General features: G+C 41.3%; 2 protein-coding genes and 1 pseudogene across 2 annotated transcripts; 1 reads left to right on the forward strand and 2 right to left on the reverse strand.

Moving 5' to 3' along the window:
- Window positions 1-19,991: 19,991 nt before the first annotated feature.
- LOC119658168 lies at window positions 19,992-21,319 on the reverse strand (annotated as a pseudogene).
- A 12,121-nt stretch (window positions 21,320-33,440) lies between these two features.
- LOC119656507 lies at window positions 33,441-34,338 on the reverse strand. Its single transcript, XM_038062845.1, has 2 exons — window positions 34,122-34,338; window positions 33,441-34,042 (listed from the first exon to the last, which is right to left on the reverse strand). Exons 1-2 carry the CDS (start codon window positions 34,276-34,278, stop codon window positions 33,804-33,806), a joined length of 396 nt encoding a protein of 131 aa, XP_037918773.1. The 5' UTR covers window positions 34,279-34,338; the 3' UTR covers window positions 33,441-33,803.
- A 19,436-nt stretch (window positions 34,339-53,774) lies between these two features.
- Window positions 53,775-56,559, forward strand: LOC119656506 (probable cytochrome P450 4d14). The gene is made up of 6 exons (XM_038062843.1): window positions 53,775-54,022; window positions 54,075-54,257; window positions 54,320-54,528; window positions 55,488-55,558; window positions 55,619-56,139; window positions 56,199-56,559. The coding sequence occupies exons 1-6, from the start codon at window positions 53,866-53,868 to the stop codon at window positions 56,522-56,524; spliced, it is 1,467 nt and encodes a 488-aa protein (XP_037918771.1). The 5' UTR covers window positions 53,775-53,865; the 3' UTR covers window positions 56,525-56,559.
- The last annotated feature ends 15,530 nt before the right edge of the window (window positions 56,560-72,089 follow it).

Genomic DNA, 72,089 nt, shown 5'->3' on the forward strand with positions numbered 1-72,089 from the left:
ACTGTGGAGGAGCTGCGGGAAATATGTGGTAGGTTCGGTGACAATAAGGCCCCAGGTTTGGATGGCATCCCCAACCGAGCTTTGAAACTGGCAGTGAAGACTAGGCCCGACCTTTTCGCCAACACCTTCGACGCGTGCCTAAAAGAAGGAATATTCCCTGCTCAGTGGAAAAAGCAAAAGTTGTGTTGCTTCCGAAGCCTGGCAAGCAACCTGGAAACCCTGCGTCTTATCGTCCTATCTGCCTGTTGGATACAATGGGGAAGATGATGGAGAGAGTCATCTACAACAGACTCCTGCCCATCGTCGAAGCCAGCAATGGTTTGTCGGAACGCCAGTTTGGTTTCCGACGCGCCCACTCTACGGTGGACGCAATTGGCATGGTGGTAAACCTGGCAAAAGGTACACTGACTTCTGGCGGCTGCTGTGCCGTGGTGGCGTTGGATGTCAAAAACGCATTCAACTCGGCCAACTGGAATAGAATTAAACGGGCGTTGGCTGACATAGGGGTCCCCGGATACTTAGCGAATTTGGTGGAAAACTACCTCTCAGAGAGGACTCTCTGGTACGGGACGGATGAGGGCCCCAAAGAGTACATTGTCACAGCCAGGGTACCACAGGGATCGGTACTTGGTCCCCTATTGTGGAATATCATGTATAATGGGGTGCTTGCTCTTCCCGTCCCAGAGGGGACTACGATTGTCGGCTTTGCTGATGACCTAGCTGTGGTTGTTGCAGCAAAACACCCAGAAGATGTGGAGGTTTACGCAACAGAAACAGTGAGAGTGGTAAAGTCCTGGCTAGAAAAGACCGGGCTGACCTTGGCGGACGCGAAAACGGAAGCGGTCTTAATAACGAAACGCAGGAAAAATAACACTGTAAAAGTGGAGGTCGGTGGACATACGGTCGTATCAAAGCCAGCTATCAAATACCTGGGGGTAATAATTGACACCAAATTGAGTTTTAGGGAACACGTAGAGTATGCATGCCAAAAGGCAGCCAGTGCCACCACGGCACTTGCAAAAATGTTGCCAAATATTGGTGGACCGAAACATTGCCGGAGGTTGGTGCTAGCCGGAGTGGTGCGCTCCATCCTGCTCTACTCGTCGCCTGTGTGGGTAGAGGCGCTTGCAAACTCTCAGAGACGGAAGCAGGTGAACTCGGTTTACCGGCGGATGGCTTTGAGGGTTTGCAGTGCTTTTAGAACCACATCAGATGAGGCAGTATTGGTGGTGGCAGGCATGATCCCGGTTGACATTCTGGCCAAAGAAATGAGTGTCCTGTACAATGCAAGACATATGGAGGGGCATGCACAGCGTAGAAATGCGGCAAGGTCAGAGTCGCTTGATCTCTGGCAACGCAGATGGGACGAGTCTGCGAAAGGTCGGTGGACGCACAGGCTCATTCCCAACATTAGGGTGTGGCTTGAGCGAAAACATGAGGATACCAACTACCACATTACCCGGTTCCTCACGGGACACGGTGGTTGCTACAGGCAGTATCTGCACCGCTTTGGGTTGGATGATTTTCCGAACTGTCCCAGATGCGATGGCATACCGGAGGATCCAGAGCATGTGTAGAAGGAGCTTAAACCAGGTGCTGGGCAGGAGCGGGACCCCGGAGAGCTGGGGTACTGAGATGCTGGAGTCCGAGGAGAAGTAGCTTGCGGTTGGCTCCGCAATCATCCAAATGCAGGAGGAGTTGCTGAAGGAACAAAGAAGGAGGAAAGCTGCAAATAGGAGAAGGATGAGTGCCTAAGAGCAAACCTACCCCGCAAAGTAATACCTCAATGGTGGTCCCGCGGGGCTGGGGCTGGAGAGACCGTGGGTGGTTTTTAGTGGGTGTGAATCCCACACGCGCCCGCTGTTGTTCCGCTGTTCGGGCGGCGGAGCTGCGGCGGTCGTGTCTTTCTAAGATTTTCCACCTCCGTGTACGCACAAAAAAAAAAATATGTGTACAGTATTCGAAAATAGGCAGTTTGTTTGTTCAGGGTGAGCGTAACATCTACGGCTATAATATGTACGTATGTCTGGTAGTTTTGTAGCTGTAAACGGATAGAAAAATCTGCGTTGAAATTTCTTAGATAAGATGAACACAAAACCTTTATACCCGAAGCGCGAGCTTCCGGTATTCCGATTTGCTTAATTTTGATTTAGGATAAAGCGTTATCTTTACCGCAAGCCATTTCCAAGGGAAACAGCTTTATATTTAAGGTTTTGTGTAAAACAGAATCTAATTAAAATAGATTCATTGTCTGTCTGTCTGTTACACTTTAGAAAACGCGGGACCGATCTAGACGAAATTAGGTGGACATATGGGAACTATGACAACTTATGTACAGTGAGTGAGATCAATTTAGGTGGACTTTAAATGGAATGGAAATTCGGTTGTTGTAGTTAACTTCTTTAAATTTACTTATAATTTTCTACTCTTAGTGTTAAGCGTATGAGGTTGAGAGTGTTTTTCAGATCAAATTATTTATGTAAATTACTTTTTCACAAATTGGGGATCTTTTACTTTTACACGGAACTGTCATACCTGAAGCGTCGAGCTTCCGGTTTTTCAAATTGATAAATTAAAAAAAAAAAAATCCCACTACCCCAATATAATTGATTTGGCTAACAGTTTTTTAAAAAGCATTTACCAGGCTCTTGAAAAGAAATCAAGAAAATGTCATATCCCTCACTACGACTGTAGCTAACCCCTTAAACGTGTATGTTTTTGGTCGACTCGACTGGAATTTTGGGGCGGAGCACTATTGATCAATCTGGGAAGGGGTCAAATTCGGGCTAGCCTGAAATGAGCCATGATAATTGCAATGAGTTGAGTTTGCGTATCTAGAAGGGGGGCATCGGCTTGCTTCAGAGTGCATCTTAAATAGCTTGTCTTCAATAAATATTCCAAGAGCTAAGTAGTAGCTTCTGACTAATGCTTGCGCCGTGAAGGAAACGCTTTGAAAAATTACCTGGCCCCTTTTTAAGATAATTAGGGTATCACTCGATATATTCTGAAACAATAAAAGCACTAATAGCATTTTTTCCCGCACTCACTAACATATAGTTGTCTGAAGTGGTGCAAAGCACTCGTAATTAGTGCAGTTTCGTTTCGAAAATAAACAGGATCCATTGTTTTTAAGATGCGCGCTTGGAATATTCAACAAAACTTATCTTTCTTTACTTCCAATATGGTTATGGCTGGCCTCGACAAATCGAAAAATGGGCATTAAATGCAGTACTTGATTCATATTGTTCTGTTATGTATCATTAGTATACACTACACAGTATAATTGAAATCAACTTTGGGTCCTTCGGAAGCACCCAACATAACTCGTAATCAGAAATAATTTTGTAGAATTTTTAGAAATTTTTACCTATTTGACGAAAATATTTTTGAGAGAAAATGAAATGGAAATTTTTTAACTTTTATTACCTTTTATATTTTTATAACTTTATTATGCAGTATTATGGAAAAATAACATGTGATATTTCAGACTCTTTAGTTTGTTGAGGACTTCTTTGTAGGTCAATCATCAACTGCAATAATGAAAACTATACTTTGGAGCATAATATTACCAAGTTTGGTTGAAATCGAACTATTACTAACAGAGTTATAATAGGACAAAACTGCCACTTTTATGCAAATCCATTGCATTCTAAGTCTATGAATGTCAGTACCATACTAAAGTGGTCTGTCGGACAAACTAAATGCGTAAACAGTCAAATATGCTTCATACCTGAAGCGTTTAGCTATCGGTTTCCCGACCTGTTTGGAATATTTTTTGGTATGAACTTATTTTTTTTTCTTTAATCATTTTCGACCTAATAAGATACGAATTCTTATCACCCTGTAATTGTGATATTTTTCAGATCAACAAACGTTGAGGTCCGTATTCCTGACTTTGCGCATAGTACTTGATGATAGTAGATTAAGGTCATGAAGGCCACTCTAGGGCTTTCATTTCTCAAGTAAAATGATTAAAACAATTTATCCTTGATTATAAAAATAAATTTGATGAATTACCATCAAGATTTTGTTCGATGATTGGGCGGTGAAACTTATTGAGACAATATACCTTTGAGCTCTGCTGATAACACTCCGATAGGTTTCCAGGAAAAAATAGTTTTGCATTTTTTACCATTCACATAATCTTTCAGGATCAATATGGCTCCAACTCCCTGATAGTATTATAGTTTCCTACGTTATACCATGCGGCGAATGTTTGACAGTGTTTTGAGTACATCTACCAGAACATCTACCAGAATAACCAGTGTCCACTATCCGGCACTCACGGTTCTTAGCCCATTGTCCCCCGACAGCTAGCAATTTGCTACGAAGCAGCTTTTTGCAGGCCTTTAAGATTACAAAACCATGTCGGTTCGCCTTCAATTGAATTGTCCTGTCTGCCGCATGGTTGACTCAAACTGTCCAAGAGTTGTTCTCCAAGTTCTGACGCAGAGCAGAAATGGTTAGCGGATCGATCCACGTAGAAGTTTTAAATGAGTTTCATCCTTGGAGTCCGAGAGCCCGAGTTCTGGAAATAGTCCTCCAACGTGCTGTCCAGTTTGGTATTATTTTTCGGAAAATCATTCCAAAGACGAAGGATGTACTCATACACATTTTGTAACGTCACAATTCAGCTTTATACCTTTGACGATGAATTTTTAAGGTTTTGTGTAAACACAAAACCTTATTAAAATCGGTTTACTGTCTGCTTGTCTGTCTGTCTCTCTGTCTGTCCGTCACACGCATTTCCTTCGGAGACTGTAGCAGCGATTGACACCAAACTTAGTGGAAAGTTGGGAATTGTGAACGCTCGCGCATACAGTGAGTTACATCCTTGTACGTTGAATTTAAGGGGAGAGGGGGGGGATCCCCATACATGCAAAAGGGGGGTGTACATTTTTTTTTACCAAATATTGTCATGTGGGGTATCAAATGAAATGTATCGATTAGTACTTTTCAAAGCTGATCTTAGTTTTGACATTTATTGGAAAGGTGAGGAGTGCGGGAGGTCGAAAGTGATCATCTATTTAAAGGGGCCATTCTCGGAAACTGCCAAACCGAAAAATCTGAAAAAAAATCAGAAGGCTGCCACTATATGGTGCCTGGGCTCCGAAATACCTTCCATGCCGATATCTGTTTAAATAAAGTTAATAATAGTATATTACTACAATTTTTTGTAATTGGTTAGAAACCCCCCCTTAGGTTCATCCTAGTACCATGAAATTGCAGTGATATAGGCGATAATATAGAGCTTAATCCCACCAAGTTTGGTGGAAATCGCACCATTACTAACAAAGTTATAATACCTCAAATTTGTTGCTTCTTTGAAAATTGAAGACTATGAATGTCAATATCACCCGAAAGTGAATACTCTCACATAATATATGGATATATTACGTGCTCCGTACAAAGAAATACACAAAACCTTTCGTACCTGAAGCGTCCAGCTTCCGGTTTCCCGACTTGTTCTGTGTTGTTATATGAGGGTAGTATATGGAAAGTGGCCACCACTGTCACTCAAGACTCTTCTGCGACATATCAACGAAGTGCGCTGGCTTGATACAATTTCGAATAACGAACTTTATTGACGTGCAGGCCAGTTGTCCATGGACGTGTTGATCAGAGAACGGAAATGGCAGTGGATAGGCCACACATTAAGGAAAAACGACAATTACATTGTTGACTACGCCATGCAATGGAATCCACTATCCCAAGATGATCCACAAATCGGAGGATATGCCGCGAAACAATAGAGGATGAGGGCAAGCATATTAGGAAGTCTTGAGGGGTTGAAGTCCATGTGAGTAAATTGCAGATGATGACACGTGGTCGTGGTTACCGAGCTATGCCAGATTAAGAGGTGAATGGCAATTATATCGCCTGATGTTTCGATGTTAAGGGGATATGTGTCGGATCCGCGGAATTGATTTTTTTTTTGGCATCAATTGCATCTAGATATAGCGTAGAATATATGAGCAAAGTGATTTTTTGACGTTCGGGGTCGTTCGAGAATTATAGTGTTAAACACGTGATAAGTCACATGCCAGATTTATATCGATCGCTGTAATAAAGCCCGTATTTATCAGTCCGAATGATGTTCGAATAACTTCGCTAAATGGACAAGAATTGAAGCCAAGGTTGTACATGTGTTCTTTGAAGAAACGTAAGGTTTATGAACTAGGTATAGCAGATTCATGATCAGTTAAGGTTTTATGGCTAAAAATCGCATACTACTTTTTAAATGCGTTTTTCTCGAAACTGCATGTTCAAAATCGGCTGCCACCATAGCCCAAAATCTATCCAACGAAATTCTTTGAAATTTTCACGACTTATTCAGAACATATTTCTATGGTCCGCAAACAAGGATAATTGCGATCGATTCAGTAGTTTTTTTTATTTCTTTAAAAAAGCCTTGAAAAAATACCGAAATTCAAAAAAAAAAACGTTTAACACGGCACCAAAAATTTAGTTTTTAATATCTTTTAATAATCCTAGTTTGCGGACTGTAATTAAGTCTGTACGTTGAAATGCTTTTCACTTTTTTCTTTAAGATCGCAGCGCCCTCTTGCGTGGCAGCAGCAAAACACCTTTTTTCGGAGATGGGTGTATAAACTGCTCTGTATTTCAAAAACCAAATTTCAGATGTGGATATTATTCATGGCAGACGTTGCTTGTAATCGAAATTCAGCAACTTGCTTCTGAGGCCCCTCACTTTTGGTAATATAACAATAACAGTATTAAGTGTGATCCTTGCGGAAATTTACTATATGTGTTTGCCGTTGAACGTCTTTGACAAAAACGGGCTTCAAATCAAGTGGGTAGGTGATTTTGAATAACGCGCTAAGTCTACCGGAATGTTGTCCTCCGTTAATTTAGTTCATGCAAACGAATTCGGCAGGTACGTCTACCTTTAGGATATCACAAGATTTCATTAGATGAAGAGTCGAATGCGAGGAAAACAATTGTTTTGGTGGCATAACGACACATAAACGTGAATCAGATGTAGACGTAAGAGGAGGATAATTTGAAATTTAATTAATCCCAAAGAATATTGAGACATCCGTGTTTACTGCAGCTAGAATATTTTTCATGGATTTGTCGAGACCGGAAGAAGAAGATGAAATGAAAACTGGAAGGTCTTCAGTCTACTGCATATCAAAAGATGAATTAACGACTAATTGAATAGCAGTCAAAGCTGCAGTGTCTTAATGCAAAAACTGCATTGTATCAATGAAAGTGGCACCGCGATATTGTACCGATTATTATTATTATTCTATTAAGAAAAAGTCGCACCGCGTCCTTAAAGAACCATTGTGCCCCTTATTTATATAACCGTCAGGAACTTTAGTATGTTCCCTACTTCCAGATCTTTCAGCTTTGCATCTGGTATTAAATGTTCTCCCAGATGCCTCGACCTACTTTGCACAAGTGCCGGACACCGTCCCAGGACGTGTATAGACGTTTCGTCATACTCCTCACAAAACCTGCAGGCAGTGTCTGTAGATATCCCTAGCTTTCCTAGGTGATAGTTTAGCCGACAATGACCAGTGAGAATTCCCACTATGATTCGGAGGTCCTTTTTGGTGAGGTTTAAGCGTTCCTTGGTGCGCATGGGTTCGTATCCCCCAATAAGCACCCTGGACTGCTCCATCCCCGGTTAGTGAGAATAGCTATGTTCTGCCCGTTATAATTCCTTTGCAGATTAAAGGAGGCACACTTTTGTCTATGGCGCATATCTCCGCCTGGAATTAGCTAATGTACCTGCCCATTGGCTCAAAGTACATTTTCCTTGGACCAATGACACTGGCACCCGCTCTCTCTGCTGTGAGGGATCCGTCAGTGTACCAAGTAATCAGTTGCTGGTTTAAGCCGTATGTCGCAGCCACGCTCTCACAGTTTGCCTTCTTACTCCAAAGTGTTTCAAACTTCTTATCCAAGTGAAACCTCGTGGTCATGTTATCCTTTCGTATCAGTAATTCGGGATACCGCCTAGAAAGAATATCAATCTCAATACTCAATACTCTTGCCCTGCATCTGTATGCAGATGGAGAGGGGTTAATCCCAGAAGGACCTCCAGGGATGCAGTTGGGCATGTCCTCATTGCCCCATTGATATACATGCTTATGTAATTCCCTGGCTTGCATGCTGATTGCATCGATTTGTGCAAGGACTTGTACATGGAGTAACGCAGGGCCTCGTAGCTGGCACGGTGTAGGGGGCGGCGTAAGGAACTGTATAAGGACGAATTATTGGAGCTGTGTTTACAGTGGTAGGCTGGGATGTGCAAGGAGTAGCACAAGGAACTGTTGCGGAATTTGTTTGAATTGATCTTTTACTTTTACACGGAACTGTCATACCTGAAGCGTCGAGCTTCCGGTTTTTCAAATTGATAAATTAAAAAAAAAAAAATCCCACTACCCCAATATAATTGATTTGGCTAACAGTTTTTTAAAAAGCATTTACCAGGCTCTTGAAAAGAAATCAAGAAAATGTCATATCCCTCACTACGACTGTAGCTAACCCCTTAAACGTGTATGTTTTTGGTCGACTCGACTGGAATTTTGGGGCGGAGCACTATTGATCAATCTGGGAAGGGGTCAAATTCGGGCTAGCCTGAAATGAGCCATGATAATTGCAATGAGTTGAGTTTGCGTATCTAGAAGGGGGGCATCGGCTTGCTTCAGAGTGCATCTTAAATAGCTTGTCTTCAATAAATATTCCAAGAGCTAAGTAGTAGCTTCTGACTAATGCTTGCGCCGTGAAGGAAACGCTTTGAAAAATTACCTGGCCCCTTTTTAAGATAATTAGGGTATCACTCGATATATTCTGAAACAATAAAAGCACTAATAGCATTTTTTCCCGCACTCACTAACATATAGTTGTCTGAAGTGGTGCAAAGCACTCGTAATTAGTGCAGTTTCGTTTCGAAAATAAACAGGATCCATTGTTTTTAAGATGCGCGCTTGGAATATTCAACAAAACTTATCTTTCTTTACTTCCAATATGGTTATGGCTGGCCTCGACAAATCGAAAAATGGGCATTAAATGCAGTACTTGATTCATATTGTTCTGTTATGTATCATTAGTATACACTACACAGTATAATTGAAATCAACTTTGGGTCCTTCGGAAGCACCCAACATAACTCGTAATCAGAAATAATTTTGTAGAATTTTTAGAAATTTTTACCTATTTGACGAAAATATTTTTGAGAGAAAATGAAATGGAAATTTTTTAACTTTTATTACCTTTTATATTTTTATAACTTTATTATGCAGTATTATGGAAAAATAACATGTGATATTTCAGACTCTTTAGTTTGTTGAGGACTTCTTTGTAGGTCAATCATCAACTGCAATAATGAAAACTATACTTTGGAGCATAATATTACCAAGTTTGGTTGAAATCGAACTATTACTAACAGAGTTATAATAGGACAAAACTGCCACTTTTATGCAAATCCATTGCATTCTAAGTCTATGAATGTCAGTACCATACTAAAGTGGTCTGTCGGACAAACTAAATGCGTAAACAGTCAAATATGCTTCATACCTGAAGCGTTTAGCTATCGGTTTCCCGACCTGTTTGGAATATTTTTTGGTATGAACTTATTTTTTTTTCTTTAATCATTTTCGACCTAATAAGATACGAATTCTTATCACCCTGTAATTGTGATATTTTTCAGATCAACAAACGTTGAGGTCCGTATTCCTGACTTTGCGCATAGTACTTGATGATAGTAGATTAAGGTCATGAAGGCCACTCTAGGGCTTTCATTTCTCAAGTAAAATGATTAAAACAATTTATCCTTGATTATAAAAATAAATTTGATGAATTACCATCAAGATTTTGTTCGATGATTGGGCGGTGAAACTTATTGAGACAATATACCTTTGAGCTCTGCTGATAACACTCCGATAGGTTTCCAGGAAAAAATAGTTTTGCATTTTTTACCATTCACATAATCTTTCAGGATCAATATGGCTCCAACTCCCTGATAGTATTATAGTTTCCTACGTTATACCATGCGGCGAATGTTTGACAGTGTTTTGAGTACATCTACCAGAACATCTACCAGAATAACCAGTGTCCACTATCCGGCACTCACGGTTCTTAGCCCATTGTCCCCCGACAGCTAGCAATTTGCTACGAAGCAGCTTTTTGCAGGCCTTTAAGATTACAAAACCATGTCGGTTCGCCTTCAATTGAATTGTCCTGTCTGCCGCATGGTTGACTCAAACTGTCCAAGAGTTGTTCTCCAAGTTCTGACGCAGAGCAGAAATGGTTAGCGGATCGATCCACGTAGAAGTTTTAAATGAGTTTCATCCTTGGAGTCCGAGAGCCCGAGTTCTGGAAATAGTCCTCCAACGTGCTGTCCAGTTTGGTATTATTTTTCGGAAAATCATTCCAAAGACGAAGGATGTACTCATACACATTTTGTAACGTCACAATTCAGCTTTATACCTTTGACGATGAATTTTTAAGGTTTTGTGTAAACACAAAACCTTATTAAAATCGGTTTACTGTCTGCTTGTCTGTCTGTCTCTCTGTCTGTCCGTCACACGCATTTCCTTCGGAGACTGTAGCAGCGATTGACACCAAACTTAGTGGAAAGTTGGGAATTGTGAACGCTCGCGCATACAGTGAGTTACATCCTTGTACGTTGAATTTAAGGGGAGAGGGGGGGGATCCCCATACATGCAAAAGGGGGGTGTACATTTTTTTTTACCAAATATTGTCATGTGGGGTATCAAATGAAATGTATCGATTAGTACTTTTCAAAGCTGATCTTAGTTTTGACATTTATTGGAAAGGTGAGGAGTGCGGGAGGTCGAAAGTGATCATCTATTTAAAGGGGCCATTCTCGGAAACTGCCAAACCGAAAAATCTGAAAAAAAATCAGAAGGCTGCCACTATATGGTGCCTGGGCTCCGAAATACCTTCCATGCCGATATCTGTTTAAATAAAGTTAATAATAGTATATTACTACAATTTTTTGTAATTGGTTAGAAACCCCCCCTTAGGTTCATCCTAGTACCATGAAATTGCAGTGATATAGGCGATAATATAGAGCTTAATCCCACCAAGTTTGGTGGAAATCGCACCATTACTAACAAAGTTATAATACCTCAAATTTGTTGCTTCTTTGAAAATTGAAGACTATGAATGTCAATATCACCCGAAAGTGAATACTCTCACATAATATATGGATATATTACGTGCTCCGTACAAAGAAATACACAAAACCTTTCGTACCTGAAGCGTCCAGCTTCCGGTTTCCCGACTTGTTCTGTGTTGTTATATGAGGGTAGTATATGGAAAGTGGCCACCACTGTCACTCAAGACTCTTCTGCGACATATCAACGAAGTGCGCTGGCTTGATACAATTTCGAATAACGAACTTTATTGACGTGCAGGCCAGTTGTCCATGGACGTGTTGATCAGAGAACGGAAATGGCAGTGGATAGGCCACACATTAAGGAAAAACGACAATTACATTGTTGACTACGCCATGCAATGGAATCCACTATCCCAAGATGATCCACAAATCGGAGGATATGCCGCGAAACAATAGAGGATGAGGGCAAGCATATTAGGAAGTCTTGAGGGGTTGAAGTCCATGTGAGTAAATTGCAGATGATGACACGTGGTCGTGGTTACCGAGCTATGCCAGATTAAGAGGTGAATGGCAATTATATCGCCTGATGTTTCGATGTTAAGGGGATATGTGTCGGATCCGCGGAATTGATTTTTTTTTTGGCATCAATTGCATCTAGATATAGCGTAGAATATATGAGCAAAGTGATTTTTTGACGTTCGGGGTCGTTCGAGAATTATAGTGTTAAACACGTGATAAGTCACATGCCAGATTTATATCGATCGCTGTAATAAAGCCCGTATTTATCAGTCCGAATGATGTTCGAATAACTTCGCTAAATGGACAAGAATTGAAGCCAAGGTTGTACATGTGTTCTTTGAAGAAACGTAAGGTTTATGAACTAGGTATAGCAGATTCATGATCAGTTAAGGTTTTATGGCTAAAAATCGCATACTACTTTTTAAATGCGTTTTTCTCGAAACTGCATGTTCAAAATCGGCTGCCACCATAGCCCAAAATCTATCCAACGAAATTCTTTGAAATTTTCACGACTTATTCAGAACATATTTCTATGGTCCGCAAACAAGGATAATTGCGATCGATTCAGTAGTTTTTTTTATTTCTTTAAAAAAGCCTTGAAAAAATACCGAAATTCAAAAAAAAAAACGTTTAACACGGCACCAAAAATTTAGTTTTTAATATCTTTTAATAATCCTAGTTTGCGGACTGTAATTAAGTCTGTACGTTGAAATGCTTTTCACTTTTTTCTTTAAGATCGCAGCGCCCTCTTGCGTGGCAGCAGCAAAACACCTTTTTTCGGAGATGGGTGTATAAACTGCTCTGTATTTCAAAAACCAAATTTCAGATGTGGATATTATTCATGGCAGACGTTGCTTGTAATCGAAATTCAGCAACTTGCTTCTGAGGCCCCTCACTTTTGGTAATATAACAATAACAGTATTAAGTGTGATCCTTGCGGAAATTTACTATATGTGTTTGCCGTTGAACGTCTTTGACAAAAACGGGCTTCAAATCAAGTGGGTAGGTGATTTTGAATAACGCGCTAAGTCTACCGGAATGTTGTCCTCCGTTAATTTAGTTCATGCAAACGAATTCGGCAGGTACGTCTACCTTTAGGATATCACAAGATTTCATTAGATGAAGAGTCGAATGCGAGGAAAACAATTGTTTTGGTGGCATAACGACACATAAACGTGAATCAGATGTAGACGTAAGAGGAGGATAATTTGAAATTTAATTAATCCCAAAGAATATTGAGACATCCGTGTTTACTGCAGCTAGAATATTTTTCATGGATTTGTCGAGACCGGAAGAAGAAGATGAAATGAAAACTGGAAGGTCTTCAGTCTACTGCATATCAAAAGATGAATTAACGACTAATTGAATAGCAGTCAAAGCTGCAGTGTCTTAATGCAAAAACTGCATTGTATCAATGAAAGTGGCACCGCGATATTGTACCGATTATTATTATTATTCTATTAAGAAAAAGTCGCACCGCGTCCTTAAAGAACCATTGTGCCCCTTATTTATATAACCGTCAGGAACTTTAGTATGTTCCCTACTTCCAGATCTTTCAGCTTTGCATCTGGTATTAAATGTTCTCCCAGATGCCTCGACCTACTTTGCACAAGTGCCGGACACCGTCCCAGGACGTGTATAGACGTTTCGTCATACTCCTCACAAAACCTGCAGGCAGTGTCTGTAGATATCCCTAGCTTTCCTAGGTGATAGTTTAGCCGACAATGACCAGTGAGAATTCCCACTATGATTCGGAGGTCCTTTTTGGTGAGGTTTAAGCGTTCCTTGGTGCGCATGGGTTCGTATCCCCCAATAAGCACCCTGGACTGCTCCATCCCCGGTTAGTGAGAATAGCTATGTTCTGCCCGTTATAATTCCTTTGCAGATTAAAGGAGGCACACTTTTGTCTATGGCGCATATCTCCGCCTGGAATTAGCTAATGTACCTGCCCATTGGCTCAAAGTACATTTTCCTTGGACCAATGACACTGGCACCCGCTCTCTCTGCTGTGAGGGATCCGTCAGTGTACCAAGTAATCAGTTGCTGGTTTAAGCCGTATGTCGCAGCCACGCTCTCACAGTTTGCCTTCTTACTCCAAAGTGTTTCAAACTTCTTATCCAAGTGAAACCTCGTGGTCATGTTATCCTTTCGTATCAGTAATTCGGGATACCGCCTAGAAAGAATATCAATCTCAATACTCAATACTCTTGCCCTGCATCTGTATGCAGATGGAGAGGGGTTAATCCCAGAAGGACCTCCAGGGATGCAGTTGGGCATGTCCTCATTGCCCCATTGATATACATGCTTATGTAATTCCCTGGCTTGCATGCTGATTGCATCGATTTGTGCAAGGACTTGTACATGGAGTAACGCAGGGCCTCGTAGCTGGCACGGTGTAGGGGGCGGCGTAAGGAACTGTATAAGGACGAATTATTGGAGCTGTGTTTACAGTGGTAGGCTGGGATGTGCAAGGAGTAGCACAAGGAACTGTTGCGGAATTTGTTGCACGGTGTCGCACAGGGACTATTGCACGGTGTCGTGCAAGGTCCAGTACTGCCTATAATTTCCACATCTTGGTTTCGTCGGAATCTTAACGGCGTTGATAGTGTATCGTCACAATAAAAAAATAAAATTACAACACAATGTAAATAGGAAACTAGCATTAACCAGGAAAAATCGCAGACTGGAATAAAATCTTTCCGTTCTTAAGCGCAGAATTTCGCGGCGTACTGATCAGAACGTTTGAATGCAAATGCATTATAAATAATATATTTATTTGATAATTTTGTTCGATGTTCTTGCATATTAGAAAAAATCATTTGAAGCTGATAATTATTACACTCGCAATTTATTTTATAATATTGTACAGTTTTAAATTATATAAATTACTCTTTTTTCCCCTCTGATGATAAGCTGCATTCAATATACTTCATTTCTTGGAAATGATTTCCATTTTTTTATTACTCCAAATTGAAAGCTACAAAATGTTTCTTCAAAATTAGTATTAGATGACTTTCATATTATGTGATTGATGTAATGTATCACTAACAGTTTAATAATAACAACAAAGGCTGATTTATTTATTCATTTGAGACCTTTGAACAATATGCCATCTTGATAAGACTGAATAATAAATAAGGAAAAAAAATGACTTGAGGGTTTAGTACCTTTGGTTTCTTTGGTTTCTTTATTAGGTCGCAATGAAAGTGTATTGTACTTTGAAATTGTTTTTGAAGAGATAACCAGACCAGCTGGTTCAAGCAAGTAAACATTTCAGCTGTAAATACGCGGAGGTATATTAGCACCAAAAAAGGTATGGTTCTGAAAATATCTTGAACGAAAAAGCTCATATAAGGTCCTCTGTTCTGCAGCAGCTGCTTTTAAAATACATTCTGTCACAATTCCCCGAAAAAACTGGGTTACGAGGTACAATTTCAGAGCAATTTTAGTCTACAGTGGAGTTTGCCAGGGTTGGATCTTGCAACCGATACTTTCTTTTCTGGTTGTCGGTGATGTTTTTGACGTTATCTTCGACTGTGTCATATTTCCACAAACACCTGGATTACGCTGATGAAGTCTGGTTGCTTTCTCACGAAGTCATGGACCTCGACCAAATAGATCTGGGAAAGGAAGCAACGAGAGTTATGGGAGCAGCACATACATGGAAACTGACCACCACTGTTACTCAAAAGCTTCCAGCTTTTATGCATGCATTCTGCGCTGTGCTATTGGGGCATTCTGGCCCAAGACAACAATTAATAAAGAACTTTGTCGGTGTACTGGCCAGATACTCGACGCGTTAATCAGGAAGCGGAACTGGCAGTGAATAGGTCACACATTAAGAAAGGGCGACAACTACATTGTGGGTGATGCCAAACAAAGGAACCCACTATCCCAGGATGGCCGACGAGTGAGTTAATCTAGAACTACATGGCGCAGAACTGTGGAGGAGTAGTGTGAGCTTCTCATAAAGTGGTGGAGAGAGCTAAAGCACATTGCCGAGAACCGACAGCGATTGCATAGGGGCATTGGAGAGGACACCACTCAGACAGAATATTATTAATAGGGAATACAATTTTGAAAACCTACCTGGCAAATAAAATTTCAGAGAATGCAAATAAAATTGACGAAATAGTGACGGGAATCCAGCTGGCGAATGAATCCTATTATGCAGTTCTCCCCATTCAGACCAAATTAATGTACATCGTCAATGCCGACGCAGGTGACTACAATGCCAGGTATAATTTATCGTGAACCTTTCAAAATCCGGTGCAGTGGCGACTCATTGCACAAATGCAGTGCCGTCTTGGAATCATCAGTAATTGGAACTTTCCAATAGCGTGAATGCGAGTCCAATGCATATTGTACCTAAGACGTCTGGAAAATGACATGCATGTAACGATTATCCTAGGCCAAATACTTCCATTGTTCTTGACAAATCGCCAAACCATTCAGTGTTTTTGAGTTTCCAACCATGATGTCTGCCTGGGTAGTGCTAGTCAAATGTTTCAATGATTCATAAGTAAGGTACTGCATGGCTTCACAAAGTGCTGCACCGACGGCGAATGGTCTTAGAACACTTTAGCAATAAGGATTATCTAAAAATATGCACAATTGTCAAATTGATAAAACAGAAATTGAAAATACTGTATCACCACCGAAGGAGTGAAACAACCATTCGGTATTCTGGACGGGAGACATCAACGTATCTAAGAATTGCGTTCGACTTCGATGCATTTCGCACAAGATTAGCCCCACATAGTGAATAGCCCTGTTGAACTACAGTTGCCATTCTGGCCATCCTGCAATTCTACAAGCCGTCGCAAATTGATCGTTGAGATGATGTAGACATAGTTTGGGTGATAGTTGAGCTTCTGATGCATGTCCCTTAATGGCAGTGCAAAGTACGGATATTGTGCATTGAGGAAGTTAGATGCGCCACATGTGTAGCAGAAGCAACAATACTTCTCTCCTGTCGGTGGTGATTCGCGTCGAGCTAGCTACTTTGAACTTGAGTCAGTCGCTGCATCGGTTGCCTTAACTCGGGCACGGTCGTCGTTGGGAAGCGGAGAATGAAACCTTGCCAGAAAAAACTCCATTTACATCTGCTCGTAGAACTCTCCAAAATTGTCTGGAGTTGTATGTCTTCTCCGCCAGATTTCCTTGAAGAAATGCATCCACTCCCAGAATTGCTTTCAGGTCCTCTCAATGAAATAGATCGGTAATATCTCTACTATTAATCCAGAGAACTTAGAGAACTTTGCAAATTGAGTTGATTAGTCGTCATTTAACACACATGTATAGAAGGCCATGTCTCAGAACCTTGGGAGGTAATACCCTTCAGGCTTTAAGTGCAAAGACATGTAAGTTCGGAGATTTCTGGAAGGCAATCATCTATAAGACGTTGAGTCTTGAGACGAATATAACGATTTCAAGCTCATGAAGTATGCTAACGAAGGAAAATTCTATTCCACAAGGTGGGTTAGAAATAAGGCTTAGGAGCTCTGGCTTCAGAGGAAAAGGCATGTACGCAGCCTAACCTGGAATAATGCTGAAGAACTGATGTATATCTATTCAACATATACTTCATTTTACAAGCTGAAAACCGCATTTGACTACCTTGCAAAGCTTCACTTAGTCTGAACCTAGCAAATGCATTGCCCCACGTTGGGCGCTCTTTGTAATGACTTGCAGAATTTCAGAAGGTCTAATCATGATCAACCACGAAAGCAAAGCTTTACTAAAAAAAAAAAATGAAAGACAAATGAAGAAACTGATACTGCAAGTCCGCTTTTTTTGGGGCCAATCTTTGTGCAACCATTATACAGTTTCCTTTTGGACGCTGTCCCGCTTGCTGGCCTTGGCTTTTCTATCTACTTTCTAAAGTGGGTGAAATTTTATTCTATCCTCTAGCATACAATTGAGTGCCATCTGTTCATCTGTTTTCTGCCTTATCTTCGGGTCGCCATCACTTTTCTTAATTGCTTCCTTCATTTTGTGTTCATGAGACCTTCGATAATCGAGGCCTCAAACCATATTCTACGTCGATATTTACTCAAATATGTTACTATGGCTTTGAATATGTAGGTAAATATAATATAGCTGCAATAAGGTATAGACAATAGAAGGTATAATGTTGCAAAGTTTCGTGGAAATCCTACCATTATTAAGAAAGTTACAGTACCTCAAACTTATGTTTCCCATATTAATTTACTGTGTCTCTAGATGGCAGAGGAGTTAGAGCCTGAGGCTGCCGTAGCAAAAGGTCGCGGTTCAAATCTCACTGGTGGCAGAGGGCTTTGTATCATAACTGCATCTAGGATATCACTCGCCTCAGATGTAAATAAATACCTGAATCAAATCAGGATAGTAATCACTGCCGAAAGCAGTGCTGATCACATTGTCTCCTGCAGTGACCTGTAGAGTCCTGTAGTTTACTGTTAGGGTCTTCAATGAAGTATTTTTATATGCTTCAAGGTCCAGATCTAATGAGATTAACGTGCCAACGAGTTTTATTATTATATGAGTCTACTGCACCCAATACATCACACATAGTATTTCAACATGTATAAGCACGAAAGCCGGCATATGCCCGATCACCGCTGGTAAGCAGTATGCTAAGGCTAGTGCTTAGATGGTGTACCTAATCTGAAAATTATATATAATAAAGGCAGAAAATGTGGGTGGGAAGAGGGAGAGCCAAGGGTATGGGGCTAGAAGGTACATATTTTAATTAAAGAAACGGCTCAACCAGGAAATCCGAATTGAGGAATTCTGAAATAAATACATAATACAAAATATCAGCTCAAATAAAATTAATAATGGTAGGACATGAACTCATTAAAAGAATATAATAAGGATGACGACAAAAGAGGAGGAGGTTTTGGTGAGTGGAAGATCATTGGTGGATGAGCTGCTTGCATCCAGCCATGAGGCAGAAACCGTCAAAGACAGTACAGCCGGTACCAGCTGTAGCAATGCTGCATTAGAATCAACAGCAGGAGCTTCCTAAGCGAGATGGCCTATAGACTAGTGATTTCTAGCCTAGAAACCGCAGCCGTAGAACTAGCCATAGCGATTACCACGGTATTCCTTACTCCAAATCGTCGGAGTCTCCAACAAACGAGGACTGACAAGAATGCCAGCTGTCCGAAGCCAGCAAAGAAGTCCGTTCGAGTCCTACTCCGCGAATGGGGTACCATATAATAGCATGCGAGAACCATTTCTCCAGGGAGTTTTTCGAATCATGCGTCACTAAGATCAGCCATGCCTAGGATGGCGGGAAGCTCAAATCGTCGTATATGATAAGATTCTCAGAAGATGGTTGCTCTCCTCTGGTTGGCGAAGATACGCGTTCATAAAGGTTAGTGCCTAATCAGTGGATTTCCTAATCGCCAGTGTGGTGATCAAAGAGGATATTGCAGACTTAAGAGGCAAATCCGGTGAACTAACTCTTGGAGGAAATGAAGATTGAGCATCTGACGGGGCCCACATTCCTCCTACGCAAGCAGACGTATGACGAACAGTACACTAGTCTTCTATTTTCCTAGATCGGAGAATTTTTACGGTTAGGAGGAGGTGTCTGATTTCACTCTACTAACCGACAGTGGGATTTTCAATGTGGAGAGCTGAAGGGTGTTTGATCAGAGCTCCTTCTCGAATCACAGTTGAATATTTGTCAGTTTAACTTTCGTTGCAGAGGTCTTTCACTCTTTTAAAGAACCCAGGAGGATCAATTGGAGGGAGTTCGGCCAGCAATGAAAGACAAACTCTCTGATGCTCACAGCGGTAACATTAGCACAACAGATGAATTGAAGTCAAAGGTCGGGGCCCTGAAAAAATCATTCATGCAACGAAAATGTGTCGAATCTCCGGTAGCTAACCTGAGAAAACTTCAACATCTGTTGCAGAAACATACAAGAACTACCTGAAGAGTTACAAATCGGCCATTAAGACTGCCAGGAAGCGGTCCTGACTGGATTACTGCCACAATATTAAAAGCATCCGTGACTCTGCCGACTCATGCTTTCTTGAAAAGTCAGAGGGTTTCTGGACGGAATCTGTGGGACTCTGGAACTACTAGCCCGTACACGCTGGTAATCACACAAAAACCAGGTTTCAAATGAAACCCTTCCAAGGATCCATTATTTGGGAATTCGAAAATAGTTTTATTAAAAGTAAAATTTACCTGAAAATGGCATAATTCAGGGTAAAATAAAATGAATCTCGTTCAATATAGAGAGATGAAACTCCATACATAACTAAATATCGATAATTTGGTAAAGAGACTGAAAATTTAGTATGAAGTTAAGAATGCTTTTTTTCAAATAATAATAAATAGACATACAAGGGTTCATTCTCTCTCTTCGAGCCCAACTCGTATTTCATTTGATGATTTCAAAATAAGGTCGCCTTGTAAAATTATTTCCGGGCCGGGCAATAATCTAAAATGCATTATTACTTTTGCTATGCACGCCTTCAGATCAAGCATTGCGAACTTTTGGCCAATACAATTACGACCACCCGCACTAAACGGAATATACGCGAAAGTGCGTTTATTCTGTGTGCCAGAAGTGTTGAAACGTTCTGGGTCGAAATTCTCGGGATCCGGAAAGTTGCGTGGATCATGATGCATACCATAGATTTGAAGAGAAAGGTTGATACCGGCTGGAACCGTAACACCGCCTACATATCATCAATTGCCTCCCTATGCTAGGGACAGGTGGCAACATTCGTAAGCTTTCCTTTATGACCATTTCCAGGTATACCAATTCGTTTAACTTTTTGCTCGTTATCTCCGCTTCATATCCGTCTCCGAAAATATCCTTCAGCTCTTCATAAACCTTATCTTGGATATCTGGATGGCGCGATAGTAAGTATAGTGTGAACCCAATGCCCGAAGCTGTGGTGTCATGTCCTTCAAACATGAAAGTATCTACTTCTTCGCGGATGTCATCATTTGTCAAGGGTTTGCCATCAGCTGTGGCGTGCAGACTGAAGCTATTGGTACGAAATTTGATGGAAATATTTAGCCTATGAAGTCTTTTGGCTACACGCAAAAGGGGTGGAAAATTTGTTTTCTTAGAATATGGTCATGTGGTATCAAGCGTCTGGAATGTCGGTGTGTATCATTAAGGCAGTACATTCCTAGATTGACTCAAATCAACACTGGAAATGCCAGCAGGCAGGTGAAGAATGAAGTGCGGGCGTTTGAAGGAACTATACCATCCCCAGTGCGACATCCGTAGTTAAAATTCTGCACAGACCAGCAGAAACTTTCTGTCGAATGCTACGGTATGGCGAAGGTCATTCCAGACGTGTTGAGAAAGCAACGTATCCGGCAAACCAGTGGGGCTTTTCAGATCACTCAATGAATTCCAACGGGGCATTCAGACAGTGCAGTTTTCGGTAACGGAAGCAAAAAATGTTTTGGTGGACTTTGGGGGTTAGCCGCTCAGTAAGTACCCCTCATGCCACTATGCTTGCCATGAATATAGTGGATGCTACCGAAGAGGAGGTTCGACGAGCCATAAACCACTTCAAGAACTAGAGGGGCCCAAGCCTGGATCGGGGGCAGAACTTCTGGTACAAAAAGTTCACCAGGTTAATAGTCGGCCCGAGGAACTTTCACAATGCGGGTATTACTTACCTTATCCCTAAGAAGGACCTCTTCAAATTCATAACGTCTGCTATTACTGGAAGGGTCAATGCGCAGATAGAGACCAACAACATTCTGCCCGAGGAGCAGAAGGGCTGCCGAGTTGGGTCAAAGGGTTGCAAAGAGCAACTCATAATCGACTCGATAGTTGTAGGAGAAGCAACTGGAGGCCAAGCCAATCTCTAAGGCATATGAAGCGTCACGCACACTTGGCTAATCAATGTGTTACGTCTGTATCGCATTGATTCGAAACTAATAAGGTTTCTGATCAGAGTCATGGGAAGGTGGCTTACAACTTTATCAGTGCATTCATCTGAGGGTACTAGCACTTCAGAGCCTATCCATATACGAAGGAGCATCTTCCAGAGGAATTTATTGTGTCCCATTTGGTTTTGTATGGCACTGAACCCCTCTTCATGGTTACTGAATGATGCTAGAAGACATGGTTTTGTAATCAAATATAGCGTACGTGCTAAGTGCGAGCTGATACACTTGATGTACTTGGATGACATCAAGCTATATGCTGGTAATCATGACCACCTTAGAAGTCTGCTGCGAATAGTAGATATATTTAGCTGTAATATTCGGATGGAATTTATATTTGCCAAATTCCGAATTCCAGCCATTGACAAAGATAATCACGAGTCGCATGCCGGAAATAACATTGGTGTTCTGCACATCCAAGCTACTATCGAAACAGACTGCTACAAGTACCTAGGCATTCTGTAAGGAACCCATGCTCGGCTTAGTGATCTGAAGGGTGCTCTTAAGTCCAAATTCCTACGACGTGTAAAGCTGGTACTGAAATCCCATCTCTCAGGGAAAGAATAAAATAAAGGCATTGCACATATTTGCTATCCCCTCACTAGCTTATGCATTCGGATCTGAAAAACGTCCAGCAGCAGATATGGACTACTATGTCCAAATTCCGAATGCATCATCCAAACTAGGGCGTGGAGCGGATGAACCTGCCTCGTGACATCTGAGCCAGGGACATCACCGCTAAATCGAATCGCAACGCACTTATTTTTATAGTAAAAGCAGGCGGGTCCCTTGCATGTAGCTGTTTGTAAGGTAGACTGTTGGCTGACTCCACTTAACTTCAATGAATTCAACTCTCTAAGTGGGGTGAAATCAGACTAAGAGCATGTCGATTAATAGAAGTCGAATGCAATGCAAGGTGGGAAGCTCTTTGCTGACTCGGAGTTATTTATGGGTGTCATTCAGAACGGAGTGGTCGCCACTCCAGTTTACAAAAAGCTTATAATAATGGGCGAGGAGCGTCCAGTGCAGAATATATGGCTTGACGTTGGATATGTTGAACCATCTCATTTCTGACTGCCCTGTAATGGCAGCGGTGCAATACACGAACATGCTGTATGTAAGGTGATTCGCCAAAACCTTGCATAAATGCATGGGTTGATCGCGGGAACATGTCCTATTTACTGATATGAGCCCTAGGAAAAACTTGATAGTGCTACTTACAATACATATTTGGGCTGGCAAGTTCTAACTGATCTCCATATACCATACAACAAGCTATCCCCCATTATAGGAACATTGCACAGAAATACGTGGATAAGAAGGTGAACTATGAACCGCTGGTTCGGGAAGAAAGAAAAAAATTTGGCGTCTGGAGTGGGTGGTTTTAGTTGTTGATTTGACTCAGGTATTCATTTACAGCTAAGCCGACTGATATCCGACGTCAAGTCACTATACAAATTCCACTGTCACCAGTGAAATTAGAACCGCGACCTTCCGTACGACCATAAAGTTTTTTTAAGAGGGGCAAAACTTCAGAGATATCAGTCAATTTTCGGACATCGTTATTTTCATGTGTTCGTAGTAGGCGGCTATACTTAATTGCTTGCTCTTTGATTACTTCACCAACCAAATGTACTTTCAGGTCCCTATACAGATATGAACGAGGGAGCATCTACTATATATCTAAACACTTTATTTTGGAACGTTTGTATTACCTTCAAGTTCGATTCTTTGGCAGAGCCGCAGAGCTGGATTATACAATATGGGTCGTAGGATCTGCTTATAAATTAAAATCTTGTTGCAGACGGTCAGCTGGTAACCCTTCTTGCTTGATTATCCTGAGATCTGTCTGTATCTGGTATTCAGCTCCTTCTTCTTTCATAGGACGTGTCCTTTCAAGCTTAGCTTAATATCGAGTGTTTATGATGATTTTAGCTGGGTTCTTTTTTTTGGTTAATGTACGTTGCTTCCCGTTCGTTTAATTTTATTGTCAATTTCTTAGTCTATTCAACAATATTGTCAATATATATATATTGTGAGGATAATCAAGGAACAATGCGTAACCAACGCGTAAAACAGGACTATAAATGACTTTCTGTATGTTAGGTTTGGAATAAGTCACCGAAAACTAACTATTCATATATTAGTGGATGTCACACATGACGTATTTGAGGAAAAGCGGTTTTGAAAAAAGAAACAAGATCAGGAGGTTTAGCAAAGCGATTACAAAGGGTCCAAGAAAGACAAGAAGAACTGGAAGTAGGTTATATTGAATGGTGAAAAATTTGAAATTCAAAGTATGCCAGTAAAGTAATCACTAATCTTTGGGAATCAGGACACGACATAGTAATGCAGTATCTGCGAAGAAAATTTTTCGATTCGCTGAAGAATAGTACAATAGTGAGAAGTGCCAGAACTTTTCCCAGCAGAATCTGCAGATTTGTTACTTCCACTCATTGATAGACTCTAGTAGTCTAAGTTGTTTTCTAATGAGTGGAATAAAATCTTAATTAAGATTGCAAAGAAAGGCACCCATTTTGAGTGCAACCACTGGGGTACTATTTGTGTCCTTCCTGCTGTACCGAACAGTTAGCTAAAATTATCCTTCATCGCATCAAGGAACACTCCAACTCCTGGATCGACAGGGCGTAGGCAAGTTTCCGTTCTGGGTACTCTTTTGCTAACCACATTAACACCTTCCGGATCATTGTGAGGCAGTGCGTGGAGCTTAGATCTTCACTCTCTGTACCTGAAAGGTTGCACGCGATGGTTATCAGGGCAATATACAATATATGTGTGATGGCGGAAAATGCCACATGCCGCATCAAAGTAATACGTTGAAGGGATTTGAAATCCAAATCCGAGTTCACCAGGCGTGCACTTCGCCACCGATACCGTTTGTTCTCGTTATCAGTGACGTCCCGATTTTGCCTTATCCGCAGAACCTAGAGGTAACGTTGTTTCTGACGAAGGTGGCATTGAACTTGATGTATTGACAGTGTTAGATCCGCTATATTCGTTGCTATGTGATATAATGGAATCCGCTATCATAAAATGCCCTTGAGTACGGTAGCTCAAAAACACATGGTACTGAACACTAGAGAAGGATTGCAGAAATCAAAAACATTTTAACAAATTGGCAGATGTAGTTGACGTGCTAGATCCTTAGGGAAGTCTGATTTTGTTGGAAATTTTTCATTTGCGGGGCCAGTAATTCGTTTACCCGGATATCGTGATCAATCTACTAATCAAAAGGTACTCCTTTCCCTTATATTGAATACTTCAGATGGTTAGAATGATCATCTTTGTCTAGTGTCTACTGTCAATTACCAGAGCAGAGTTATTAGAAGTCAGAAACCGGGAGCCCCTGCGCATCAGGTATGAAAGGTTTTCCTGATTTTTTATGAAAGAATATTTAGATATTGCTAGTTCCATTTACTGTGTGTGTATTCGACGTGTATGGGTATCCCCTTTAAGTTCAATGTGTGGAAATGTTATTTACTGCATCTGTGGGGGGTTCACAGTTCCACTCTTTCTATCAAATTTCGGGTCACCGTTTCTGAGAAAAGTGCGTTCGGCAGACAGACAGACAGTGAAACGATTTAAATAAAGTTTTGTTTAAAAAAACAGCCACAGCAGCAAAACAAAAAAAAAACATATGTTCATGTTTTGGCGAATAATACGTGGAGGAAGGATTATTACACATTTATGCCCAACAATTTGGGTAGTTTATCAAGTGAAGACAATTAGGGCCACCGGAAACACTGTCAAAATCCACAAATCGTTGTTGTTATCGGACCAAAGAGTGGTTTCCGTTTCTTTCACCCTTCTTCCATGGTAGACGACCTTACTAGTGTAAATTATCGTTAATTAAACAAACTACAATAGGTTGCGAATGGAATGTAATGCAATCTCCTTGTTTTATTTTATAGTTTAAATTATTTTATTAGGGTAACAAAAAGTACATACGAAGAGCAAGAAGAATATAGTGGTGATTCGCCGATTAGTATGTAGTTACTGCGATTTATTTTGTTAACTATCAGTCGAATACGGTTTATTACGGCTAATGGGTGGTTATTCCCATTTCCACTAACCGGAAGTGTTAAATGAAACCTTGGATCATTGCGCTTTATTTGAGTCTTGAAATACAAGAATTTTCGATGCATCCGGTTGATATTTATATATTTTCCTATCTATCATTTTATTACCCTTATCATTATTTTATCACTAAGTTTACCCAATCTCGATGAATGTTGTATTTCATTTTCGCGAAGAGGTTAACTCCAATATCGAGCAGTATGCATCAATGGTTCCCACCATATTGCGGAAGAATTCCAGGACACCTAGGTATGTCCTAACAGGCTAGAATAATAGAATATTATGGAATGGACAGTCTCCTTCCCAATACCTACCTACCCAGAAACTTCAAGTTACAAGATTATTCATCAAAATCAATGTTCTTTGCTTGAAAATAATCTCAATCGACTGTAACGTACCTACGCCAGTGCTTAATCCAATTAATGAAAAACATTTTAAACCCTGTGTTTATTGTGTCCCAAAAAATACTCTTCGATTTTATTATTACCTCTGCTGAAAACTGTGAACATGTACGTCTCGCCTCCAGTACTCAATGCAGTGTCACTTTCATAACTATTGCCCCAATGAAATTTGGAGGGAATGTCGGTTACAGATGTGGCAACCTACTAAAAATTAGTTGGGAAACCAGAAGCTGGACGCTTTAGGTATGAAAGGTTTTGTGTATTTCTTATATAAAGACATTTGAGTGTGCATCTGCTCCCATTAGTACGTAACACGTACTATATGCATATCATATGTGAGAGTATCCACTTTCCGGTGATATTGACATTCATAGTCTTGAATTTGCAAAGAAACGAAAACTTTGACCTATTGTAACTTTGTTAATAATAGTGCGATCCACCAAACTTGGAAGGATCATGCTCTACATTATACACTACATTACATTATATTACTACAGAATTTGGTGGTACTAAGACGAACTTAAGGGGGGTAGGCAGTCAATTACTAAAAAAAAATAATAATATAAAAATAATAGTAAAATACTACTATTATTAACTTTATTTGAAGGGATATCGATATTCCTAGGTACCATATAGTGGCAGCCTCTTAATTTTTTTTTAGATTTTGCGGTTGGACGGTTTCTGAGAATTGGTCCGTTAAAAAAATGATTCGACCCCCCGCACTCCCCACCTTTCCAACAAATGTCAAAACTAAGACCAGTTTCGGAAAGTACTAATCGAGACCTTTCATTTCCACATGACTATATTTGGTGAAAGAAAATTACACACCCCTTTTGCATGTATGGGGACCCCCATAAATTCGACGTAAAAGGATGTAGCTCACTGTATGCGTGAGTGTTCACAGTTCGCACCTTTCCACCAAATTTGGTGTCAATCGCTACAACCGTCTCCGAGAAAAACGCGTGTGTCAGACATACAGACGGACAGTGAGTCCTTGTGTGTTTTACGTGGGTACCTGTCGTGCAGACTTAATCCCACGGTCCTCTACGCACACGGATTGATTTTGTGACCACAATCAGAGCCCCGATGTGACAAGCAACAACGGTACGAGTCTATACCAAATGCATGACTTAGCATTCATACTGGTGGATGCAAGACCTACCTAAATGAGAGTCCAGGAGCTATCCCGGTTCTCATGGTACCCTGGTGAGGTTTCGTGACCAATTTGCCACACCAGATGAGTCCCCGTGCAGACTCGGGTCTGATCGCCCAGATTAGGCCTTTGGAGTATTCACCTACTGCATCACGGCCGGCAAGCCAAAGTGAGTACAGCGTCTCCCGGTGCCACCACTATGGAGGTTCTCCTCAGTCACTTGATTTTGATTTGGCCGACAGGGCCAGGGAATCCTATCCTCCAAGTTTGGTGGAAATCGCGTTTTTGTACATTACTATAATCTAAGACTCTGAATATCAGTATCACACTAAAGTGAATAGTCTGATATAATATATATAAATGTCCACTCAAATAGTTTTAGATAAGAAATACACAAAACTTTTCATAATTGAGGCGTCCAGCTTCTGGTACCCCGACTTGTTTTGATATTGCGGAGCCGGAGGATGACAGCTTCGATTCGCGGTTGGGAAAGGCATATCGAGGTTTTTTGCTTTATAGGTTTATTAAATTATGCTTAATGCAAGTGCATTATCTAGGTCACTACCGGCCGAGTATTTTCAAGAGCCAACTCTCCATGTAAGCGGAAGAGTAAGATTTCTACCTATCTGTGTATAAAACAGCAGTAAACGCAGCATTACTTTCAAAAGAAAATCAAGAAACCTTTTATAACTGAAGCGCTGGCGTTCTTCGACATGTTCTACGAGAGCGGATCCATTCGGTCAAGTGACGATTCTGGGTGGTTTATCATTTGGACTTTATTTAGTAATATAATTGGAATCATTGTAAAACTGGGACGTTAAGCTTTTGCTATTTATGTACTCTAATCGTCCCAGTCAACGTATTAATGGCAACTGATAACCTGATGCTTTCTACGCTTACAGTACACAGAGCCCGCAGTGTTGGCTGAGATAATAGTTAATCTGAAATTGACACGATCGTATCGGGGCAGACTGATATTCACCTTATCAGTTGCGCGGAAAAGGTTGGTGGCTGTATATTTTTTTAAGAAATATATTATCGATTCCATCTGATTATCAGAGATCATTCACCAATAAATAATAACAATAACAGATAAAGTTATGAATGAGCTGGAAAAGCTGTACGATAGTGGAACAAAAAAGTTGATTTTAAATTCATATATAGGGAGGGGAGCTTGCAAATGAAATTCACTTAGTATGTATGATGTGGAGGATGTAGATGCGAAGACGGAAGAAAGAAGCTGGGGGAAACAAAAATAAAAATGGTATTAAATGGATCATCTTAGGGCCATAAACAGTTAGTTAAGGAAAAATTGCACAAATGCACAAAACTCATTATCGAAGAGAAAGACTTCAGTAGGAAGTAATGTCATTACCAATCCGAAACCGAAGTGAATTCCTTTTATCACCATATGCAAGGAGCAAAAGCTATTCAAAGAAAGGCAGGTCGGAATACCGGAAGCTCGGCACCTCGGTTATAAAGGTTTTGTGTTCATCTTATGTATGCTATTAGTGTAGTCCAGATAGGTGAATGGTTAGAGTACAAGGCTGTCATACGGAAGGTCGCGGTTCAAATTTCACTGGTGGCAGTGGGATTTGTATCGTGATTTGAGGTCGGATACCAGTCGACTCAGCTGTCAATGAGTACCCGAGTCAAATAAGGGTAATAATCTCGGGCGAGCGCAATGTTGACCATATTGCCAGCGAGTAGTATTTAATTAAGAGGAATGTGTATCTAAGTTCGCACCAGCGGCATTCAATTTACGTACATATGTACAAGTATATTCACGTAAGCTTTTGTGTAAGGAGTAAAAAGGAAATATTGAGTTCTCTTCAATTAATTTTGATGAGTACATATATGTATATACATCAGTGAGTGGTATAGGCAATTTTAGTTCAAAGAAGTAAAACGTAACACCGTCTCCGTCGCTAGTAGGGATTACTTGTCCCCTTCTTCAATGCGCGGGTGTTGTTTCCCAGAGGGGAAACGTGGGGGTTGAAAAGTAATAATTTCTTTCACGGACCCAGAAGCTACCTAACTGAAAAATTTGAAAAAAATCGCCAAGCGCCACTATTCGCAGTGTAGGCCTCGAAATATCCTCTATACCGATATCTGCCCAAATAAAGTTAATGGTAGTATATTACCTTGAATAATAAATTACATAATTAATTGCAGTAATATAGATTATAATATACTCGTACAGCATGTTACTACTAAGTTTGGTGGAAGTTGCATTATCAGTGTCGCACTAAAATTAATAGTCTAATATATCATAATATGGCTAGGCATAAATGAGACAAATGTCCATTTAAATATGTCTATAAAAATTACACAAAAACCTTTGAGACTTGAGGCGCCGAGGTTCGGATTTCCGAAATAGTCGTTTTGGTTTGATGCGAATATCAATTGGCAAATTCATGTCAAGCCAACAGTCTGAAGGGAGGAACAAAAGTAAAGAAAAATTGAAACATTGACGGGGTAATGTAGGGTGATTCACTTAGAGTTTCCGTTTATCAAACATAAACAAGTCGGGAAACCGGAAGCTGGACGCTTCAGGTACGAAAGGTTTTGTGTATTTCTTAGTACGTAGCACGTAATATATCCATATATTATGTGAGAGTATCCACTTTCGGGTGATATTGACATTGATAGTCTTCAATTTTCAAAGAAGCAACAAATTCGAGGTATTGTAACTTTGTAAGTAATAGTGCGATTTCCACCAAACTTGGTAAGATCATGCTCTATACTATAGCCTATATCACTGCAAAATCTCATGGTACTAGGATGAACTTAAGGGGGGTTTCTAGCCAATTACAAAAAATTGTAGTAATATACTATTATTAACTTGATTTAAACAGATATCGGCGTGGAAGCTATTTCGGAGCTCAGGCACCATATAGTGGCAGCCTCCTGATTTTTTTCAGATTTTTCGGTTTGGTAGTTTCTGAGAATCGCCCCCTTAAAGAAGTGATCACTTTCAACCCCCCGCACTCCCTACCCTTCCAATGAATGACAAAACTAAGATCGGCTTTGAAAAGTACTAATCGAGACCTTTAATTTGATACCCCATATGACTTTATTTGATGAAAAAAAATTTTACACCCCCCTTTTGCATGTATGGGGACCCCCCCCCCCCTTAAATTCCACGTAAAAGGATGTAATTCACTGTATGCGTGAGCGTTCACAGTTCCCACCTTTCCACCAAATTTGGTGTCAATCGCTATAACCGTCTCCGAGAAAAATGTGTGTGACGGACAGACAGACAGACGGTTTGTCTGTCTAAACAGTAAACCAATTTTAAACCTTAAAAGCAGCGATAAAAATCGATTTAATTTGATAATCTTTATCGTCATACAAAACAACCATTCCTGATTATTTTTAAAGATAATTTCTTTTAAATGTTGACCGTAACTGCGGTTGAAATGGCCCATTCTTAAGTTGAAACTTTCGATGATGCGTTCCAGCATGTTGAGTGGCATTTGTCCGATGACTCGGGTAATGTTGACCAGCAATACCCCAATCATTGCCGGGTTATCCATGTAGATTATGGATTTTACGTATTCCCAGGGGAAAAAGTCTAGACCAATTCACTGACCTGAAGCGTGAAATGAATTGTTCACCGAATCGTTCTCAAATTGAAGCCATGGTTTCACAGGCTTGTAAAAATATAGACCGATTATTCCACCGGCCCATAAGCCACATGAAACAGATGTTTTGACTGGATTTCATAGCAACCCTTGAGCTCGTTCGGGTTGCTCATCATTAAGGTAGAAATGGGCCTAATCGGAAAACAAAATTGTTTAAGAGAACAATGGATTCTCTGCCACCTTATCAAGAGCCCAATGACTGAAATGGTGACGATTCTGAAGGTCAGTTGGTTTCAATTCTTGCTTTAGTTGAATTTTGTATGCTTTTACACTAAGGTCCTTAGGTAAAATACGCCAAGTTGTTGCATGCAACAAGCCAAACTGTTGAGAACGACGACAAATCGATTCTTCACAGTTTCCGCCGCTATGTTTTCTTCACTCCGTGTTCGATGTGGTCTATTTAGTCGCGTATTATCCAATAATGGAAAATTGCTTTCAAAATTCCTGATTGTATTGCTAATAGTGCGTTTGGGAAGCCGATTATGTCATCCATAGGTTGCTCTAAGCGCATGGAACATTCATATTCGTAAAACGAACACTGACGGTGGCATGAGGCCACGGGGAAACATCCTGTGGGCTGGGTTGATCCTTCCACGCAGCACGCAAGGGCGACGGACGCATTTATCGTTTCACGAGTTGAAGGATTGGTTCGAGAACGAATGACTGCGCTCCGAGACTCGAACTCGAACCCGAACACACAGTGCATTAGGCATCTCAACATCAGCTTGCCTAAAGTGGTACAGTACATTCTAATGTCAGACGTGAGGACGGGTGGAATACCAAGAATTTTTACAGCCATAACGATAGATGTGACATGAATTTTTATGGACTTGACAATAGGTCCAGATCCGAAAACTATTACGGACATGACGTTATCTACGTTATCTACGATTACGACGAATCGGATGATGACGACTCGCCTTACGAATGCTAGGTACAACCGCTTAGAGTCTCTAACTTCAAACCACACACTTTGCACTGATCGCCCTACACCCGCCCTTTCATTGTGAGCTTCTTATAAGTCAGGCCATCCTATATGGCAACCAGGCCATCCACCTTTTCGGCAAATGCAAATCGACAAATGGCTGCCAAAGGCAATTCACCTGTTTAACGTGCTTTGCGTTCGACTTCCATTCAACGATCCACTCCTGGTCTGACTTCGCCCCACTCAGAGGATTGAAAGTTCGCTTAGCACGTAGGACAGATTTGGTTGCAAAATCATGTCCTCTAGTACCATTCAGTAGCCATGAAATGGGGTTCATACAAAATCAAAGGGGACTCAACGGATCCCCCTGGAACATGCCAGAGATTTGACCTCTAGTTGCTTGTCCTTTGTTTTATTATTTTTATTTAATCCAATTGTTATTGCCTGTCTGTCTGTCTCTCACGTGCACTCTCTCGGATTATAAATTTACTAGGAAGGTTAGACACATGCAAAGAGAAAGATCCTCCTCCCTCCTGGGGGCGGGGTGACATTATTTTATCAAATATAGACACATAGGGTATTAAATGAAAGGTTTCGATTGGCATTTCCGATGCAGGTGTTAGTTTTAAGTTTGGGGGCTACAAAATGATCACTTCTTTCACGGACCCATTTTTAAATACCAATAAATTACGCTATCTACCCAAATAAAGTTATTGATGTTGTATTGCCTCGTTTTCTTTCAAATTGGCAGGAAATCGTCTTGAAGTTCAGTCTATAATCATCAAATTTAGTAATATAGGCTATGATATAAAGCATGATACCACTATTACCGATGAAGTTACAGTAGGTTAGATTTCTCTTTTTTTTGCGTAAATTTACTACAACTTAAGACACTGAGTATGAATACCACACTAAAATGACTAGCCTGATATGCGAACTGTATATGTTTATATTGCGTACAAATGGAACAGTTATGCACTCAATTATTCTTACACAAGAAACTTACACAACCCTTCATACTTATTATGCTCCTATGTTTCATCTTTTTCTTTGATTATTAAGATAACTATGAATTCCATGAACTGCCATTTTTAATTTGAGGATCTCGTGCAGAATTCATGTTAAATACAAAACGGCGTCCTCCATTATTATGGTTTAAGGATAGATGCCTTCCTTCTGGAAGTTTGAAACAGTAGACGAGAGACTGAGCCTTGTATCTCGATGGTTCCACACGTGCTTCGAGGCATTTTTGTACTGTTCTGAGTAAAGCAAAATTAATAATATAGAGTCAATGTCTGTCTGTCCGTTGAACCCATACATTGGATTAAAGGACACGAGCTGCATAAATTGCGGACGGATTTTTGTTCAATTTTGACACTTTTTTAGGTTTTTGCAATTGTCTGTCCCTTTAGATGACTTTCGCTTACTTGGACGCTCATTTCAGACTATCTACGATTTCGAATTACCCAAGTTCGAAGTATCACGGTTCGAAGTAATATATATTTATTGCTGATCATAGTGAATTGTTTAACTTTATCATGAGTATGGAAAGAATATAGTGGTTAAGAGGTTTGTCCCCAATAAATGGTTCTCAAAATATCAATGTATGCGACTTTAAATAAAAACACTAGCAAATACTGGAACTCGTCTTTAATTGTAATTTAATCACTAGAAGCACCGCAGACATACATTTTGTTGCAAACTAATGGAAGTTTGGATTTTGGAGAAACGTCAGACAGCGAAAAAAATAAGGACTTTTTCTATCAAGGCAAGAGATTCGTCTATTGAAACTTTGCCGAAAAGACTTTTCTACTAGATCACAAGGCCTGACACAATGCATAAAAAGATTAGTCATTACGTTATGGTATACCAGGTGTACCAGGAGCAGATGTTGACCAAAATTAAACACATGTTTAGGAATGGCAATAAATCAAATTTCAAATGACATAATTCCACTGCCACTATAACGCGCAACAATGCCTATGAATTGTTTTAATTCAGAGTACATCATATGTTCATTCAAATGCTTGAAATAGACACAACATATGCAATAATTAGAGCCTTTTTATACGAACCTAGCCACGGTTTTAGGGTATCATATAAGCGAGCCTTTTTCGCAGTCTTCGTATTGGGGTTCGACAGAATGGTTTCAATATCCGCTGGATCCGATATTGCAATTAAAGCATCAAATATTGGTCTGGATACGACGAAATTCCTCCCATAGTTTTTCACCAATTCCTGGAACGTCCTGAAAATTCCTTTAAAATAAATTTATTGGTTGAGAATATCAGTCAAGTCCTTGAACTAGTGCTTTCAGCCCAGGGAGTGCACACCCACCTGGTGAGTCCGATGGAAACAAATGCAGAATTCCGAAAACCGGGTGCCTCGGGGGGCTAGAAAAGTTACTCAATATGTAATTGAACACTTTCCATTTGGAGTAGAGCACTTTAAGTAGATATAACACGAAAATGATAGCTACTGCTAATGCGATCATTTGGCTGCAAATACGCGGAGATGATAATAGATTTATCCGAAAGGCCAGGAGATAACTAGCGGTAATTGTCTGCTAGCGGCAAATCTATTTGCGGTCCGCCTCCATTCGAATGATCGCTGCATTATGCGGTTGAGCCCCATACATACAGAAAAACAACACTGAATCAACGGTTTTGTACTTTGTCCTACCATGACTTGCGAAAGTTACCTTCATGATAGAAATTTAATGGTTTGCGGTGAGTAAATGGCAAAGTGAGTGATATAAACAAATCCAAGGTGTTTATCAATCCCAATCTTCTTATTGATGAGACTTTTGAACATGATAATGATTTAAATGACTGCAAATATTTGTAAATACGGAAGAGACTACAAAGGGGAAGCTTATCTTATCAGAAGTGGCACATGTCCCAGTAAATTAATTTCTTTTAAGGGCCCTTTTCACACTCGGAGCGCAATTACTAGAGTGCCTTTAACATTTTGATTTCTCAGAAATGAAATAACAAAGTGATTTGCGGTTTCTTTTATTTTGAAGATAAAGAATGGAAATCGGGAAACCAGGAGCTAGACGTTTCAGGTATAAAGGGTTTTGTGTTTCCGCAACGTAAGTTTGACCCTAAGAATACACTGAAAGCCTTCCTTGCTTGCTACCGAAACATTAACAATGCCTCGGATAGGGACTGACCTCGCGGCAACGCCCTTTGGCTATCGAAAACGGACTATGATTGGTTTCTGGAATGTGCGCACGCTCCTTGATAACGGTAGCGACGTTCCATGGAATGCTCGCCTTCTCCAACATGAGTGGGAATTCCACCGATATAAGCTAGACATTTTGGGCCTAAGCGAAGTAAAATAGTGGGGCTGGCAAGTACAATGAGCCAACACGGCCTGAGTGCTCAGAAGTTGTAGCTTCTCCCCCCATCACACACAGACATACCCACACACAAGGTGGTGGCACTCTGGAGAGTATTCCTCTCCCTCTTGTGGCAATATGCTTTTGTACTCTGGAAAACCGCGAATCCGGTGTCGGATTGCTTCTGACGGCTACTGCAAAGCGAGACTTCTAACTGCAAAATTTCGGTACAGGAGCTTTCCGATATAGTGGAAGCCCATGGTGTTTTACGTAGGCACCTGTCGTGAGACTTAATCCTACGGTCCTCTTCAGACACGGATTGATTTTGTGACCACAATCAGAGCCCCGCTGAGACAAGCAACAACGGTACCAGTCTATACCAAGTGCACGGCTTAGCATTCCTACTGGTGGATGCAAGAATTACCTAAATCTCGACCGAACTATGGAGTACGGCACCCGTGTTGATACGCAACACCACGTCGAGGCCCGAAGGTCTCTTCTCGCTTGAGCATAACCACAACCACCATGAAACTCCCACTAGGGGGGCCAACCGCAAATAACCGAGCTGTCCTCACAACAGGAGTTCACCCGAAGTATGTGAGTCCAGGGGCCTTCCCGGTTCCCATGGTACCAGTATACCCCTGGTAAGGTTTCGTGACCAATTTGCCACTTCAGATGAGTCCCCGTGCAGACTCGGGTCTGATCGCCTTAATTAGGCCTTTGGAGCATTCGCCTACTGAATCACGGCCGGCAAACCAAAGTGATTACAGCGTCTCCCGGTGCCACCACTATGGAGGTTCTGCTCAGCCACTTGGTTTTGGTTTGGCCGATAGGGTTGCCGCCCCGTCTTCCTCGCCGCCACCTCTGAGCACCTCTGATATATGGGAGAAGGATGTTTTCTATGAGTAATTAAACGCAGTTCATGGGAGGGTTCCTAAAGGTAACATTGTGATCGTGATGGATGATCTGAATGCCAAGGTGGGATTTGACAACGCCTCACTCGGGCATGTGATAGGGAAACACGGTCTTGGTGACCTCGAGGGTAGCGTCGGGAGGTTCATGTATTTCTGCAACTTCCACCGCCTCTTTATTGGTGACACATTGCTCGAGCACAGAGCCTGCCATAAAGTCAATTGGGTTTCAAATGACCGACGCCGTACGAGCAATTAGATCGACTATTTCGCGATCAGCAGTAGATTTAGGAGTTGTCTGCTGGATATTCGTAACAAGAGAGACGCAAAAATCGGCTCGAAAGGGATCACCATCTGATGGTCGCTTTCGTTCGCTTACCTGTTGCCTCCGCCACTTGATCCCTTAGGTTCAACATCGACTGTTTGTATGAAATAGCTGTCGCTCGACAGTGGGAGAGATATTTTGCTGATCGAACGGCAAATATACTGAATAAGGGGCCTGATCATATCGATGAGTATTGGGCCGCCATCAAAAATACTCTTTTCTCGTGTGCTAAACAGGTCTTCGGCCACGTTCCGAAGGGGCGACATAAAATCTGGCTGTCTGTGAAATCACCATATAAATAATTTCATAAAGTTTGAAGTTTTCATACAATAGCCTACATTCCACGTTCGTTTGCTGCCTTATTTTTCCTCAGTAATACTGACCGTGCGAGAAATGAAAGTAATAAGTTTTCCGTTCAGTGAAAGAACCGCGTTTATAGATAAAAGCAGCAGGATCACTCTCAAGACCATTCGACATCAACAACGGTCTACGGCAAGGGGATGCGCTATCATGCGTCCTCTTTAACCTGGCCCTCGAGAAAGTGACCCGTGATGCTTAGGTAAATGCAAGAGGTACGATCCTCTTCAAGTCCACCCAATTACTGGCCTATGCTGACGATATCGACATCATGGGAAGAACCACCCGAGACGTACAAACTGCCTTCATCCAGATCGAGCAGGCGGCTATCAGGGCGAGATCTTAGGCTGCACGTCAATGAAGGCAAGACAAAATATATGGTGGCAATTTCAGCACCGAAAACGAGCCAACCAACAACATCAAACCGCACTGGTCAAACACGAAGAAGAATAAGGATAAGAGAATACAACTTTGAGACCGTTGACAATTTCTCCTATCTAGGGTCGAAAATCACAAACGATAACAGCTACAATGATGAAATCCGCGCACGGTTGTTGTCAGCCAACAGAGCCTATTTCAGCTTACAAAAACTGTTCCGCTCGAAACGTCTCACCATAGGGTCAAAGCTCTTACTGTACAAGACAATGATCTTGCCAGTCCTCATATATTCATCGGAAACTTGGGTTCTTAGCAAGAAAAATTGCGAACTCTTGACCGCGTTCGAGACAAGAATCCTCCGAAGAATTTTTGGCCCCCTACATGAGGATGGACGATTCCGTAGCCTACACAATGACGAAATCTATGAGCGATACAATGACCGTCCGGTTGTGGATAAAATCCGGCTCAATAGGTTATGGTGGGCGGGTCATTTAATCCGTATGGATGAGGATGTCCCACCCGGAAAGTCTATAAGGGCAATATCTATGGTAGAAAAAGAAGACAAGGCAAACCCTACCTAAGATGAAGCGATGGCGTAGGTTGGGAGGCCAAACAGCTTTTAGGGATATTGAATTGGTGGACCTCGGTACAAAACCGGGATGTCTGGAGTTCTTTATTGAGGCAGGCCTAGACCGGATACTGGTTGTTGTGCCGCTAATGATGACGATGCCAAATCTCGAAAAAGGGGAGTCACATCCTCAGATACGAGTATATTTTTTTTGCTTTTTTGAAACCTTTCTTAGCCGTTAGAGATAAACTATTTTCTTATTTTTAGATTGATTGGTGCCTATGTTTCCGTTATCGCCTCGTAATATTTCCGTGAATAGTCTGGAAATTGCAACAACTCAGAAAGTATTTCTTGTGGAACTTCATTATAATTATTTACATTCCATAAAAAAAGGATTCCCCATCTTCTTCGTGATTAATACAATTCAAACCAGTGGCAACATTAATATTAATACTCTTAAGGGGTTATATCTGTTTGGGATTTTTTTTCTTGGCTTTTTTTTAGTTGGTTTAAAATACGGTAAAACAACCCTAGGTTGATAATCATCATTGTATAAGCACAGCTTAGACATTTTCTAAAAATAAAGAATTAAAGAAAACTTCATTTAAGCCACAAAATACTCACTTTCCAATATAGTGATGAAGCAAGCAAGCAATTGATGAAGAGAACTTTTTTAAATAATTTTTTTTCGTCAAAAAAGAAATTTTTTTCCAAAGCCTTGCCATTTTGCGAAAAAAAAATTTTAAAATTATAATCGTGTATACTTCACTAGCTACACTAGCTATTTCATGAAAAATTGTTTGTTATATTATCTTGGTTTGCTTGTATGATCCTACAGCGGTCCTTTTCTAAAAAAAGTCAATAATACTTTTCGTACTCCTGAAAAGTTGCTTAATTCATTGCTATTATTTGTGGACTATAATTAATCATCTGCTCCAAATAGATGCAACCCCTTAAGAAAATCGTATCTAATGGCTCTGTCAAAGTCCCTAAGATTCGGTAGAATGAAAAATTCTGCCCCTTGCCCTAAAATCCTCAATGTACACTTTTCAGAAATATAGGTCGTCCATTGATTGATGAAACATTGAACGGTTTTTGTATAGATCTTATGGCTTTGAGAAATGAACAATCCTTAATATATTTCTTTTTGCAGCTCCGGTGTCGATTAAAAGCTTTAGTTACTTCCCAATTGTTTGCTGTCTTGTCAATGGAGGACAATCTTGAGTCCTGGTATTCCAATTCAAGTTTATGTGCGTTAATTTGATTAGTATGTTGTGTTTTCTTATGGCTTCTGCCATATTCTCTGTTTTGAAATTTATTCTGTTGTGAAAGTGAGCTGATTTTGGATAAATGTTCCATTCAAATTATTAGAATTTGTTCTCTTTGAGTTCCCATTAATATTATTATGTGATGCACGATTATATCGAGATTGTGATGCATCTACATCTTCAATAGAGATTTCAGATATTATTTTGTATTGAGGATAACTCTTGCGTCACTTTTCTTTAAACAAATGCATTTGCAAAAGCTGACCTTTCCTGGTTTATTTCTAATTCCTGAGCTATAACTATATTGCTAGGTAGATCTGCAGGTCTGCAAGAAAACAGTATGTCGCTTATTGGGCGATTTAACTCAGATGCAAATAACATACACGTAATGCGTCACCTTTGTACTTTAGCCGAAATGCTTCTTGTATTTTAGAATATCGCATTAAAGCCTTGTTTCTACTTTAATATTGATAAGCTATCCTGCTGAAGAGTTGAAAACTCCTGTTTTAAAAGTTGAATGGGTCTTTTGTCAGAACAGGTAGTATGGCCTCGAAATTTAAAGGAAGGTAATACAGTGTCGGCAGCTCCTGTAATTTTATTTCGAATAATAGCTACCTTTTGGTAGTGTCGATTCGACCCAATATACCTCTGATAAGGCTTGTCGTCACGAAGGATATTTTTTGATCACTCCTGAAAATGTCACATAGAACGCTGTTGTTAACACTATATATACTCGTATTTTTGTACCGAAGTTGAGGGAAAAATAGACTCGAGTTGAGTAGAAACTTAATTTCTCTCTGGCATCATCGGTGGACGGGTGGCGAGTCCTAGAAGACTTCTCGGCATCAGTACATTGCGTTCGAAGTGTTTGATGCGACTTGCCGGCGAGCGCGACGTTCCCCCTGCGTGTGGAATGTCGCGAGGGTGAACATCGGAAGGTTCGTCGAAGCTCTTGAGGCAGGTAGGGACGCGCTGGGGGGCACTCCGGGGGGTGGTGGTGTCGCAGCTGACACCGTCGTAAATTCAGTGATGAATCTGATACGGCGTGTGAGGCTTCTATGCCCCGGAGAGGCCCCAGGCGCGACAAGCCTTCTATGTACTGGTGGACGGCGGAAATTGCCGACCTACGACCTACCTACGAAGGAGTGTCATAAGCTCCGCCGTTTGGCACAACGTTTGTACGCCAACGAGGAGGCATGTGTCATAAAGGCACAATATAGATCAGCAAAAAGGAGACTCCGCAGCGCTATAAATAAAAGCAAAGCTCGCAGCTGGCAAAATCTTGTTAATGAGGCTTGTCACTCGGAAAATCGGGGCTCTGCGGAAGCCCTGCATATTGAGCACCGACCAGATGGACCGCATTGTGCGGGCATTGTTCCCCAGACACCCTGTACGGGTTGATGTAAACAGCGCGGAAAGCGTCGTGGATTGCCCCCTTCTCACAATGGGAGAACTCGAAGAAGCGGATCTCACTATGAAAAACAGGAAGGCGCCAGGTCCTGATGGCATCCCGCCGGAAGTTTACAAACTGGTGTTCCGCCAACAGCCAGAATTGCTGCTCGAAGCGTTCAACGCGTGCTTGAAGGAGGGCATTTTTCCTTGTCGCTGGAAAGTGGCCAGACTCGCGTTGATCAGTAAGGGTAAAGGAGATCCGGAGCTCCCGTCTGCATACCGACCGCTGTGTATGCTTCACATGGCCGGAAAAGTCCTCGAGAAGCTCATCAGGGGTAGACTCGCTGAAGCGATCCGTGCTGCCGGGGACTTATCCGCAAGGCAGTTCGGGTTTAGAACAGGGAAATCTACAGTGGATGCTGTTATGGAGGTCATACATGCGTTTAATGGAGCCGGGGCACACAGCCGCCGATCTCGACGGATAGTGCTCCTCATAACGCTTGATGTCAGAAATGCCTTCAATTCCGTAAGATGGACAGATATGCCAGGCACACTAGAGAACTCCTTTCACGTGCCAAGCTATCTCTTGCGGATATTGAGGGATTATCTGAAAGACCGCTCCCTGTTCTATGAGACGCTAGAGGGCCAGAGGAGGATGGAAATCACGTCGCGAGTAGCGCAGGGATCCATCCTAGGGCCGGACCTCTGGGACGCTTCCTACGATAGTCTGCTGACACTCGATATGCCCGAAGAGTCGCGCCTGGTCGGTTATGCAGACGACGTTGCGGCATTTGTTGCCGGACGCACTGTTGAACAGGCGCAAAGCAGACTTGGCATATTGATGCGACGGGTAAGCGGATGGATGACTGCTCACGATTTCAACCTTGCGCTGGAAAAAACCGAAGTAGTCATCCTGACCAGAAGGAGAATCCCGACCTTGCGTCCCATATCGATCGGCGAGTTGACTATAGAGTCAAAACCAGCGATTAAATACCTTGATTTAATGCTCGACTCAAAGATGAGCTTCTTTGAGCAAATCAAAGCAGCCGCAGACAGGGCTGCAGCAGGAGTCGCGGCCTTGAGCCGGCTAATGGCGAATGTCGGCGGCCCTATATCAACTAGGAGACGTCTCCTCATGGGAGAAACGCAGTCCGTCCTTCTCTATGGTGCAGGAGGTGCATCGTAAACGCCTCGCTCAAGTGCAGAGGCGAGGAGCTTTGCGAGTGGCGTCTGCTTGTCGCACCGTCTCCGAACCGGCTGTGTGGGTGATTGCGGGAGTGATCCCCGTTGCCCTCCTTGCCAAGGAGCGCAAATCTATCTATCGCCGTAAGGGCGAAAACTTAAGAGAAGTGGTTGCCCGTGAAGAACGTCAACGCACCCTTAGCGAGAGGCAACTTTCTTGGCAAAATGAGCCAAAGGGCAAGTGAACTGCGCGGCTCATCGACAAATTAGACCCATGGTTGAACAGAAAGCACGGTGAGATTGATTACTTCCTTACCCCACTTCTAAGTGGGCATGGAGGTTTTCAGTCTTACCTGCACAGGGTTGGGAAGGCACGATCTCCTGATTGTGTTTTCTGCAATAGAGTGACGGATGACGCTGAACACACCTTTTTCTCCTGCGAGAGGTGGGACGGCCTCCGCCAGCAGCTTTATGCAGACACAGGGGAGCTCTCTCCAGACAACATTGTCAGAGAGATGCTGAAGAGCGTTTTGTGTAAACACAAAACCTTATTAAAATCGGTTTACTGTCTGTCTGTCTGTCCGTCTTTCTGTCTGTCTGTCTGTCCGTCACACGCATTTTTCTCGGAGACGGTTATAGCGATTGACACCAAATTTGGTAGAAAGGTGGGAACTGTGAACGCTCGCGCATATAGTGAATTACATCCTTTTACGTCGAATTTAAGGGGGGGTCCCCATACAAGCAAAAGGGGGGTGTAAATTTTTTTTTCATCAAATATAGTCATGTGGGATATCAAATTAAAAGTCTCGGCTAGTACTTTTCGAAGCCGGTCTTAGTTTTGACTTTTGTTGAAAAGCTGGGGAGTGCGGGGGGTTGAAAGTGGTCATTTTTCTTATGAACCCATTCTCAGGAACTACCAAACCGAAAAATCTGAAAAAAATCAGGAGGTTGCCACTATATGGTGCCTGGGCTCCGAAATACCTTCCACGCCGATATCTGTTTAAATAAAGTTAATAATAGTATATTACTACAATTTTTTGTAATTGGTTAGAAACCCCCCTTAAGTTCATCCTAGTACCATGAAATTTTGCAGTGATATAGGCTATAATATGGAGCATGGTCTCACCAAGGTGAAATTGCACTATTACTAACAAAGTTATAATACCTCAAATTTGTTGCTTCTTTGAAAATTGAAGACTATGAATGTCAATATCACCCGAAAGTGGATACTTTCACATAATATATGGATATATTACGTGCTACGTACTAAGAAATACACAAAACCTTTCGTACCTGAAGCGTCCAGCTTCCGGTTTCCCAAATTGTCTGTTATAATATTTTGATTATATTGTAGAGGATCGCACTACATATGGTCTCGTGGTGCTATTCCAACTAAGTAACTTATTTTCAACTACCTTGATTATGTATCTCTTATATCGATAAGCAGGTTAAAAGTACAATATCAGGCGTGTTCGCACATATTACATGACATCATATGTTTCCCGAGCGAGGTCCTTCTATTACCCTTATCTTATCTTGTGTATAACAAGTTCATAGCAAAAATATACAAAAGTCATTTCCCTGGTTTTTATTATCTATTTATCTTATATCTAACAAGTCTATAGAGGAGATTTACAGAACAGTTTTCTCTATGACTTATCTGTTCTAAATTACAGATGTGCGAAAGATCATAGTCTAAGAGTCCGCGAACCCTTTACCTACGTCATAGTATATAAGTAAAATGTGGATGGATCTGGAAAGTTCCCAACAAAGGTGAATCCTACTTAATCACGTCATAGAATAAAGGCGTGGAAAACAAAACCTTATTAAAATCGGTCCACTGTCTGTCTGTCTGTCACATACATTTTTCTCGGAGACGGTTGTAGCTATTCACATCAAATTTGGTGGAAAGGTGGGAATTGGAAACGCTCATGCATCGGTGAGATGTTGTGGCCTATGAACCCTTTTACATATAGCAAGCGGGGCCATTTTGCATTGAGTCTGACGGAGTTTCTCACACATGTGAAAGGGGGTATAACATTTTTTCGCCGAATATAGTCATGTAGGATATCAAATGAAAGGGGTCGATTAGTACTATACTGGAAGAAACATAGGGGAGTGAGGGCCCCAAAAAATTAAAACACGTCTCGTTCTCAGTACCTATCCAACCGAATAATCTGAAAAAATTCACACTGGTGCATCTATACGTAATCTTGGCTTCAAATTCCGATATCTGCTCAAATAAAGTCAATAATGGCACATTACTTTACTTTAGAAATCTACCCGAAAACCCCCCTTAAGTTCATTCTATATTTTGCATTGGTATAAGGCATAACTTGCATAACTGCAAAGTTTGAATGAAATTCAACCAGAATTAACAAAGTTGCAGACGGTCGAATTTTCGCGTTTCATGTTAATTTATTGCACTCTAAGACGTGTATGATGACTTCATTATAGTATAAATTGGCCTTATATGAGCTTGGGGTCCATAGGAATATTTTAATTTCCCGCCGGATGAATTATTCATCCGACGTTCAATAGGATAGATATGTAGGTTCGTTAGTACCAGTGGTATTTACTTTAAGTACATAAATGGATGCTCTTGAGCACATAGTAAAGTGGAAATGCGTTAGATCAATTTGGATGGGCAATTTTTGTTTATTTACGACTAGCACAAAATTGAAGTCTTTGATATGTATGTATATACAATATCTAGATTTTACAATTAATTAAGGAATATTTTGCATTTTTTGCTGAAAACCGTTCAAAGGGAGTTCCTCACATAAGATGAACAAAAAACCTTGTATCCAAAGCGCTCAGCTTCCGGTATCCCGACCTGTTCATATTATTTTGGGGATTATGTCAGAAATTGTATTTTTCATGCCAGACAGTCATTATGGTATCGGCCCCTAGGCAGACACCTTAAAGTCCAATAAAATGTAAGTGCACTTACATTATAGAACAAAGGCTGAACTTTTAAAAAATATATTCTGGAGTAACTATAAAAATATATTTGCTCTGCAGCCAGACAGTTTGGGCAGTTCCAACATTTGCCAAACCTGGTAAGAAGCCATTCGTAGTAGCCTGATTACAGTAAATATGAGGCAAAATGTATAAGAGCGGATATGAGTAACATTATGAGTTAGATCAACTGGGATCCATTACTGAACATCTTTTGTTTATTTGGTATCTAGAAAATATCTATCACAGAACATCCATCTACCACATACTGCATACATTTTTGCTGCTTATTGTGTTTGTCCATGCTCTTTGTAAAATAAAAGTGTACCAGTTTTAATAAAGTGATATTATGGAGAAAATGTTAATTTTCGCTTTTTGCGCGAAGAGTGGTTGTAAATTATTATTATTTTGGGAAAAGACATTGAAAAATTGTGAAACGGTTTTGAAGCTGGGAAGACAGCATAACCTTAAACACAAGAACATAATTTTACCGAGTGATTACACAGATGACGGCTATCACAGAGATCAAATCATCTACGGGGCTTATGAAAAAATATTATATATGTGAACCTGTCAAGAAAAAATGCAGGGGCTTCAACTTCTCAAAAAAAAAATTTAATCATCATCATCTCGGAATCTCATTCGGAAATCAATGTCTAAACCTGAGGAATTAATCCACCAACCGAAAGTGGCGCTACTACTGGCCCGACGCTTTGGACAGTTCCAACACCTGCCAAACTAGGAGTCATTAGCAATTTAACAGTTATCAAACTTTTATCACAGTAAAAGGGAGATTATTTTTTACACCAAATTAGTGTATTGCATATGTACAAATTCGAGTAAAAATGGGTTGAACAATAAAATTTTAGGGTTGAAAAACACAATTTTTGCATTTGGAGCTCTTACTCTTACACAGCTTGCTCTCTTTTCAGCAAAGATGATGTGGTGTAAAGGCGACAATTTTTTTAATTAAAATGCGCACTTGGTGCCACATGCAGCTGGTCTGGCAGGTGTTGCTACTATCCAAAGCGTCTGGCTTCAGGAAACATCCTCTTATAGTTACACGAGTGAAGGGATTGAACAGATCACAGAAGCAACCAGGCTGTACAAGGCTGTAGCCAAGGATGGGAGAATATCCTCTGTCTGCTTGAAAAAGGAAGATGGGACATTCGCCGAGAATGAGGAGGATAGGGTACACCTGCTTCTAAGAACTCCTTTCCCGGGGTGCTACCCCTCGGCGGCAGGCGACAACAATCTGCCTGACACCCCAACAACGAATAAAAGGGGAAGGAAAGAGAGCTGGAAACTAGCAAAAGAGGTATGCTCAGAAGCTAGGCTAAGATGGGCAGTGGGAACTTTTAAACCAATGAAATTTCCCGGAGTAGATGGCATTTTCCCTGCACTTATCCAGAGAGGCCTAGGAATTATCTTAGAGTCTCTTCTGAGGGTGGTAAGGGGGAGCATAGCACTGGGTTACATACCAAGGGCATGGAGACGGGCAAAAGACTTTCTCCTTCTTGAAAATTTTATTATGTCCTTTACGCCATAGACAAATGTGCCTCCTTTAATCTGCAAAGGAACTACAGGGGGTAGAACATAGCTATTCTCACCGATAGCCAAGCATCGATCAAGGCACTTAGGTCCAACCAGGTGAACTCTAAACTGGTATGGGAATGCCTTGAGAGACTGAATACACTCGGCTCGTCCAACAAGGTCTGGATACTTTGGGTTCCATGCCATGCTGGGTTGGAAGGCAATGAGGCAGCGGATGAACTAGCCAAGAAGGGAGCAGGGATGCGTTTACACGGGCCAGAACCCTTCTGTGGAATTGGAAACGGTTTCATGGCTATGAATCTAAGAAACTAAGAGAAACGGTTGAGGGAACTATATTGGGCGGGCCTACCAGGGATGGAGCAGCCCAGGGTGGTTATTGGGGGATATGAACCCATGCGCACAAAGGATTGCTTAAACCTCACCGAAAAGAACCTCCGAATCATAGTGGGAATTCTCACTGGTCATTGTCGGCTGAACTATCACCTAGGGAAGCTAGGGATATCTACGGACACTGCCTGCAGGTTCTGTGAGGAGGAGGACGAAACCTCTATGCACGTCCTGGGACAGTGTCCGGCACTTGTGCAAAGTAGGTCGATACATCTGGGAGAACACTTAATACCAGATGCAAAGCTAAAACTTCTGGAAGTGGGGAACATACTAAAGTTCCTAACAGTTACAGGCCTGCTTGAGATTCTATGATCAACAGGTACACTATACCCAGTAAAAGGGGCACAATAGTTCTTCAAGGACGCGGTGCGACTTTCCCTTAACAGAATAATAATAATAGTTACACGAGAGACGTAGATACACCTTCATTTTGGTGGACTTTGGGGATGTCATTGCCAGAATATGAACAACGATACCCCGAATATATACAGGCACGAAAAAATTGCAGTGGGCAATCACGAAAAGTAAAAATTATTGCGACTCTGTGATGAGGCAGACTCAGATTCATGGGGAGGATCGTACAACTCCGTTATGTTAGCAATAAAAGGCGAAAGATCCCCTCCTATTATGTGCCCTAGATTATTGTGGGAGATAGTTTCGACATTGTTCCCCAACATCCGGAAATAATCTTCCCAATGATACCAATGAGCGCCTAAGACATACCTCCAGTAACCACAGACGAAGTCTTGGATGCAGTGAAAAAGTAATGATCGAATCCTCAACAAGGCGCTGAAACTGGTAATGAGAATGGTACTAAGCATGTTCGCACGGGTATTCACAGAGTGCCTAAAAGAAGGGTCCTTCCCCGCAGAGTGGAAAATACAAAAGCTTATATTGATCCCGAAGACAGTTAAGCCCATAGGTGAATCAACATCCTATAGACCTATCTGTCTTCTGAATACAACAGGCAAAGTTCTCAAGCGGGTAATCTATAACCGTCTATATTCATTAATTGTTAGTGGCGGTTATTTATCGAATAGGCAGTTTCGCTTCCGGAAGGCTCGGTCAGCGGTTGATGCTACCAAATAGGTTTTTGAGGTGGCCAGAAAAGCCTAAGACGAAGGGCAATACTGTGCATTGGTGACTCTTGACATCAAGAATGCGTTCAATCCAGATGGAACCAAATAATTGAAGCGCTCATCGCGGCACAAACGTCAAAATATATATTAAATATAATCTTCGATTATTTCCGACAGCGGTAGGACTTCCGCAGTGGTCTGCTCTGGGCACTCTGCTATGGAACTTAATGTATAATGGCGTTTTACGCTTTAACTAGCTAAACAAGCCGTTGTCGTCGGATTCGCAGATGAAGTTGGAGTGGTCATAACATCCAATCACCCCGACGAAGTACAGATATATGCGAACGAAACTATGCGGACGATCAAGTTTTAGCTTAAAGACCACGGGCAGGAGCTTGCCGAACACAAAACGGAGTTGGTGCTCTTAACAGAACGGCGGACACAGAAAACTGTTGATATTTACATCGCATGTTGTTAATTCTCAGCCATCGCTGAAATACCTGGGAGTAATATTCAACTCCACGTTGAGCTTTAAACTCTACTTAAAGCTTAGCGGACAGAAAGCGGCGACTATCAGCTCAACACTGGCAAGGATACTTCTAAATGTAGGCGGCCCGAAGCACAGTCGACGATTACTCTTATCGCGACTCGTCAGCTCTGTACTTTTATTTACGGCACCAAATCGGAGAAAATCGCAGACAGCTTCAAGCTACATATCGATTAAGTGCCTACGGAACATCTTATGAGGCGGCATGCTTGATTACGGGAGTGATCCCGGTGGATATTCTAACCCATGAGGCAAGTCGTCTGTACGAGAATCAGGAAGCGAGCCTAAACAAGCAAAGTGAGCGCATGCGGTCATTGACTGCATGGCAAACAGCATGGCAAACAGCATGGGACCAGGCGGAGAATGGCCGGTGGACACACAGGCTAATCCCAGGTATAAATATGTAGGCTATGCGTAACCACGGTGAGACGAGTTACGATCTGACTCAGTTCTTAACCGGTCACAGTGGATACAGGAATTGCTATGACATAGAAGGGAAGCTACTGCAATTAACGCCACGCAAAGTGGTAGCAGCTCATTTAGAGTGAATAGCTAAGAACTGACCAGCCTCGCGAGCAACACCGGAACGCTGGTCCCGGGGGAGAGTGTGGAGAAAATATGGCAACTTAGTACGCAATTGCTACTATACCCGTGGGAATTTTCCACATCCAACCTTTCAAGTTTTATACTAACTCATAGGTCTGGGGTCGCTGGCTCTTACTCTATCACGTTAGTGGGTAATATGATGTAGGCAGGTATCAGTGGCCGCTCCGAGGAGCCTAATTAGCGGTTTGGTGCGCCGTTTTGATGACACAAACTCCTAAGACCGTGACTGTTGTTATGGGAGCAGGGAGGCAGAGTCCAGCCGGCTCGGATCTTCAGAGCCAGCCGGTAGCATTCACGAAGGACCCTGCATCTAGAAATCTCTCTGAGGTCCCCAAAGAATGGTTTACCACACCACACCACTTTTTGGAAAAAATGATATTACAACATCTCCTTCGAAAACCGAAAAGACATTACCTTATATTTTTTATCGATAAAGTAATATACACTTTCTATTGCTTTGCTCTGCATTGTGTAGATAGAACGGCCATTAATTATGAATATCGTAAGGGTGAACCTTTGGTTGATGGCAAGTAAATGATAAGCAATCACTTGTCGCCGTTGTTTATTATGGTTTAATCGCACAAATGCTTATATTATATATAAGGCAGGTATACAAATCCAATGCTTTCAATTCTGAGCCACATACTCTGAACACATGATTCAATGCATTACCGGGTAAGTGGGTTGCCAAGATATACTTCGTGAATAGTTTGTATTAAAGCTTTCTTTTTAAGGTATTACCCCTCATAAACCTTTTGTTTCAAAACACTCCAACCAATTTCAATTGAGCTGATATCAGGAGACTTGGATGGCAACGGACAAAGACTCATTGACAGATTTCGCAGCATGACAGGGTGCATTGCCTTAGATAAAGATTATAGAATCTCCATTTGCTTCCATTCGTTGCTTAAATAGAAGATCATGGTTTAAAACTTTCAACTATTTTTATTGGTTTTGAACCCTTCCACAAAATGCAAGGGACCAGATTTTGTTTACTACCACTCCCCAAACCATCACTCAATGAGGGTGTTTAACAGTTATTTGAACACAATGAGTACGGTACTTTTCTCCTGATCGTCGTCGACCGGAAACAAACTCTCAATGCCTTCAAAGTGGATTCATTACAAAACCGGAGCTAAAAATGAAAATTAAACGCAGCTTCTTTTGGCAATAGTAAATAATTTGAAATTGCTTTTAATTCAAGTCCTACCCTTTTCGAGTCAGCTGTAGTGAATGTCTTGTACTGCATTGTGAAATTCAAAATCATCGTCTTTTATGAATTTTGGCCGTTTTGTGGGGCGATATGGTTTTAAACTAGTTTCAGCACATTGACGCTTCAATATTCGAATGAACAAAAAGATCTCACTAGGCTCCAATTTTGTTTGGACTTTCTTAAAAGTTGCGTTGAAGTTTTCCAACAAGTTTCCAACAACAATGCGGTCTATTCTCTGCCCGATTTTCTGTTTGCCCTTACAGTTCGATCGTAGACTTGGTTGGTGCCCTTTTCTCCACGGATATGGAGATATACCCTTGTCATCGGGCAATTTCTCGGTAATTATGCGGTTTACCACGAATGATGGCGAGAGTGGCTTCTTTTTTTGACTGCCCATACTGTCAATTACACGATTTTACTACAACTTCAAGAAAATGCGCATTTCTTAAGCCGCTTATCTTTAAAACTGTTGAAATCTATTGATTTAATAATTGATCTTAATGATGTCAAACGGCACACACATTAAAAATCGCCTGTTTTACCAATGTATGATAATGCTACGAAGCACGACACGCAACGATGCTCTATTACCTTTCTATTCGGTAGTACTTTTCAGCGTGGAGCAAAAAAATATAACGGTAATTTTTCTAGTGTCAGCAGGGAGTACCGAAGTGGACAAATAATAAGTAGCTGATGTTTGTAAATATATCATAAAACTACATACATTAAATTTGATAGTTGCTTTGAAATCAGTAGTGTTCGTATTTCGCTGGTACTGCACTATGAAGTATATGGGATAAAATCACCTTACCAAAGTCGAAAACCAAAAGTAGAAGGATACGCGGGTTAAATTATTAATCGCAGTTATCTGTTAAAAAAAACAAATGATACCGCATAATAATAATACTTTATATGGGATTGTAAGATAGATTGCGATCCTTACAAGTCCAGCGTGGGCAAAAACAAAATTTCAAAACAACATTTTTATTAACCTATTTCTTTAACAAGCTAAAATAAACCTAACTTATGGACTAGGTACAAACTATGGGCTAAACTAGCTTACCACTAGTGAGGTATTCTACGAAAATTGACAACATATTCTGGAGGAAAAGTCGAAAAAAACCTCCACTCATAACTCCAAGTCTAGCGTGGGCTGGCAGTGCTCGAGTATTTATACTTTTCACTTATCGTAATCCTTATCAGCTAGTCATAAATCTATTCATAGACATAAAGTCTTATTGCATAACGTAGATTGTGGCGTATGGGACAGCTCTCACATTTAACAGGTAAAGACTTAGTGACTTTGTGGTTGATGCTATCTCTATTTGAAATGTTTCTAAATAGTTAATCTTATCTCTATTTGGGATATTTCTTTTCGGGTATTGACAATCAACGAATCTGCATTCACATTTTCACTTGCACCCGAAATAAGTTTTCTAGCCGAAAGCCCTCTCAAAGCCACTGCAAAGTCAGTCCAAAGCACCCAAGAGAATAAGCAACCATAACAAACGTAGATTCACAAGCGATACTCGTTGTCGGCATCAACTCGGTATCGGCATTAGCTTGGCACTCGACAACTGCCGCCACTGTTTGTACTACGAAGAGCAGTGATGCTTTGCAATTTGACATTACTGCGCGATTATGTTAGGTGATGCGTTAATGCTAAGTAATGCGATGATGTTAGACAATGCGCTGACTTTAGGTGATACGGTAATGCTAGGTAATGCGATGATGTTGGGTAATGCGGTGATTTGAGGTAATGTTGTCAATTTTTAATCGCGCTGGGTGGTAGTAATATGATATTACACTTTAAGTTGATATCACTTTTGCAATATCTCCTACATCACCTACTATCTCTATTCTAATCATGGTTGTTTATTTGTTTACGTAAAGTTCTGTCCGGAAGGGTATTTCCATCTTATCTCCTCTCGCCTGGACTTTCCGGTAAGAACGCGAATTCAGTACTCCTAGAATGAACTTAAAAAAGGTTTTCCAATCAATGTTGAAAAATTGGTAATATACTATTGATAAGTTCATTTGACCAGGAATTGAGATGTAAGATATTTTCAGGCCTAGACTTCATAGAAACGCACCACCCTGTTTTTTCCAGATTTTTAGGGTAGGTGGTTTCCGAAAATGAGTCCTGTCTCACTTTAAGTGTGCACATTTGGCGTGCTCACTCATGCACTTTATAATTCACGTCAAAACTAATCAGAATGTATCCGGTTGTTGTTGTTCCACATACGGTTGTATTCGATATTGAAATTGACCTTTTCAAAGGTTTTGTGTAAAACAAAACCTTGTTAAAATAGATTCATTGTCTGTCTGTCTGTCACACGCACTTTTCTCCAAAACGACTACACCGATTCAAACGAAATTTAGTAGACATATGGGAACTCGTATAGTGAGTGTCATAAATGCACGTGCATTTTAAAGGGGGTGCTCCCCATACAAGTAAAGGGGGATTTACAATTTTTTTCACCGAATATAGCTATGTAGGGTATCAAATGGAAGGTATCTATTAGTACTTTCTGAAACTGATATTAGTTTTGAGGTAGATTCTAAAATGTGCGAGTAAGGAGTCAAAATGTGCACACTTAAAGTGAGACCGGACTCATTTTCCGAAACTACCCAACCCAAAAATTTATGAACAATCTACTTCTCACCAGCCATTTGTTGAATTTGTTTTAGGTGAACTTCTTCACATTTGCGAATAATGTTAAATGTGAAGGGTATGAGGTTGACTATTATCAATACAGTGGTTTTCAGATCAATTTATTTGTGTAAATGGATCTTTAAATATAGTTAGATAGAGCACAATTGAATATTTAACTATGTACCTGCAGAACTGTCATGCACTCATCGCTCCTTACATAGGGGAACATAAAACCTTTTATGCCTGAAGTGTCCAGCTTCCAGTTTCCCGATGTCTGTCTGTCTGTTTGTCACACCCGATTTCCTCGAAAACTGCTAAGATTAAGAAGGTGTGGTCTGTAAATCCCTTTACATACAGCAAGTGGCCCCATTTTGTGTTGAGTTTTAGGGGGGCTCTTCATATATGGGAAAGCGGGGTGTACATTTTTTTTTACAAAATCTTGGCCTCAAAATACATCCCATTCCGATACCTGCATAGACAAAGTTATTAGTAGTATATTACTATATTTTAGAAACTTAACCGAACCCCCCCCCCTCCTCAAATTATTAAACTTATTAAAATCGATCTAGCAGTTCCTGAGAAAAATGAAAAGAAGTTTTGAAAAAAGTGTTACCAGATTCGACCATTCGGAATGAAAAAGTTGTTAAATTTAAATGTATTTTTTTAAACACAAATCTAGAAAATAAAACAAGGCATGAATTTAGCAAAATCAAATAATATCGTGGCGTCACAAACACAATACACATGGAAAATGTGCTGTTTTGTAGCTTCTTGTTAGCGGTGACTTGTATGAAATTTCCTGACTTGCCTTCACATAAAAAATTTTCAAAAAGAAATTATTGATAGCTTCGTCTTGAAATTTTGAGGGATGTTTCTTAAGATTATATTCTATCGAATTAGATAATAAAAGAATTTTGCGAAAACAAAAATGAAAAGTCACCTTAATAAAATGATAAATATTCACACACGTGTACCATAGACATTAATTATATAAAGCGCACGCCTCCCAGCCGTGAACATGTAGTAGTTGTCTACCGTTCCCTTACTCACCGGACCAGGCTATAGTAAATAATTCAGCGACGAAAGAGGAACAGTCAGTAATTAGTCTTTTAGGTCTGATTTGTTGCAAACTTTGGACTGCGGGTGTGCCAAAGTCCACAAGTTCTTACTTGTCGTTTTGATGATAAAGTTTTTTTTTTTGAAATATATGATACCATCATTAGTATATAAGAAGATACTTCTGTGTCATGTTCCGCACTTCATTTCTAACCATCAGAAAAGCCGGTATCGACGCAATAGTGCGGATAGCGAGAAGTAGAGCTTTCCATAGAAGACGGTTCGTTGATCGTGAAGAATGATATTGTTAGTGTTGTTCACATTAGTGGTTGCCTATGCAGTCAATTTTCTATACAAGAAATGGAAAGTGTACAGGCTTTTGCTGGACAATTTCAAAACACCACCAAGGCATCCAATTTTTGGAACACTGACTATTTTTCCAAAGACCGCTCCAGGTAGATCGATCGATAGTTCGAAGTTTGTGTTCATCTTTGATACTTCCTTTAGAAATTTTCAAAACCTTTCAAAGTTTATTCGGGAAATATGGAAAAAATTTTGTCCTAACTCGACCGATACTGGACGCTCAGATTGTAATCTCAGATGCTAAAGATGTGGAGGCCATTTTAACAAATCCGAATACGAAGAACGCTAGAAAGGCAGCTGGATATCAAACTTTAGAGCCATGGTTAGGTAAATTGTATTGCATGACAAAAGGTGGCCGAAATTTAGAATTATCCCCTTTTTTACTGCAGGAACTGGTCTCCTAACATCTTATGGGGAGAAATGGTTTACCCGGCGTAAAATCATCACCCCCAGTTTTCATTTCAATATTTTGGGTGACTTTGTAAATGTGATGAGCAAGCAATCAGATATTCTAATAAAGCATCTAAAATCGATGGCCACAAAGGGTGAAGTTGACATCTACCCGATTGTAAATGCATTTGCGCTGGACATAATTTCCTTGCGAAATTCGAGTGGAAATGAAATTTAAATATAAATGATGTATGTATGTATGTGACTGAAGGTCGTCCTTCTTCAAATGTCAGTCATGCTAAAAACTCCCCAGTGTGGCGTCATCTTTCTGATGTTCTAGTTGGCAGAGATGAAATTCTACGGATACTGGACGGAAACGAAGGTGGTGGCGTATGCTGACAGCTCGGCAACATTGTTATCATGTATGTTTTCCTCCATTATTAGTGATGTTATGGAGGGCGGATTCGGCAAGGTTAGCCTGTGAGCTGCAACATTCCGAATCGACTGACGGAGCAGTGCAGAAACGCTTTGAATAATCTGGGCGACGTAGAACCATCAAGGCAGATAAGTAGGCCGAAGACTTGGCCGAGCAGGAAGTCCCTCAGTGGGGGTAGGCAATAAATCAAGAAAGATCTGCATCTCCTACTATAACACTCGGTCAGTCGAAATTTCTACCAGACGCGCGCAAACGCATACATGATTGATGAGTGCAGGGAATACTCGCCTAAAGAGTGCAATGCCGCGAGGTTCAGCATGCCCTACAATTCATATTACCAAAAGAAAAGAGAGGAGAGAAGCGAGAGACCCTCGGGCAATTCCTTTGCGACTGTCTAATGTAGGCTGTTTATCATCTGGGGAGTAGTACTGCTACTAGTTGTTGTTCGTTGTATTATCATCCTTTACTAGCTTCGTTCAAGGTTCATAAATTGGGGGTTGATTTCCCTTTTTCGATGATCTTGATGTCGCTTTCACTTCCCGCTTGTGTCGTTTTCTTCACACGTGTAATACTGGCGTTAAAAGCTATCTTCCTCCGGGCGGGTTTTGGCGTATCTTAACCTGTTTTATACATTTGCACCCTTAAAGACATACTTATTAATCGTCCGTTCTCGACATGTTCGCAAAAAAAGGAACGAATTATGAATACATAATAATTTGGTTTTATTTATAGAAACCGCAATGGGTGTTACCGTGAATGCTCAAGCCGATCCAAATTCAGAATATGTAACTTCGGTGAAGAAGTGAGTATCCCACTTTTACACTTGAAAGAATTCACCTATAGTAGTTGAAATATTTTGCAGGATGTCTCGCGCTGTCCAGGAACGATTACATCATCCTCTGGGACAAACTGGTCTTTATAACCTGACATCCAAAGGACAATATCAAAAGACCCTCACAACTATTCTTCACAATTTCACGGATAAAGTCATTGGGGAACGGAGGGATCAATTATTATCCAACACCAAGATTAACAAAGGAAGTCATATGAACTTTTTAGATATTCTGCTTCATGCGTCAGTAGGTGGAAAACCTCTGACAAATGCTGATATACGGGAAGAGGTCGATACTTTTATGTTTGAAGGACACGACACTACTGCTTCAGGAATCGCGTTTACACTGTATTTATTGTCTAGACATACCGATGTACAAGAGAAAGTTTATCAAGAATTGAAGAAGGTCTTTGGCAGTAAAGACGAGATGGAAATCACAAAGAAGAAATTAATTGACCTTGAATACTTGGAGATGGTGATAAAAGAGAGTTTGCGAATTCTTCCCCCAGTTCCAGGAATCGGACGACAGTTGATGGAGGATACACTGATAGGTATAAGAAACCACCTATTCCATTCAATCACTAATTTATTTCTCTCATGTAATTTTCAGGAGGTATTACAGTTCCCGCTGGTGTTAACCTAGTATTGTCAATCTACAGAATGCAACACGATCCAGACTATTATCCAAATCCGGAAAAATTTGATCCAGAGCGATTTAGTTCGCAATCAGACAACAAACGTACATTTGCGTACATTCCCTTCAGTGCCGGAGGACGGAACTGTATTGGCCAGAAATTTGCTTTATTGGACTTGAAAACAGTAATAGCAAAAGTTATCATGAACTTCAAGTTATTGCCTGGACCAGAAGTTATCTTGCAAGGAGATCTTATCCTAAAAACATCAAATGGTATCCATATTCGATTTGAACAACGATAATATTATTCTTTAATGAACTTGACTCAAAAATTCTACTCATAGATGTCTGTCTCTAATTCGCGTTGTAGATAATAAAGAAAGAAAATGGGGCAATAAAAATAAAGATAATATTTTCTTGCTATTTTCTGGAAATGGATTTACAGCTCCGTTTGTGCTGATCCCAGACGTGAAGTAAAAAATGCTATAATACAGGCCATTGCATTGCGCACGATACTAGGTCGTTTGAAAAAATCTACTTCTTCTTTTTCTTCAGCCTTTGTCCCGTTCACAAGCGGGGTCGGCTCGTCGTGATCGGCTTCGCCATTTGGCTCTATCGAATGCCTGATCTGGGTGCAATCTCGAGGCTTTCAAATCCCCATCCAGCGTATCAAGCCACCGTTGCTTAGGTCTGCCTTTTGGTCGTTTACCATCCACTTCGATGTTCAGACCAATCTTTGCAAGTGAATTCTCGTTTGCACGAATTGCGTGACCATACCATCGAAGACGCCTCTCTCGCAACTTTTCCACGATCGGTGCAACCCCATAACGATCGCGGATATCCTCATTTCGGATGTGATCTAAACGTGTGACGCCACTAGTCCAACGTAGCATCTTCGTCTCCATTACCGCGAGACGCCGTTCATTGTCTTTTATGGTCGGCCAACACTCAGAACCATAGAGAGCGACTGGACGGACAACATTGCGGTAAATTTTAGATTTGAGACGTTCGTCGATACGTCGATCACAAAGGACACCAGTTGTGGAACGCCACTTCATCCAGGTTGCGTTAATGCGTGAAGCAATTTCATAACGCAGCTCTCCATTGGCTGATAGCGTTGACCCGAGGTATTTAAATCGCTCAGATCTGGGCAGATCACTGCCGCTGACAGTGATTGTGCCTGTTTCATGGGGATCGGTCGTCAAAAATTCAGTTTTGTTTAAATTCAATCTGAGACCGTGTCGCATGAGGCGATCATTCCATTTTTGAACAAGTTGCTCGAGATCATTTTTGCTATCAGATGCTAGGAAAACATCATCTGCATAAAGCAGTGTGTAGGGCGCTGGACGTTGGATATCCCGTGTGACGGTGTCCATAACAAGGACAAAGAGGAGTGGTGAGAGGGCACTTCCTTGATGAACTCCAACAGAGACACGAAGCGGTTTTGATACACCCGCCATACTTCGAACTTTACTTTTCGGATCGTGGTAGAGCAATTGAACCCAGCGCACGAGTTCTTCTGGCACGAAGTGTTGTCGTAAAGCATACCAGATGAGTTCGTGTGGTACACGGTCAAACGCTTTCTCTAGATCCAGAAAGGCAATGTAAAGAGGGCGATGCTTCTCACGGTGTTTCTCCATGAGTAACCGTGCAGCGTGTATTGCGTCAGTAGTTCCGCAGTTCTTGACAAATCCGGCTTGATTCACGGTTATTTCAACGATTTCGCGAATACGGTTGTCAAGAATGCGTTCAAAAATCTTCATGGTATGGGAAAGTAACCGGATCGGACGGTAATTTGAACATTCTGCTGGGCTACCTTTCTTTTTCCATATTGGAACAGTGGTACTTTCTTGCCAGTCAGATGGTGTTCTTCCTTCCTGAATAACCCGGTTAAAGAATTCACTCAGCCACGGTGTTGGGTCCCAGCTCTTTGCTTTCCAGAGCTCAGATGCGATGTCGTCAGGTCCTGTTGCTTTCCCCGATTTCATTTGTTTTATTGCCTCCTCGACTTCAGTTGCGCTGACTGGTGGAACTGCTCCAAATGTCGGCAATGATTGTGGAAGTGGAGGATGAGCAAATTCTTCAGTTGAAATCTGCTCGAAGTATTCTCGCCATCTATCCGTCGCGGCTCGACGATCAGTAAGCAAAGTACCGTTCTTGTCATTAACACAACAGAAGTGTTCGATATCCTGTGTGCGTTCATCACGGCTTTTAGCTAGTCGGTACAAATCTCTCTCGCCATCTACTATTAACGACAAAATTATAGTAATGTCTACTATAAGTCTAGGTACAAGCCTAAAGTCATAAAATGACGGTGACGGTAAATTACATCATGTGAGGAGAAAGGACTACACAAGACTGAGAAATCCTTGAAGGAAAAATTTCAATCCTATTGAGGGATCCAAATGCGGAAATTCCGCAAAACCGGGGCTCTGCGGAAGCCCTGCATACTGAGCACCGACCAGATGGACCGCATTGTGCGGGCATTGTACCCCAGACACCCTGTACGGGTTGATGTAAACAGCGCGGAAAACGTCGAGGATTGCCCCCTTCTCACAATGAACGGGCTCGAAGAAGTGGTTCTCACTATGAAAAACAGGAAGGCGCCAGGCCCTGAAGGTATCCCGACGGAAGTTTAGAAACGGCCAACGGCCAGAATTGCTGTTTGAAGTGTTCAACGCCTGCTTGAAGGAGGGCATTTTTCCTTATCGCTGGAAAGTGGTGACCCTCGCGTTGATCAGTAAGGGCAAAGGAGACCCGGAGCTCCCGTCTGCATACCGACCGCTGTATATGCTTGACACGGCCGGAAAAGTCCTCGAGAAGCTCATCAGGGGTAGACTCGCTGAAGCGATCCGTGCTGCCGGGGACTTATCCGCAATGCAGTTCGGGTTCAGAACAGGGAAATCTACAGTGGATGCAGTTATGGAGGTCGTAGATGCGGTTCATAGAGCCGAGGCATACAGCCGCCGATCTCGACGGATAGTGCTCCTCATTACGCTTGATGTCAGAAATGCCTTCAATTCCGTAAGATGGGCAGATATGCTAGGCACACTAGAAAGCTCATTTCACGTGCCAAGCTATCTTTTGCGGATATTGAGGGATTATCTGAAAGACCACTCCTTCCCAGAGGGGGATCGAAATCAAGCCGGGAGTAGCACAGGGATCAATCCTAGGGCCGGACCTCTGGAACGCTTCTTACGATAGTCTGCTGGGACTCGATATGCCCGAAGATTCGCGCTTGGTCGGTTATGCAGACGACGTTGCAGCACTTGTTGCCGGACGCACTGTTGAACAGGCGCAAAGCAGACTTCGTATATTGATGCGACGGGTAAGCGAATGTATGACTGCTCACGGTTTCAGCCTTGCGCTGGAGAAAACCTAAGTAATTATCCTGACCAGAAGGAAAATTCCGACCCTGCGTCCCATATCGATCGGCGAGTTGACTATAGTGTCAAAACCGGTAGTTAAATACCTTGGTTTAATGCACGACCCGAAGATGAGCTTCTTCGAGCAAATCAAAGCAGCAGCGGACAGGACTACAGCTGGAGTCGCGGCCTTGAATGGCGAATGTCGGGGGCCTATATCAACTAGGAAACGCCTCCTTATGGGAGCAACGCAGTCGGTTCTTCTCTATGGTGCGGAGGTATGCGCTGATGCCCTTGACAAGGAGGTGCGTCGTAAACGCGACAGCGTCCCCTGACTGGAAGGCTCCCAAATCCGGAAGAGCTAGCCGGAAATAATATGTCAAACGGTTCCAGGCTAGTTCTCTGATGACAGGGAGGTGTTTAGTTGGTAGTCCGCCAGTGTGCTGTTGCTGGAGTCCAACACTCTGTGCGTAAACACATTCACCTACCCTACTCCCAAAAAAATATGCGGAAATGCGCTTTGCAAATATTTTACCCCAATGTTCCCATCAGGAACGCATGGTATCAGCTTCGGTGATAAATCGGTACACATCCCTACCGATCACGGTTTACTCAATAGCGGCACTTCCTCTGTACCAATTTGATACCAACTGACAGGAAAGGCTAATCTTTTGTCTCAAGGCAAGTCAAATCTAGCAGAATCGGTTTTGTGGCAGGCAAGGACAGGATTTCGTTTTTAAATTTTAGAAAAGACTCACATTCCCTGCGAAAATTTGGTAATTCTTGAAAATTAATATCAAGGAATGTCGCGCCATGTGTAAAAAAACCTTATTAAAATCGGGTCACTGTCTGTCTTCTCTGTCTGTCTGTCATACGGATTTTTCTCAGAAACAGTTATACCGATTGATCCCAAAATTTTTGGGAACTGTGTGCGCCCGCGCTTATAGCGGGTTACACCGTTCGATCTTGATTTAAAGGGAGGGCCCTCATACATGCAAAAGAGGAGTGTAACATTTTTTCGCCAAATAATATGTGGGGTATCAAATGAAAGGTCTCGAATAGTACTTTTTAACGGTGGTCTCAGGTCTGACATTTAATGTACAAATTTTTGTTCACAACCCATTCTCACCTACACACCCGAAAAAATCACTGCAATTTTTAGTAATTGACTGCAAAACTGCTGAGGTGAATGCAAGAGGTAGGATCCTCTTCAAGTCCACCCAACTACTGGCCTATGCTGACGATATCGACATCATGGGAAGAACCACCCGAGACGTTCAAACTGCCTTCATCCAGATCGAGCAGGCGGCGCGAGATCTTGGGCTGCACATCAATGAAGGCAATACAAAATACATGGTGGCAACGTCAGCACCGAAGACGAATCAACCAACAACATCAAACCGCACTGGTCAAACACAAGCACGAACAAGAATAAGGATAGGGGAATACAACTTTGAGACCGTTGACAATTTCTCCTATCTAGGGTCGAAAATCACAACCGATAACAACTACGATGATGAAATCCGCGCACGGTTGTTGTCAGCCAACAGAGCCTACTTCAGCTTACAAAGACTGTTCCGCTCGAAACGTCTCACCATAGGGTCAAAGTTCTTACTGTACAAGACTATGATCTTGCCAGTCCTCATGTATTCCTCGGAAACTTGGGTTCTTAGCAAGAAAAATTGCGAACTCTTGGCCGCGTTCGAGAGAAGAATCCTCCGAAGAATTTTTGGCCCCCTACATGAGGATGGACGATTCCGTAGCCTACACAATGACGAAATCTATGAGCGATACCATGACCGTCCGGTTGTGGATAAAATCCGGCTCAATAGGTTACGGTGGGCGGGTCACTTAATCCGTATGGATGAAGATGATCCCACCCGGAAAGTCAATAAGGGCAATATCTATGGTAGGAAAAGAAGACGAGGCAGACCCTGCCTAAGATGGAGCGATGGCGTGGGCCAGGACGCCAGACAGCTTTTAGGGATATCGAATTGGTGGATCTCGGCGCAAAACCGGGATGTCTGGAGTTCCTTATTAAGGCAGGCCTAGACCGGATACCGGTTGTTGCGCCGTTGATGATGACTGCAAAACACCATTAAGTTCAATCTACAATCATGAAATTATGCAGTAATATAGCGTAAACCTACCAAGTTACTATTATAAAGAAAGTTATAATTGGTCAAAAGTGTTGCTTCAGTGCAAATTCTAGTTGCATGTCCACTCAAAGGTTTTTATATAGGAAATATATAAAACCTTTTATACCTGAAGCGTCCAGCTTCCGGTTTCCCGACTTGTTTCTGCCTTACGGAATTTCTGCGCTGGGTCATCCTCGCCCATACGGGTTATGTGACTCGTTCACCATAACCTATTGAGTCGGATTTTATTCAGAACCATTTTATTCAGTCTTGGTATCGTTCATAAATTTCATCGTTGTATAGACTATGGTACCGTCCATCTTCATGTCCAATAGGTGGCCAAAATTTCTTCCGAGGATTCTCCTCTCGAATCCGGCTAATAGCTCACAATTTTCTTTCTTCTCTAAAAACCCAAGTCTCCAAAGAATACGTAAGGACTGGGTAGGTAATTATCTTGCACAATAAGAGCTCTGACCTATGGTGAGATGTTTCGAGTGGAACAGTTTTTGTAAGTTGAAATAGACTCTTTTAGTTGCCAACAACCGTGCGGAGATTTTGTCGACATAGCTATTATCGGTTGCGATTTTTGAACTTAAATAGGAGAAATTACCAACGGTTTCAAAATTGTTATAATACATGTGAGCATAATTATTTCAACATAGGAATTTTTCCGTAAACTTTAACTCCACAACTGATTTTTTCGCATTACCGTTATGCTTTTAAAAGTGTTTTTTTAAAAATGTTAAGAAGGATTCTTTTTTTTGTAGTGACAAAAGTATTTCGATATCGGACATAATTATTTCAACATAGTGCTAGACGTAAGTATTACAAAAGTGCTGTTTCCTCTTAATAATTGGCAACGAATGTTGTCTAATTGGGGAATTCATAGCCATAATATCATTCAACAACAGTTGAAAATAAATTAAAAATTGTGAAGATGTGAGAATTAAGCATTGTGAGAGAATGCGAGAGAAAAAAATATTTGGACAATGAAAAAGGGAGTCACATCTGATCGAAGTCAACTGACATCAGGAAGGCGAGATCGTATTATTTCTAACTGCATCAGTTAAAACCCAACTATTTCCTTAAAAACTGCTACCGCTAGATCGAAAAAAACTGGTAGATGTGGAGGTAAAGAACAGAACAGTTCAAACAAAATGCATGGAATCGAATTCAAAACATTACATCGTCTAAAATGTACCGGCTATTATTAACAAGAAACAAGTCGGGAAACCGGAAACTGGACGCCTCAGGTATGAAAGGTTTCATGTATTTCTTTTATAAAGACATTTGAGTGTGAATTTTTCCCATTAGTACGTAACACGTAATATACGCATATATTATGTGAGAATATTCACTTTTGGGTGATTGACATTCAAAACCTTGAATTTCCAAAGAAGTGACAATTTTGACCAATTATAACTTTGTTAGTAATAGTGCGATTTCCACCAAACTCTATATTGTAGCCTACATTGCTGCAAAATTTCGTGGTGCTAGGATGAACTTAAGGGGGTTGGGTAGCCAATTTCCGAAAATTATAGCAATATACTATTAACTTTATTTGAAGGGAAATCAGTATTTCGGAGCGTAGCCACTATATAATGGCAGGCTCTTGATTTTTTACAAATTTTTCGGTTCGGCAGTTTCTGAGAATGGCCCCGTTAAATAAATGATCACTTGCGACCCCCCGAATTCCCCACCTTTCCAACAAATGTCAAAACTAAGACCAGTACTAATCGAAACCTTTCATTTGACACTCCACCTGACTATATTTGATAAAAAAAAATTTACGTCCCCCTTTTGCATGTATGAGGGGGGGGGGATTATTATTTTCACTGTTAATTAAGAATCGTTCCCAGTATTTTTCATGGTAATATGAATAAAAATAAATAAATAACTATCAAAAATATAACGATAATTTACAAAATCAGATCCGAAGTTAGTTGTGGAAAATATCGTGCGTTAAAATAGTTATGCCCACATATGTGTGTATGACCAAACTATCCGGGGGTCAATTCAATATTGGAACTCCAACTCCATTTAAGTAAGTTTTCATCATTTTTACTTTGTGATAATGTACCGTTATCCTGTTGAAGAAGTTGATAATTTTTATTTAGCAATTTGTCACCTAATGGGAGCGTGTTATTGCCTAGTAAGAGGAGGACCAATACCCGATTTAATCAAATGCGTAGACGGCGAATATCTTCAAGGACATAAATAAGCTACAGATGCTAAACCCATCGCTACCAATGATCAGATGTCGACCTTCATAAAGATGGTAACGAAATGAGCGAAATCGAAATGTAGGAGATGTATACAGCAAACACGACGTAAGGAATGCATCGGAACTAATTGAAAAACTACAAGATGCCGGCAATATAGACGCGAAGGAGACTGGGCAAATTCAGCAAAACGTCAAAATATAGGAAAAAGGTGAAAACATAGCTAAATCCAGCAGAACTTTGCATGAACGAAAATTACTTTACCTTCAGAGGAAAATTCTATAAACCACATCGGAAGTAGCAATGGTACATCGAATCAATAATTGAAGAAAATAATGTCAATAATATGGCTTTGATATGTCGAAAATGTATTCGTCGGAGTACAAAAGGATATTCTGACGGGAATCAACAAGTTACATCCAAAAATCCAATCTACCATGGAAATGGAGGCAAAATCCCTACCTCCTGGCGGGGTATAACTCCATGGTACACAGGCTCTGCACATATCCTCTAACCAAGACAGATTTTGCGAAGGAAAAGAAGTACAGCGTCGACATAGCCGAGAAAAATGGATTTAGAAAGACCACGATCGAAACAAGAACGAATATGGAGGATCCAACATACAACATCGTTCAACCAAGCGAGCACGACTGATGAGCCAAAACGGATAAGTGTATCGATATCCAGAAATTTCCATAAAATAAAAACTCTTATGGGAATATCCAAAATAAAACTGGTAGGTATCAACAACGACACCACGGTTAAAAGACGACTGGGCAGCGAAAAGGATCCATTAAGAACAAGTCGGAATACCGGAAGCTGGACACCTCGGGTGCTCATTTTGTCTGAAAAATTTTCTACGCACGTTTCGTTCGTACATAGCTAAAAATTCAAAATATTCCTTGATATTCACTCATATGAGTTCATATATAATGACGAGATACACGTCTTCGAGTGCAATAAATTCACGTGAAATACAAAATTTTGATCTTCTATAACTTTGTTGGTAATAGTTGCATTGTTTTTTCAAACTTTCCAAAATTGTGTATTAAATTATTACATATGATAACACCCTACTTATGATATCCCTAGGATGAATCTAAGATTAGTTTTCGGGTAAATTTCCAAAATATGGTAATATACAATTATTAACTTTATTTCAGCAGATATTGGAATGGGATGTATTGCAAGACCTAGATTTCGTATAGAGGCACGATTGCGTTTGAAGGTTTTGTGTGAAATCTTATTAGAATCGATTCCATGTCTGTCAGTCTGTCTGTTTGTCTATTACACCCGATTTATTCAGAAACGACTTGACCGATTGTCACGAAAATTTGTGAGGGCGTGTGGTCTGATGTTCCCTTTGCCTTTGTGTATTATATGTTAAGTTGTGAATGGAGGGTGCAAATTTTTTTCACAGACTGTGGCCACTTGGGTATCAAATGAAAGGGCTCAATTAGTACTTTTCGAAACTGGTCCCATATTCGATATCGGGTGAAGCGTAGGAGAGTGATGGCTTAAAATATGATCCACAAAAAGTGCAACAGGTTCCGTTCTCAGAACCTGTCCAACCGAAAAAAAAATTAAGGTGGTATATCTAATCTAGGCTTCAAAATACATCCCGTTTCGATATCTGCATGAATTATGTTAATAATTGTATATTAGCATAGTTTACATTTGTATAAAGGAGAACATAAGGCACTATTTGGTCAAGTTTGAAGAAAATCCAACTATTATTAACAGAGTTATAGAGAGTGAAACATTGCCATTTGTTGTGAATTTCGTGCATTCTACAACGTGTATGACGTCATCACCCCATATCAATTCATCAATACCACAACAAAGTGAGCTCACATGAATGGAGGGTCATAAAGAAACATTTTATTTTAAGTTTTTGGGTCATTTGTATATCAATATTAATTACTCCAGACAGACATATGTGCATACATAGGTATATATACGTGCTAATGAGGTTTGCGAGTAGTTAATCCCGATAGATATATTAGTACATTAAACCAGCGGTATTCAATATACATACTATATATGTATATATGTATGCTTTTATGCATGAAGTAAATCGAAAATATAAGTATGATCAATTTATATATGCATGAATATGTACAGTATTTGGTAATAGACAGTTTGTTTTTGTTTTGAGAATAATATCTATGCTGTAATATGTACGCATATCTTGTAGTTTGGAAAAATATGAAGGAATATATTGGATTTATATTTATATACAGATGGAAAAATGTGCGTAAAAGTTTCTCACATAAGATGAACACAAAACCTTTATACCCGAAGCGCGAGCTTCCGGTATTCCGACTTGTTTTCAGATTTGTTGGTTGGATAGGTTCTGAGAATGAGACCTTTTACACTTTTCGGGACATACATTTTGAGCCCTCACTCCTCTATGTTTCGCCCAAAATAAGATCAATTGATCAGGGTGTGACAAATAAGCAAATAGACAGACATCGCAGCGGGTTTCGACAAGCCCATTCAACGATCGACGCCGGTTTTGAAGCTGGCCTAAGATGCGATGTCGTCTAATAATTGCTGTGCCGTGGTGACGTTGGACGTCAAAAATGGTTTGAATTTAGCCAGCTGAAAGTACCACTGATACTGATGATTGACGCTAAAATCAATTCCAATGGACATCTGGATTATGCCTCTGAGAAAGCGACAATTACTATCGTATTGTTAGCGGGGATGAGGTCTAACATTGGTTACTTGTGGCCAGATTACTTGTGGCCAGAATGATTGACCCTACAATATTATAACGATACCAGTTTGGAAGAGAGCACTAGTCTAGTATCAGCACCAATTCAGATTGGATGATTCCCTTTTTGTCCTGAATGTGGTGCACACTTGAGGACCCGGAGCATATTATGTTCCACTGTCCACGATTTTGCTCATAGGGAGAAGAACCTGGAAAACTCTCTGAAAATTAGCATAAACCTTCAGAACATCGTCAGGGAAATACTGAAGTTGGAGAGAAACTCGTGTACGGGGAACGCCGCAATCAAAGAGGTTCGGAACTTGGACGCAAGGAGGACACTAACCACGTTTGGTTTAGAGTTTTAGATGCAAAATAGACTCGGATCACTATCTCGTTGACATGGTGCTCCGGGCTCGAATAACAACGCCGCCCAGAATCCCCTCTGACAATCAGGTGAGGGTTAACACTGAAGCCATCCACAAAACAACCCTCCGCAACACCTATAAGAGGGAAATAGATGCCGCAATAACCGCAATCAACAGAGACCCTGGAGATGAAGCATCAACACATGATCTTCACAACCACCTCAAGCACATTATCATTGATACGGCCACAAACATACTTGGTCCCAGCCGCAAAAAGAGTCGGAACGGCTGGTTTGACGATGAATGTAAGCTAGCAACGGAACGGAACAATGCTGCATACCAAATAATGTTGCATTCTCAAAGGACGCGGGCACGGAGACTTATCACAAACTCGGTCGAGCGGAGAAGCGGCTTCACAGACGGAAAAAGGAAGCCTGGGAGAACCAACAGGTCTGTGAACTCGAGAACCACAGGGAGCAACCGCACCAGGCGCGGAAGTTTTACCAACAAGTCGGCGGGATGAAGCCTTACACACCTCGATGTTCATCCTGCCGAGATAAAGAGGGAAATCTAATTTGCGACAGAATGGGCATATTGGAGCGATGTACTTTGATGAATTACTGAACAACCAGAACATCGGCGAGTTGGAGGTCTGCAATTCATTGGTTTAAAAATCATAAGTCGCCAGGAGCCGATGGAATTACAGCCGACTTGGTTAAATATGGAGGCGAACAATTACACTAAGCGGTTCATCACCTTGTGCTCAGAATGTGGGACAGCGCGAAAGAGGCATTATCTATCTCACACATAAAAAGGGAGATATCATACAGTGCATGCAGGTATCACGTTGCTGAGTACCGTCTATAATATATTCCCTGCTATCTTGCTAGGCCAGAGAGCCCCATACGCTCAGAACATCATTGGCCCATACCAAAGAGGCTTCACTCCAGGCAAATCAGCAAGACGGCAGATTTTATCTCTGCGGCAAGCGATGACAAACTGTTGGAATATGGACATCAGTTGCAACAACTTTTCATCGACTTTAAAGCCGCTTATGATAGCATAGCCAGGGTAAAACTGTACACGGCCATGAGGGAATTCGGTATCCCGGCGGAATTGATAAGACTGACTATGCTGACCCTGACCAATATGCGAGGCCAGATAAAAGCAGCAGGATCACTCTCAAGATGGTCTAAAACAACCCATCATGCGTCCTCTTTAACCTGGCCCTGGAGAAAGTGGCTCCCGATGCCGATGTAAATGCAAGAGGCACCATGCTCTTCAAGTCCACCCAACTACTGGCCTACGCTGACGATATTGACATTATGGGGGGAACAAGTTGAGACTTACAGTCTATCTTTATCCAGATCGAACAGGCGGCGCAAGATCTTGGGCTGCACATTAATGAAGGCAAGACGAAGTACATGGTAGCAACGTCAGCACCAAAAACCAAAGAACGAACAACATCGAAGCGCACGGGTCAAACAGGAATAATAAAGATAGGAGACTACAACTTTCAGACCGTTGATAATTTCTCCTATCTAGGGTCGAAAATCACAGCCGATAACAGCTAAGATGATGAAATCCGCGCAAGGTTGTTGTCAGCCAACAGAACCTATTTAAGCTTACAAAAACTGTTCCGCTCGAAACGTCTCACCATAGGGTCAAAGCTCTTACTGTACAAGACTATGATCTTGCCAGTCCTCATGTATTCCTCGGAAACTTGGATTCTTAGCAAGAAAAATTGCGAACTCTTGGCCGCGTTCGAGAGAAGAATCCTCCGAAGAATTTTTGGCCCCCTACATGGGGATGGACGATTCCGTAGCCTACACAATGACGAAATCTATGAGCGATACCATGACCGTCCGGTTGTGGATAAAATCCGGCTCAATAGGTTACGGTGGGCGGGTCACTTAACCCGTATGGATGAGGATGATCCCACCCGGAAAGTCTATAAGGGCAATATCTATGGTAGAAAAAGAAGACGAGGCAGACCCTGCTTAAGATGGAGCGATGGCGTAGGTCAGGACGCCAGACAGCTATTAGGGATATCGAATTGGTGGACCTCGGCGCAAAACCGGGATGTCTTACCTCTGGCTGAAATTCTATTTTTATGAATTAAAGATTCGGAAATAATGCTAGTGACATTTCTAATTGGCACTTGCAATTCAATTAGTGCCTACGACAGTTTCCTAAACGAATCCATGCCAATTAATCCCATTCAAATGTAACAGCCGAAAACGAAAAATGCCACCATATTGCAAATGACGCAACAAACTCCCTCTAACGCAACGCAAGAGTTCGATTTTCCAAACTTCTCTGCGTGCCGCATTGCGCTCCGCACTTATTGTATATTCCCTAATACAAGCCCGTGTAATGAAATTCATTTGACGGCTCTCTCACTGCGGACAGTCACTTCGCTGTTGTATTTAGGCCAATATAAGTAGCCCAAATCGATGGCGGCATTGGTGATTTGAGTCCTACTACACATCCTCCGACAGCAGAAAAAAGTGATTTCGCCAAGCGGTGAAGTCAAACAAGGCGCCGGGCGAGCACGAAATTCCAGCCGAGTTGGTAAAATCCGATGGAATGGGTCTATTAAATACGACACAACATCTACTGCTGCTAATCTGCGAAGATGAGGAGATCCTAGACGACTAGCGCAGGGCCATCATCTACCCCATCCACAAAAAGGAGATATATTGCGTTATGGAAATTACAAAGGCATTTCACTAGTCTTTTCGCTCTACATAATACTGACAAAAATTCTGTATCCTCCAGAATAGAATCATACGCCGAACGAGTCATTGGCGAGTGCCAAGGCGGTTTGAGGGCGGATCGTTCCACCACTTAGCAGCTTTTTACCGTTAAACTTATCCTGAAAAAGTGCTGCGAATATAACATGTCGACTTCAAACAGGCATACGATAGTATAGATCGTGGTGTACTGTGCAACATAATGTTGCAATTTGGTATACCAACTAAACTAGTACGACTGACGAAGATGACTATAACCAATTTCATCTTACAGGTCAACATCCATCCATTTGGAACACTTACTGGTTTGAATCAGGGCGACCGACTGGCGCCGATACTTTCAACACAACACTCGAATACGCTATCCGAGCAAACACCAGCGAAACACTACCCATTAAATAGACACAATTGTTAGTGTACGCGTTTACATCATGTCTCGAAAACTGATAGACGCAGAGGAAGTTCTACATACACTTGACAGTGCTGCGAAAGAAGTTGGACTACGCATCAATGAGGGCAAAACGAAAATAATGATGCAATCAAGAAGGTTTACTCCAGCTAATTCACTATCTAAGTACGGAACCCCAACATTGAATTCGTAGACAGATTTATATATCAGAGTAGCAACCTCTCAAAGGATACCAATGTGACTGACGGATACAGCTAGCGAATAAGCCTTTCTTCTCGGTTCTTCCCATAATGAAATCGAAGCATGTGCACAGAAACACGAAGCTCCGCATATGCAAAGCCATCATACAACCAGTGCTATGCTGTGAATGCTAAACTTGGTCTCTAAGTCAAGCCTCCTTAAATTTGCTAACACATTCGAAAGGAAAACCCGCGATTGCTATTGATGGCGCATCCGTGGGCAATGGGCAGGGCATGTCAAACGAATCAGGGGCGGTCCCATGCCTAAAAAGGTTATGAATGAGGTCGACGAATGAAGTGGCGTTCCACAACTGGTGTTCTTTTTGATCGACGTATCAACGAATGTCTCAAATCTAAAATTTACCGCAATCTCGTTTGTCCTGTCGCTCTCTATGGTTCTGAGTGTTGGCCGACTATAAAAGACGATGAACGGCATCTTGCGGTAATGGAGACGAAGATGTTACGTTGTACTAGTGGCGTCACACGTTTTGATCACATCCAAAATGAGGATATCCGCGATCGTTATGGCGTTGCACTTATCGCGGAAAAGTTGCGAGAGAGGCGTCTTCGATGGTATGGTCACGTAATTCGCGCTAACGAGAATTCGCTTGCCAAGATTGGTCTGAACATCGAAATCGATAGTAAAGGACCAGAACGTAGGCCGAAACAGCGGTGGCTTGATACGCTGGATGGGGAATTGAAAGCCTCGAGATTGCACCCAGACCAGGCATTCGAAGAGCGAAATGGCGAAACCGATCACGACGAGACGACCAATTTTCCTCGAACATGTGGTATTATCTACCAGCCACAAAATTATTTAATTACTACAATTATATTTCAATTCAACACACCAAAGAAATCATCTAATTATCTCGCCTGAAAGTTTACTAGAACAGACGCATTGGATTTTGCAACATCTTCCGAGCCGGAAGTGAATTGCCTACCAAACCCGAATATTCACAATTTGCACACGATATTTAGATTGGAGATATTACTTCCCAATAACAGAGCGTGAGTTATCCAACTGCAAACATTCGTCGAAATGGACAATATGTCTAATATCGTCTCCAGTATATGGATTAGAATAACCCAAATATATATATAATACAACCGAAGAAATAACAACGGCAATCAAGCTGACGTCGGAATTTAGTCAACTGCTAAAACTCAAAAAAGCGATAGCCAGCACCAGCGCGGACATTCGTTTTTTAAAACTTTGCGTTAAATACCATGTTACTCCAAAAAGCCACGAAACCCAAGTAAACCCGCAACTACCCGGGTGTAATCGCCAAAAATTAGTACTAGAAAAACTTTTCCTAAAGAACAGCATCAATAATTGATATAAAACACTTTCTAACCTTGGTCTAAAAGCGCATAGTATTCACCTCCTACTAGGTAAAGAATTTTCGGGACAGAAAGGAACTAAAGCGGACACTATCAACAAAGTCCAGCGGGACTTCGAATGTGAAAGCAAAGAAAGCGTGCGATCGTGAGGAAAAAAATAAAGCTTTTAAGATGCAAAAAGCCATCAGAAATCAAAACCAAAGTAGAAAGTATCCCGAATCAATAAAGGAAACACTGGCATACTTAGAGGAAAAACTAATTAATATCGACGAATCAGTGTGGGAATGGAGAAGGAAAGTACGACAATATA

The sequence above is a fragment of the Hermetia illucens genome, chromosome 5 (genome assembly GCF_905115235.1).
Source record: "Hermetia illucens chromosome 5, iHerIll2.2.curated.20191125, whole genome shotgun sequence".
Lineage (NCBI taxonomy): Eukaryota > Metazoa > Arthropoda > Insecta > Diptera > Stratiomyidae > Hermetia > Hermetia illucens.

Coding starts and splice junctions, on each gene's coding strand:
- LOC119656507 (XM_038062845.1), bottom strand. CDS start 34,278: ATGATCGCATTAGCAGTAGCTATCATTTTCGTGTTATATCTACTTAAA. Junction 34,043..34,121: donor GTTTCCATCGGACTCACCAG/GTGGGTGTGCAC, acceptor TTTATTTTAAAG/GAATTTTCAGGACGTTCCAG.
- LOC119656506 (XM_038062843.1), top strand. CDS start 53,866: ATGATATTGTTAGTGTTGTTCACATTAGTGGTTGCCTATGCAGTCAAT. Junction 54,258..54,319: donor AACTTTAGAGCCATGGTTAG/GTAAATTGTATT, acceptor TTTTTACTGCAG/GAACTGGTCTCCTAACATCT. Junction 56,140..56,198: donor GATGGAGGATACACTGATAG/GTATAAGAAACC, acceptor TGTAATTTTCAG/GAGGTATTACAGTTCCCGCT.